Raw genomic sequence first — 71042 nt, forward strand, 5'->3', positions numbered from 1 at the left:
TATGTAACGAAGCATAAATGAATGGCAGTGCATCGTTTATAATAGGTATCAAGTGAATTATTTTACGTAATGGGCGTAAACGAAAAAACTGAAACCTCGTAACTAGAAATCTGCTGAGTCATGAAATATCAATTCGAGAGAAATATAAAAGAGAAAGGTTGACGTGTAAAAGTACTTAGTCAATAAAGTGATCACCATGAACGGGTATTGTTGGTGTATAGTGCACTAGTTCCGACTATTTAGTGTGCTTTGCTTCATACAATGCTCCATATAATGCAGCTTTCCTACTAATGAATCGCTGAAAGGAAGATGGTTAGAAAGCATGAAAAGAAAAAACTGGGTCCCATCAAGATCGTCAGTTATCTGCTCCGATCATTTTCCGGAAAGTGCCATTTACCATGTGGGCCAGTTGATACGTTTGAGGGAGAATGCGGTGCCAACGAGATTTCTGAACTTTCCGAAATATATGAGGTCAAAGGTACAGTAGACATTTATATATTTACTTCTAAAGTTAAGTTTATATTAGTATACCCTTACCCTAGCCTCTGTTGATGTGAATTTCAGGCTTCCAACAAACGGCAAGCAAGACCAGCAACAGTTCAAGATAAGAAACGTTATTGTAAAGCACAAACTGGTGAAGCAGTTCTCCACGACCGCAGTTACCGTACACGTACCTCTCCTCAAAAGCTGATTCAACAAAAACGCCGTAGAGTGGTACAAATTAAAAAGGGGTTGCATGCTGCCAAAATGAGGACATGCCGCCTGAGAAAAAAAGTGATACTCTGGATGAGGTCATTGCATCTCTGAAAAAAAAAATTTGATCAGCGATTTGTGCGGAGAAGTAATGTCACAAAAATTCAGTCGTCTACCAAGTGAGCTGTTGCAGCGCATGAAACTACAAGTTGGTGGAAGAGGAGTCGAATACTCTAAAGAACTGCAATATTTTTGCAATGACGCTGCAGTATTATTCTGCTAAGGCATACAATTTTGTGCGTCAAAATTTTCAACTCGCTCTTCCCCATCCGAATGTGATAAGACACTGGTATGGAAAACTTCCCGCTGAGCCTGGCTTTACTGGTATTGCGTTTTCTGCTATCAGAGGAAAAGTAGAGGCATCAACAGCTCCTGTAATATGTTCCATAATGATGGATGAAATGTCGATCCGCAAACAGGTTTTTTTGGGATGGAAGAGGATATGTAGACATGGGTACTGACTGCGAGGACGATGATTCTTAGCCACTGGCAAGAGATGTGTTAGTTTTTATGGCTGTTTGCGTCAATTCATCCTGGAAGATTCCGCTTGGATACTTTTTCATTAATGGTTTGACAGGATCGGAACGAGCAAATTTGGTTAAAATTTGCATGAACAAGCTTAACGAAACCGGTGCAACTGTTGCTTCATTGACATGCGACGGGCTTTCCTGACACTCCGCTTGGCTTTCCTCATTGCGGGCAAACATATCGTCCAGGAACATTGAGTCTAGTTTTCCTGGTCCATATTTACCCAATCATCAAATCCAAGTAATTTTAGTCCTTGTCAAATGCTCTAACTCATCAGAAACTGCCTACCAGAATTGGTACTTTGCTAGATGGGAGTGGTCAGCAAATTTGGTCTTTTAAATTGCAACTTCGATCAGAATTGGTTCGTTTATTGTACCTTGTTCGCAGATATCAAGCCCCAACTTATCCCACATTTTACTTTCAGATCTCCCTCAATTACGTCGAGAGTGACGTCAAGTTAATAACAATTAATTAATATATTTCTGTTTTTATTTTTTTATGTTACTTATTTTAATAGAAAAATCATTCATAACCTTGCGTTTCTCATGACTGAAGCTAGTGTTTCTGAAAACGAAAGTTTGGGTACTAGACAGTACAGCGCGGTATTTCATGTGATCCCAGAAATGGTTGATCGAAAGCCAGGTTGTAATGTATTGTCTTGTAGGGAAGAAAGGGATCAGGTAGGCAGCAACTGCGTGATCGCGGAAATGGTTGATCCGAAGATGCACCAGGTAGGAATGCTTCATCTAGCAGGCAAGGAAAGGTGGGTGGGTGTAGATTTTGTAGATTACCTCAGGTCGCTGCGTTACATTGCTATCTTTTCATCGATGATTGATCTGATCAAATCAATAACGATAATAAACTCCGAGCGCAGATTGTTGTAACCAACATAGCGTCAATTTCAGTGAGTACTAGGCAATTCTACCCCGATCTAAATACGGACTCATGCATTCATCTTGTATCTCTCATTTAATGATATAAATATATTATTTCTCTCATTTGATCACCTCTGCAGAAATCGCTAACCCATATTGCTACACATAACTCACATATCCTCACTTTCACTTTCTACGATTTATTTCGACTACTTTGACACGATGAATAAGTAGAATAACAATTAGATCGTATAACTTTGATTGTAGCTGTGCCTTTGTCATGTCACATGATGCTGAATTTTCCTCCGCCAGTGGTATTCATAGCCACCGCGTAGCTATGGCAGCGATAGCATTGACATCAGCGCCATTGTTGTGAGAAGATTTCGAATCGAGGCCAGGGTGATTCTGAGGCAGTCTCCGGTAATAACTTGAAGCTGGTGGTCATAGCCATATATGCTTTTACTACCTATAGATACAGTACCTGGGAAATAACAACAAAACTGACAATATCCATTGATATCATTTGATAGCTTGGTAATTATTTATACTTGAGATGTGCCTGTTTGCTGGTTTTCAATATTTGTAAGAATAGTAAATTACAGTGTGTGCTTGCAACAACAATTCGAGGACGCAGTACATGAAACTGAAGCTATAATGAGTATAAAGACAACATCAGCAAGCTCCCTCAGGATTAATGGCATCATATCCAAATCAAATTGCCATACACAGTACCTGAAACTGTAGGGATAGAGAAGACAACATTATCAAACTCCCTTAGGATTAACGGTATCATATCCAAATCGAATTATCAATGCCATGACAATTGACTTATCCCAGTAATTGTGAAAACAGCACTCAAGGCCAGCAGGAATTTTTGAGCAGAAGCATATGTTTATTTACCTGGATACAACGAGTTAAGCAATCTACATCAGGAAGATATTTGCAAATGAATACATACAATGACACATATATAACCTTATCTTGTCCGAACCATCGAAATCGATATGTCCAGGCCAAAGAGTAATCAAAACAGGCACATCAACCAACCACTTCTGCCTTGACTACCAGCTTAACGCGCAACTATCAACTTAACCCAAAGATGGCGGCCAATTGATCACGCAAATATCGCGAGTAACGCACTCCAGTGTTTATATAGCTCAGTGATCTACACCTACAGCTACACATAGTAAATAGATATTCGATTTGTACTTTGTAGTGTAATTGTATTGAATGTGATCGATAACGATAGTGATTGTAAGAACTCCCGACATGATCTATATCTAGTTATCAATACCCTCGAAACGTCACTACCTCGCAGCAGGATAATAATCACCACTCTGCCTGTAGTTTGAAATAGTAACGGATGTATTGATGTTTGGTTATGCGTAGTTAAACGCAGTTTGACCGTTGCTGCTTGGCGAGCAGTAGGCATAGGTACGTACATCGGACAAATATTTGAAACTTGTACTCATCAAATGAATCATAACATTATGATTTCCACAACGAAGGGTGGGTGTCTGAACTCAAAGACTTCTCCAAGTCGTTACGACACCTTCCTATCTTTTCATTGAATCGCAGTCTTGTGGTGTTTCGAAATGATGAAATTTTATTAATAAACTGAACTGAAGTATTAAAAATCAACAGCTGCTGATATATATCATAGCCGAGCCGTTCTTTGCCGTTTCTCGCAACAGCATATCAAGCAATATCTTTATCAAGTGAAGGCAGATTTTATATCACTTTATCTTATTCTCGTATGACTCTACTTTAAACGGGCGTCAATCGTTATTTCGCAATTCTTTACTCAATATTTGGACCTGCCGCCATAGCAGTTCTCTTATACACCATGTTAGCGTGGGTTGTGGCTAGCATCAGAACCAAAACAGTAATTCGTCCCCCACTCCAAACGTTGATCTTACGCCCCGATAGGGTGGTCAATTTTCAATTTGATGACTGAATTTCGTCAACAATATTGGTTATTGCGTGATGCTACAATTTATTTTTAATCCTCTTTCAGCCCCGATGGTCAGATTTACCTGTAGAGCTGGGGGCACGTCATTCATAATAATAACATCTGGTGTGTTGTTATAAGTACTTTATTCTGTTGTTAATTCGTGACCTCCCGTCTGTTATATAATCAAAATATATTGTAGTTGCCCAAACGTAGCAGACTAAAGGAAAAACTTTCGTGAGACGCACACACAAATTGTCATGTTATCATTCCTCCGTGGGTGCCCCGGATGGCATTTGTATTGTGGGCATCAGATTGGAAGGACATGATTATTGGTCACGCCCACCCACCGCTGCTATTGACAATGGAGAGGCTACATACCCAATGTTTCGGTAAGGGTCTTGCTTTGGTAGCACACTTCGTGTGGAGTCGCATGTTGGCCGAAACTGCATATATCTTTTGGTGTCTTGTGGCGCGGTAATGATTGGGACCGAAATGCCAATACTTATAATTTATGCATGCTTTTTTCTTGAGCGGGAGAGGTATGCATTTCAAAAAGACTTTAGAGACATTCTAGCGTCATTTCTAGAGACACTCGAAGAAAATTTTAAAGTTCATTTAATCTCTCGAAAATACTCTCTGTTGATTTGCGAAATACTTTTGAGTGCCTTTCGAGCTCGCTCCCAACCCATTGATGAGATTGGGGGGCAGCGGTTGCGAGCCTGGCAAGAATGCAAAGCGTTGGGTGCGATAAATCGTCCCCTACAAAGGAGGAATGGCTGCATTGTGACGTAACAACCAAATGACGTATCATTCAGACATGGAGTAATCGCGATTAGTAATCGTAATCGATTACGACGATTACAGCATTTTCAAGTAATCGTAATCGCAATCGATTACATTCGAAAAAATCCCGAAATAATCGTAATCGTAATCGACTACTTTCCATATCTAATCGATTTCTTTGTGAAAGAGCGATTACTTTTTATTTGAACAAGGACTATGACATAAACTCAACATTCGCGAACAAGGAAAAGATATTATACCAGGTTATTGATAGCACAAACGTCTGATTTACTATAGATAACTAACCTACGGATAGATACGCAACACCCGTCGTCACGCTTGCTTGCTAGGAGGAAATTACTGCTCAGCAATGGGGGAGTTCCACTTCATTTTGGACACGCGGTGGCGATAAAGATAACTCGACCCAAATCTGTTTTGTTGCTGTATGCTTTACTATGGGACTGGATTAAACATGGACCTAATTTCGTCTCTTGACGTACAACGAGGAGGGTGAAAGTATCCATATCAATATAAATAACCCATATGGATATCAAATAACTGTTAGCCGACGAAAATGATGCTATTTCTTGGCGTCTTGTCCTCGTGACGGAAGTGCTGAAATTATGATTCTATCCTTATCACCAACTGCAATGGTTCTATCATTATTATTTTCTCCATTTAGCAGCCAATACTACACCAGGTTGGACTAAATTCAACAGAAACCCTTTCTAGATATATTCATGTCATTTCAATACCCGAGTCCTGTCCTTTAATCTAATCACTATCTGTTGCCGTTGGTATATTTAAATAATAAAATACTAATAATACCAACTAAATCTCATCCTCTCTGATGATTCACAATTAAACGATGCACCAGTAGTATTGTTGCAGTTATAATACTAATAATACCAAATCTCATCCTCTCTGATCATTGACAATTAAACGATGTACCAGTTGTATTGTTGCAGTTATCTTGTTGAATAAAATGGAACAGAAAAAATGTAGTCGCAAAGCGTATAATATAGTCTATAAAGCAGAGGTTCTCGAGTATTTTTGCCCGACCCTGAAAATGAATTGTATCGTAAGCACATAAACTTTATAATATAAAATTATAAGAAACGTATTACACATGCTCACTTATTACACTATTACATAATTCTGAGGAAGAAGGAATGTCAACCTGCTATTTGAGAAACCCATGTATGGGATTGCATTCAGACACGAAGCAAAATACTACGGTGTAAACCCAATTCATACAAATAGCATCACCATATCCAGGAACATTCAACGAGAATACTAATGCGAAATTGTAGATGGTAAAACACAAAAATGAGCTTGTGAGCCTTAGTCATTCTTGATCATCAAGTTTGAACTTGAAAATCTTGAAGCTTTTAGCAAAGTTCATTGCGCTGTCAACATAATATGTATCAGATAGGCTACATATAATAAGAGTCGAGGTAGCAAGCAACCGACAGACAATAGTCCTGTTTTGTTGAAGTCATTATGAGATCGTTTGCTTCACTGTCTTACAACTAAACCTATAATTTCCAAGTCTTTCTGTTGGAAGTACAAAAAATACGCCATCCTTTCAATATCCTACAGTGTTCATGGATATCTTGAACGCAACAGAGAGCTCATAATCCAGACCGGAAACAGTGGTTGTTTAGGTCAATAAGTTGCGCATGACAGAAGGTGTACTTGCATAGAATAATTAAGAATGAAGAAAAGTTGTGTGTAAACTTGCCACCAATTCCACTCACGCTCATAATCATCACTGGATTTACTCATCTTCACTGAAACTCCTCTGGTCCAACTGCTGTAATTCAATCCATACGGTAGGCAACGCACCAGAATGTCAAAGAAAAAGTTGAAGTGACTGTACTTGAAAAAAGTACCGATACCATATTTAATGGATTTATCACCGGAATGATGGTGGTTGCTTTTCACTATCAACTATCAAGTAGGCTATGCTTCTTTCGATAACGGATGAATCACTATAGATTCCGCTATCCCCTTTTCCAAATTGTTGAATTGTCAGAATAAGATGCCGTGACTGATGACTCTACAGTTTATTCTTTTGCAACAGCTTTTGACACTGACGTCTCTTCTGCAACCTCTTTCATTGAAAACAGATGAGGCTGCCTCAATTGAAGTTTCATCAGCTTCATGGTAATTCAAACGCATGATTTTTATATGTTGTAGGACCTCACAGCCTCATTTCATAATTTTCCATACCACACAACACTCATGGGTGAACTGATTTACTGCAGGGGAAGCAGGAAAAATTATGTTGGTGAACTGATATTCTGCAGACAACTTTTCCGGGACCAGGCATCCTCCATACCTCTTCTTCGTAAACGGAACCATCCTTTCGATAACTTTCTGTTTCTAATTGATGCATCTTTTGATATCAGATGACTATCATCCTTAGGCAATGAGGAATATAACAACAGCCATATCATACGACTCTAGAAAATTAACAGCAATGTAAGCTACCTGGATGTCAATGTCCATCACGAGGACAACACGCCAAGAAATAGCATCATTATCGTCGACTAACAGCTATTTGATATCCATATGGATAATTTATATAGATATGGATAGTTTCACCATCCTCGTCGCACCTCAAGAGACGAAATTGGGTCCATGTTTAGCCCAATCCCATAGTAAAGCATATAGCAACAAAACAGATTTGGGTCGAGTTATCTTTATCGCCTCCGCGTGTCCAAAATGAAGTGGAACTCCCCCATTTGAACACAACGTAATTGCCAATCCCATAGCTGACGACCAGATCACTCAAACTGAATAAAGTTGATCTTATTTTAAAGCTACTGTCGCACTGATTCCGAAAATATACATTAAAATCTGATCAGGGCACTGGAACCACCTCGAAATACACCTCAAAGTCTGAAAATCGGCATTGTTCTGAACAATCGCAGCCACGCAAGGGTCATTGTTATGGTCATTGTGGTACATCGCTGCGGTTGTTTAGGACAATGTCAATTTTCAGACTTTGAAGGCTATTTCGGGCTGGTTCCTTCGCCTTGATGAAAGTTTAATATATATTTCCGGAATCAGTGCGACAGTAGCTTTCAAATAAGATCAAATTTATTTAATTTGAGCGCTCGGGTCGTCAGCTATGTGATTGGCAATTACGTTGCGATCAGATTGCTGAGCACTATTTTCCTCCGAGCAAGCAAGCGTGACGACGCAATGCGTATCTATCCGTAGGTTAGTTATCTATAGATTTACAAACACCACTGCTCATTATTACGTCAGAAGTATTAGCTTCGCTCATGATTGCGTAAGAAGTATCCACACATTGTATGTAAATAGATATTCGACGTACATTGCAGTGTGATTGTAAGAACACCTGCCGTGCGATATATCAGGTTATCGCAACACTCCAGACGCCACTGCCTCGCGGCAAATGGTAACTTATGTATTGATGTTTGGTTAAAGGTTATGCTTATAGTTAAACGTCTGTTGGTGTTCGGCGAGCAGCAGGCCTATGCAGTACGTACCAGAGATGGTGTGAACTGCTGGCCACTCAATGCATGGCGCTGGCATCATAAAAAAAATCAACACTAAACGAGCATGCACCTTGAGAATCTCAAAAATTTTGCTCGAAATAACCATCATTCCGTTTGTTAATATTTAGTGACTCTCTGCTGTGAGCTCGACAAGCATTGACACAACATCAAGAGACCGAGATGCACTACATGTAGCCGAGAATTATGCTTATTCGACCAATCAAAGGAATTGATATCGTTGTCCAATGTAAAAAAATTTACAGGCGTAAGTGGTCAATCTTGACTTCATATGTTTATTGTATCATAAAAACAAAATCCGTGGGATTGGGGTGTTGGCTACTGCTGAATAATTTGTTAATGGGGTGATATCGGTAGCAAGTATAGAATCCCGTCTTAGACTCTGCTCGATATTACCGTCACAATACTCAGACGCCGAATACATTGTCGGGCTGGCCTGGACCGTTAAGGCGTAAGCTTATATTCCCTTGCAAGTCCTCGTCGAAATTGTTGGCAAAGCGACGAAAGATATTGATTTTATAAGATTATTATACCATTTGATTGCACCAGTTGAAACATTTGCCGACGTTTAAAACGTCAATTTGTACTTTAGCATAGTGGCATTATGTTGCCCGCGTCATCACTATAGGTATCGTCACATCGTGTACATTAAAGGCTATAACTTCACTAAAATTTAGGGTTGGAATTAGAAACATGACGTCACGTGACGTCACGCGGTTCACGTTCGTGTTCACATAGAACCTTTCAAAAATGTTCACGTTCACACGAACCTGAACCTTTCAGAGGTTCACACCATCGCTAGTACGTACGTCCACCGAGCAAAGATTTGAAATTTTGTACTCTCCAATAAAACATTACAATTTCCACGACGAAGCATTAAAAATCAACAGCAGCTGATGTATATCATAACCGAACCGTTCTTTGCCGTTTCTCGTAACGGCAGCGTGCAGTTATCTGTATTAAGTAGAAGGCGCAATTTTATGGTCACTTTTCTTATTCTCATATATGACTCTATACTTTAAACGGGCGCCAATCGTTATTTCGCAATTCTTTACCTGCTGTCATAGCCATCCGCTTATATGCCATGATAGCGTGGGTTGTAGCTAGAATAAGGACCAAAACAGCAATTCATCCCGCACTCCTAACGTTGGTCTTGGGCCCCAATAAGGTGGTCAATTTTCAAGTTGAAGACTGAATTATCGTCAATAATATTAGTAATTGCATTATATTACTATTCATTTTTAAGCCTCTCTCAGCCCCCGACAGTCAGATTTACCTGTGGAGCTGAGGGCACGTAATTCATAATTATAACATCTCGTTGTTGTAATTACTTTATTGTATGTTGGTAATTCGTGACCTCCGGTATTTTTGTCTTTTCGTATGGCTCGGTAATGACCGGCACCGAAATGCTTATTCCTGTAAATTATGCATACTTTTTTCATGAGGGTGAGAGGTATGCATTTCAAAATCAAGCTATCAAGAGACATTTAAATTGCGAAGCCCGAAAAAAATGTTAAAGTTAATCAAATCTCGCGAAAATACTCTATAATTTATGTTGGTTTTACCAAATAATTTTGAGTCCCATTCGAGCGCTCTCACCACCCTATTGGGGAGTTTGGGGTGCGGCAGTTGCGGACCTGGCAAGAATGCAAATCGTTGGATGCGATAAATCGCCCCCTATTAAGTTGGGCAATGGGTACATTATGACGTAACAAGCAAATAGCCCATCATTTATTGAGAAAGTTGTTGTTATCTCATTAGGCCTTTTCTACGCAATCCTTATATTTTCTTCAATATATCTTGTAAGATTATGGTTCTAAGAAGCAAAATAAATGTAATCATGAGTAATCGTGATTACTTTTCCAATGTAATCGTAATCGTAATCGACTACTTCCTGATTTTGCCGTAATCGTAATCGTAATCGCGTGATCCAGAAGTAATCGTAATCGAAATCGATTACATTCATGAAGTAATCACCCCATGTCTGGTATCATTTATAAAGAAAGTTGTAATCTCATTAGGTTTTTTCATCGCAACCTTATATTGTCTTCAATATATCTTCCGAGATTAGTTTTAAGAAGCAAAATAAATGTAATCGTGAGCAATGTTCCCTCTAAGCTGCGCACATGCGCAAATGCGCAGTGCTGAAACGGTCTCTGCGCACAGAAAATCCAAGCTGCGCACAAAAAATCCGAAGTGATGTTTTATTTAGTCGTTGCGCACTGTTGCCAAATGGACCACGCAGGCGCGCAGGCTCGTGAAAAAATGGAGGGAGCATTGCCAGGGGCAAATTGTGTTATCACTGAAGTCTGAAATAGAGGTATAGGTGTGAAATATGCGAAATAACATAAATCATGGTGTATTTTTTTGTAATTTTTCCAAAAAAATTTCGCGCCCCAAGCGATTTAATTTTGTCAAATATCTTGATTATTGGGTACCCTTTTCCCAACAAAAAATACGCAGGATTTATAGAAATGGGCACTCGGGTGTCGGCCATTACCGCGACACGACTCACCAAGACATATGAAGTTATAGGCTATGTAACGATCGACTTCGAGAAGTGCGCCAGAACGATCAGCCGCGAGAAAACCTTGGCCGAAAAGGACTGCCCTTGTGCTGACCGAAAACTTCGATAGATCTACATATATGTTTAATTGTCTATATGGCTGGCGCCGAATGTTCCTGTCCTGGCGATCCGAGTCTCACAACAAGACAAATACCATATCGAGGGAACATTATTAGCCAGTAAAGAAATACCAATTTGAAATCGTTTGGGCGATTTCAATATCTTTTGACATATAGCAGATAGGAGGTCACGAAATAGCAGTGGCGGCTCGTCCTATAGGGCAACTGGGGCATTGCCCCACCTAAAATTCTGTTCAATAACAATTCTTTACAATTTATAGACGCACACCTATAAACCGAGATCACAGCGAAAATCGTATACTTCTTGTCCTTTCGCTTGAAAACGCCCATATATATAGCGAAGTCTCTGCGAAAATCGAATTCTCTTCTGTGTTTTCGCTTTGCGAATGCCTAGCCGGGGCTTGCCCCGGTAGCGCTCATAACAAGCTTTCACTATCTATTCTCTCAAAGCCGCGCCCAATAAAGAAACGGTGATTTACTCTCTCCTATTCATAAAATTACCGAGCAACCGGGGCACGATAGCTCTGTGCCCTTAAGGTGTGATGTAACAATCGTATCTATAGCTAAACTCTGTTACCGTCATATGCGTTTAGTCGACCTTTGCTGGTATAGGTCGATTTTAATGGGGTTTAACACCATGAAAACTCTTGAACCTTGTTATGTCATGTCGTGATGGTGGTATTTAACACTGCCCCAAGTTTCAGGGTTTCTACTTAGAGTTTAGGGTAGTAATTTCGTTTCCGAAGTTGAGTGTGTGCTGATCCGTCATGTATCGCAAACAGATTTTACTCAAAAGCCGGCATTGGTATCCATTGGTTTTGACGATAGTAGTGTAGTAGATCGCTCGTGGTGTGCGCTTTTTTGCATGGGGTAGTATAGGTGCGGTCGCACATCGTATGGAAAACTCGTGGTGGCACATCGTACTTTCAGACCCCCCCTCTCGGTCGCACATCGTAATGTGTTCTTATGGATGCGCTCGCACGTCGTACTTTCAGGTATAGGCTGCGTTGGCATGTCGTATTGAAAACTCGTGTTGGCACATCGTACTTTTAGGTATAGGCATCTGTCGCACGTCGTACTTTCGCATGTCGTATTTCACGTATAGACAGTGGTGGTGATTCGCTGTGTGTTCTTATGGATGCGTCGGCATATCGTACTTTCGGGTATAGGGTATCTATCGTGCGGCGGCTTATGGTTGCGTTGACATGTCGTACTTCGTGTTGAATATGTATCAAGTAAATAGTCATGTGAATGAACCTTTGTTAATGTGTATATCGTGAAAACTCGTGGTCGTGACTCGCCTTTTTTGCTATAGGTGGTGGCGGTGATTCGCCTGTCGTGTATTCTTACGGGATCTGTGGTGACTCGCCATGTGTTCTTATGGGTGCGGTCATGAATCGCCCTTTCGGGTATAGGCATCTCTCGCACGGTCTTGAATATGTATCAAGTAAATAGTCACGTGATTGATCGTTACTTAATGTGTATATTGCAGATTATTATATATGATCGATTCGAGTTAATCCCAACGTTTACGGTGATGGCGACTTCAATATATCGTTATTCTTATGGACGCGGCGATGAATCGCCTGTCGTGTATATGGGATATCTGGTGACGCCACCCTTTCAGGTATACATTGCGTTGACATGTCGTACTGTCAGCAAAAAGGTGCGAATAAATAGTTTGCTAAATCTAGGAATCAGTCTCATGGTAATGTTTTGGTAATTAGTTTGTCACAGAGCCGGCGTAGCCGGCGATTCGAATATCAGCAATAACCACGCTCACAAACTAACACTCCAAATAGGTGTGAAATAGTTTGCAAACCCTGCGATCGCTGACAAGATAATGTCTCGGACATAGCCATCTTTCGCGACTTGGTGTTACATGCATGTCGATCGCTCACGCGGTGAAATTTGACTAAGCAGTTTGTTACAGAACTTGATTTCACTCGTAAGATTTAATAAGTAACGAATAACAGACCGCCAGTGTCGGTAACTTGAATAGCGACAAATTGTCACTTATTTCTACTCTAACCCTAATCCTTTGTGAAGTGTACGCTTATTCAAAGAGGTGCGAAATAATTCTAAAATCCTACGATCGCGCACAAGATAACGCCTATAAGACATAGCCATCTCTCGTGACTTGTGGTTACATACATCCCAATCGCTACAATGTAATATGTTGGTAGTTTGGTACAGAACTGGATTTCACGAGTCTGATATAATAAGAATATTACCTATTAAGTAATAAGCACCGAATAACAGAGCCGGCGCAGACGGTGACTTGAATATCCAAACTTTGATACTTTCCGCGATCGCTATGTCAGTGTTTTCACACTTTCGGAACAGTGGTTGACTTTAGTTGCATGATAAGATCCCAGAGAATATTCAATCAATGTGTCAATTTGTCAACTTGAAATGAAACTCACTACATAAATCAAGTTGATTCGTATTTGAATGTGTTGATCCGGTACAACTCTAATCCTTTGAGAAATCCATTTAACGCGATCTGTTGAATCGAACGTACCCTGAATTACTGACACCAACTTTCAAACACGTCGGATTATTCGCACATTCCGCGCCGCTGCCTATAGAATCAATACCAACTAACTAAACAAGAATCAAGAATCACAAGTATGTGCATTATACAGTTATTGTCTTTATCAACATGAAATCAAACTCTTAACAAAAACACGCAACTAATCATTTGCCAACTCTAGCATTACCAAAAAATTCAGGTATTGTTAATTGAAAATCCTTGAGTCCTTAATATCAAAAATATTATAGTGCCGCATCCGAATCCATTTGCAGGATGTACTAAAAGTGAATTCAGATAATCCAAAATGAAATATTAGGACTTTGACATTGTCAATTCTGAATTGAAATACATTGACAAACAGGACTACCAACTTTCACCCAGTCACATTTCGAGATTAAACGCACATTGATTCGAAACAAGTAATGAAACATTACAACTCTATTCGCGACCTGTCTTTACGTTTGCCAAAGAGAGTTTCAGAAATATTATCACTATGACATCTCAACATTTTAACATCTTACCATACACAAAAGAGTGAAATACAAAAACCTTGTCAAGTCAATCCGTTTGTAACTCACCGAACCAAAGCAAAAAGTGTCCATACGAAAAGTAGACAAGACTATACAAGTAATCACTACAACCCACAAACATATCAAGTTCGGTTTTAGGCATATACCACCAACTCGTCTTTTTTGTTCAACTGTAAAAGTCGTTACTATGCCGCAAGACAAAGAAATTACTATGCGGTATATTTTGTAAGACAAAAGTAATTACTTCTCGGTGTCGGCGACTTGAGATTAACATAATATATTTGAGTATACGACATTTGAAAGTCTGACCATCGTAGTTGAGAATTCATTTCTCACAATCGAACGCAGGTGTTGTATCGAAAATTATCGTGATGTAAACATAAGGATTGTCACACCGATTTACCATATGAGATTTTGTAATGGTCTATCATGACTTGATTATTAAATTATTCGCGTTAATTAGACCCGGCGTTGTGGTAAAGGTTATTATGACAGCAACAAACTTTTCAGTACCGTTGTTATTAACATATTGAGTTGTAAAACTATGCGTGTCTGAAATGTTCTTGAATGGAAAATTATTCCTCCTTGGTACATATCACCCTGCGTATCGCGGATATCAGAAAATATTTTACAAATGTAATTGTTTCCAGTAACCAAGACTAAAGATGAAACAACAATTTCGTTTGCTGATTAACAACCGTGCAATACTTTATTGTCAGAATCTTTGACAGTGAATTGAAACATACTCACCTTACACAGTACGAGTAAATCACTTTGGACTTGGGCGCGACCTTTAATCCGTGTTAAACTCTGTTTACATTCTCTGTCGAATGCGTGAAATGTAAAACATTACGAGGTTACACTATAAGACTTTGATCATCACGAAAGTAAATAGAGGTATACTTGTTGGATACATCCTATTCAACAGACTTGATTGATACAAAACTCATAACAACAATAAAATCGAAGTATGTGCTACACTTAAATCTACAAAAATATGTTTGTATTGTTGTTCATAGTTGCGATATCGATTAGACCCTCCAGAATAATTATCATCATCTAACCAAACTACCGAAAGTCCTTGTCAATTTGTATGATGTTCACTGATTGCATACTAGAACTATTTGTGCAACGCACACGATCAGAGAAATTGGAAAATTTTCCATTGCCATTCGTCAAAGTAAATGACGTCACAATAATCAGTCACTAAAAGACCTTGCTTGTATGTGATGAAATCACCAACAATTAACTCGGTAAATCAAACCCTACGAAATTCCACTCACTCATCGGATATGAAACAGCGTCGCTTAATCGGTGTAGATCGTTTTTCTAAGTGTAAATCATATATGTCCAGCAGAAAACAATTTTCACTCACTCTGAAATGAAACCAATGTGTTGGTCTCCATTCGATATCTTGTTTGTGTCAAATACTTTGCAATGAACACATTTGTGTGGTTGAGCTTTACATCATCAAGCTGTCATTTGTAAATCAAGATTTCGGTAAACTTGTAAATGTATCATTTAACTAACCAACATTTAGTGATTGGTGAACATACCAAACGATACACATCCACCTCCGATCTTAATTTCCACCATCGTGATAATCGAAGTACATTTCTTTCGAATTCGTAACAACCGACTATGACATGATAAATCTTTGACAAGTTTACTTAGAAGATTGGTTGCATATCTCGAAAAATAATATACCACTCATATTGATACTGTTACTCGGTATTTTTCCCGTTGTCGATTTTTAAACGAGTAAAATTTATCACTTGAGTTGCTCCGCTTACTATATTTAAATGTAAACCCATCCATCTTTCAACAACAAAGACATGGATAAAAAGTAGACAATCAAACGTGACAAGTTTAACTTTTGTAGGTTGTGTATGATTACCCTATACAACTCATTTCTTACCGAAGGCATATGAAATATATTCATGTTACACAAAAATACTCGATATTCCCATGCGACAAACCTGTACAATGATTGGCGGTGCTTTCAACTGTTTCGATACCTCAAGAACATTATTGTCTGAAGGGTTGTTCATGTATCTTAATAATCAAATAGTTCAACACGGAACTAGTAATAACAGAAACATCAGAGTTGTTTACACAAAAGTTTGTATGTGTACAGTATGCGAATACCATGTGTAAGTCCAGCACAATTGTGGTATCCATCCGGGTTTAGTTAACACAATTTACGACACCGAGGTCGCCTCATCTTTCGTAAGACAACAAACCAACCAAGGCTTCAGGATATGTCCATGTCATAGCAATAAATCAGCTACTCCAACAACAGAGTACATATGTTTTCTAGTTACGGTGCTTACATCTTACACACAAATCAATCTACTTTGCTAACAAAAAGTGCTGAGTCAACAAGTGATTGCCCTAGCAACAAAACAGCTAAACGTACTATCATACAAAATGGCCGTTATAGTCACCAACGGTACATGGTACAAGTAACAAGTTTCGAGAATCCAGTTATTGAAAAAACGTGAAGGTGTTTCTCCTGCGCCAAGTCGTTATGTTGACGAAAGCGTATATTGTAATATCATGATCGATTTGCATTCGTTGGTCACAAAATGTCACTACTCTAAATAATTATTTTTCACTCAAACACAAACGCATACTTGTCACCATTCGTTTTCATCAAGCACGAGTTCACGAAACCTACTTACTACGACATGAATTGTTATTTTTATGTTGTGTAAATAGGTAATAATTCATTTTAGTAACACTATATCAACATCATCGAGTTGTGGGAATAGATTTACACGTGGTCTTGTGGTTTTAATCGAAGTACACAGCACGGTCTAATGTAGAGTCATCTCTATTGTACAGCAACTCGGTAATCGAAATGCATGCATTAAAATTTAAACAACGATCTTGGTTCGTCACGCGAAAAATATCTTTACTGTCGCGACACTCTGATACTCTGCACAAGATGTGTAAATCCTTTTCACACCCGTAATAGTACCCCCAACGGCTACCGGTGACAACGTTTAACAACACCAACGACACTAAACATACGATACCTACCCAAGTAAGATTTCCATTTTCACCTGGAGGTCAGCCGTTACCTGAGTAAAAATACCATTATTCTTTGGAGATTTATCGTTTATTCAGAGTAACAAAACATTTTCACTTGGGGGTCTATCGTTTCCAAGAGTAACAAGCCCCCTTTCCTTTGGAAATATATTTTTTCCCTGGGTAACAAACCTTTTTCACTTGGAAAAAACAATTTTTCCCTGGGTAACAAACCTTTTTCACTTGGAAATATATTTTTTCTCTGGGTAACAAACCTTTTTCACTTGGAAATATATTTTTTCCCCGGGTAACAAACCATTTTCACTTGGAAATATATTTTTCCCTGAACAACAAACCATTTTCACTTGGCGGCCCGTCGTTTACCTGAGTAAAATATCATTTGCCTTTGGAGATCCGGCGTTTACCCATTGTAACAATACATTTTTACTTGGAAATCTGTCGTTTACCTGAGTACCAATACCGTTTTCACTTGGAAATCCATCTTTTCCCTGGGTAACAATACCATTTTCGTTTTGAAAACTGACCACCACACCGGCCAATTTGATATTTTTGTATATTGTTACAACAAACAGTGACAAAATATACACCAACAACGACTCCGATACATTTGTGTAATCGCATACTCACTCGTTCTGGTGCATCCCATCAAAATCGACGGTTAGCCACACACACACATACACAATAACAATGCGCTATTTCAATATGACTGCGATGTCCGGGTTCGTGCTTTAGATATTCCAGAATCAATCCGTCTAAAGTTTTAATCCCCCGACTTTGTTAACTGGTTGATACACGGATAACAATCTTCGGAAAATGTAGGAACGCATGCTACCCATCGTGCTAACGATTCCAGGTTAGTTGTGATTAATTTCCTTGCTCACCCTATACAGATTATACGTACAGGGATATGTAGCGGTAATCGGTTTGGTCAATACATATCACCTCATTCAGTATGGAATTACAAACCCAATACAGGTCAGTTCATAACCGGATCCGGATATTCAATGCAAAGCGATAAAGCAGAACCAATGACCAAATGTAATTAAACATGTAAATTCACAACCCTTGATTTTTTTCGTGAAAAATGACAATACATATCGAATATATTTTACGATTGTTCAACCCTACCAAGTATTCACGTAAATGTGGTTTATGACATTACATACAATGTGTCGGTGTACAAATGTTGGGTGTTTATGCACACATCAGTATGACCCATAGACAACATCATCATACCCTCCAGGACTTCGTTATTCCATCGCGAGGTCAATAAAATCAATTTTGTATATTCAATCGGTGGCATAGACGACAGAAGGCTTGGAGATCCAATGTAAAATTCAGACAAACAAACGGGTATATTTGTCCATCTTGGTTATTCACTCAACTACCATTGGTGCTCTCGATACAGCGAACGGTACAGTATGCAACGCATATCATTAGAGTGATATATCCACAGGTAAATATGGGGCCTGGCCACAATAATTGTATCGAGATTTAACCCAGATTACTATCCGTTCACTGATTCACTCGATGGTTTTAGCAACTTGTAACAACACAAGATAGACACAACTGGAATTACTAATATTCATAATGTTTATGATAAGTGTCGTTACCGATCGTTCACTAAGTCGATATGAATATTCGAAAAATCGGATATCACTACTCTCAACACCAGTGATTCGGTTTAAGTTTGAAATCGATTTGGTAATGTAATCCAAGGTGTGTTTCTGCGGGATCTGCTAACCTTCACGAGAGAGTGCTGTCTCTTTGACACATGAAACAATTATTATCAACCACACCTTGCGTGCATCGATTTGTCGGCGTCGTACAATTATTGTGGCCAGGCCCCATATTTACCTGTGGATATATCACTCTAATGATATGCGTTGCATACTGTACCGTTCGCTGTATCGAGAGCACCAATGGTAGTTGAGTGAATAACCAAGATGGACAAATATACCCGTTTGTTTGTCTGAATTTTACATTGGATCTCCAAGCCTTCTGTCGTCTATGCCACCGATTGAATATACAAAATTGATTTTATTGACCTCGCGATGGAATAACGAAGTCCTGGAGGGTATGATGATGTTGTCTATGGGTCATACTGATGTGTGCATAAACACCCAACATTTGTACACCGACACATTGTATGTAATGTCATAAACCACATTTACGTGAATACTTGGTAGGGTTGAACAATCGTAAAATATATTCGATATGTATTGTCATTTTTCACGAAAAAAATCAAGGGTTGTGAATTTACATGTTTAATTACATTTGGTCATTGGTTCTGCTTTATCGCTTTGCATTGAATATCCGGATCCGGTTATGAACTGACCTGTATTGGGTTTGTAATTCCATACTGAATGAGGTGATATGTATTGACCAAACCGATTACCGCTACATATCCCTGTACGTATAATCTGTATAGGGTGAGCAAGGAAATTAATCACAACTAACCTGGAATCGTTAGCACGATGGGTAGCATGCGTTCCTACATTTTCCGAAGATTGTTATCCGTGTATCAACCAGTTAACAAAGTCGGGGGATTAAAACTTTAGACGGATTGATTCTGGAATATCTAAAGCACGAACCCGGACATCGCAGTCATATTGAAATAGCGCATTGTTATTGTGTATGTGTGTGTGTGGCTAACCGTCGATTTTGATGGGATGCACCAGAACGAGTGAGTATGCGATTACACAAATGTATCGGAGTCGTTGTTGGTGTATATTTTGTCACTGTTTGTTGTAACAATATACAAAAATATCAAATTGGCCGGTGTGGTGGTCAGTTTTCAAAACGAAAATGGTATTGTTACCCAGGGAAAAGATGGATTTCCAAGTGAAAACGGTATTGGTACTCAGGTAAACGACAGATTTCCAAGTAAAAATGTATTGTTACAATGGGTAAACGCCGGATCTCCAAAGGCAAATGATATTTTACTCAGGTAAACGACGGGCCGCCAAGTGAAAATGGTTTGTTGTTCAGGGAAAAATATATTTCCAAGTGAAAATGGTTTGTTACCCGGGGAAAAAATATATTTCCAAGTGAAAAAGGTTTGTTACCCAGAGAAAAAATATATTTCCAAGTGAAAAAGGTTTGTTACCCAGGGAAAAATTGTTTTTTCCAAGTGAAAAAGGTTTGTTACCCAGGGAAAAAATATATTTCCAAAGGAAAGGGGGCTTGTTACTCTTGGAAACGATAGACCCCCAAGTGAAAATGTTTTGTTACTCTGAATAAACGATAAATCTCCAAAGAATAATGGTATTTTTACTCAGGTAACGGCTGACCTCCAGGTGAAAATGGAAATCTTACTTGGGTAGGTATCGTATGTTTAGTGTCGTTGGTGTTGTTAAACGTTGTCACCGGTAGCCGTTGGGGGTACTATTACGGGTGTGAAAAGGATTTACACATCTTGTGCAGAGTATCAGAGTGTCGCGACAGTAAAGATATTTTTCGCGTGACGAACCAAGATCGTTGTTTAAATTTTAATGCATGCATTTCGATTACCGAGTTGCTGTACAATAGAGATGACTCTACATTAGACCGTGCTGTGTACTTCGATTAAAACCACAAGACCACGTGTAAATCTATTCCCACAACTCGATGATGTTGATATAGTGTTACTAAAATGAATTATTACCTATTTACACAACATAAAAATAACAATTCATGTCGTAGTAAGTAGGTTTCGTGAACTCGTGCTTGATGAAAACGAATGGTGACAAGTATGCGTTTGTGTTTGAGTGAAAAATAATTATTTAGAGTAGTGACATTTTGTGACCAACGAATGCAAATCGATCATGATATTACAATATACGCTTTCGTCAACATAACGACTTGGCGCAGGAGAAACACCTTCACGTTTTTTCAATAACTGGATTCTCGAAACTTGTTACTTGTACCATGTACCGTTGGTGACTATAACGGCCATTTTGTATGATAGTACGTTTAGCTGTTTTGTTGCTAGGGCAATCACTTGTTGACTCAGCACTTTTTGTTAGCAAAGTAGATTGATTTGTGTGTAAGATGTAAGCACCGTAACTAGAAAACATATGTACTCTGTTGTTGGAGTAGCTGATTTATTGCTATGACATGGACATATCCTGAAGCCTTGGTTGGTTTGTTGTCTTACGAAAGATGAGGCGACCTCGGTGTCGTAAATTGTGTTAACTAAACCCGGATGGATACCACAATTGTGCTGGACTTACACATGGTATTCGCATACTGTACACATACAAACTTTTGTGTAAACAACTCTGATGTTTCTGTTATTACTAGTTCCGTGTTGAACTATTTGATTATTAAGATACATGAACAACCCTTCAGACAATAATGTTCTTGAGGTATCGAAACAGTTGAAAGCACCGCCAATCATTGTACAGGTTTGTCGCATGGGAATATCGAGTATTTTTGTGTAACATGAATATATTTCATATGCCTTCGGTAAGAAATGAGTTGTATAGGGTAATCATACACAACCTACAAAAGTTAAACTTGTCACGTTTGATTGTCTACTTTTTATCCATGTCTTTGTTGTTGAAAGATGGATGGGTTTACATTTAAATATAGTAAGCGGAGCAACTCAAGTGATAAATTTTACTCGTTTAAAAATCGACAACGGGAAAAATACCGAGTAACAGTATCAATATGAGTGGTATATTATTTTTCGAGATATGCAACCAATCTTCTAAGTAAACTTGTCAAAGATTTATCATGTCATAGTCGGTTGTTACGAATTCGAAAGAAATGTACTTCGATTATCACGATGGTGGAAATTAAGATCGGAGGTGGATGTGTATCGTTTGGTATGTTCACCAATCACTAAATGTCGGTTAGTTAAATGATACATTTACAAGTTTACCGAAATCTTGATTTACAAATGACAGCTTGATGATGTAAAGCTCAACCACACAAATGTGTTCATTGCAAAGTATTTGACACAAACAAGATATCGAATGGAGACCAACACATTGGTTTCATTTCAGAGTGAGTGAAAAATTGTTTTCTGCTGGACATATATGATTTACACTTAGAAAAACGATCTACACCGATTAAGCGACGCTGTTTCATATCCGATGGGTGAGTGGAATTTCGTAGGGTTTGATTTACCGAGTTAATTGTTGGTGATTTCATCACATACAAGCAAGGTCTTTTAGTGACTGATTATTGTGACGTCATTTACTTTGACGAATGGCAATGGAAAATTTTCCAATTTCTCTGATCGTGTGCGTTGCACAAATAGTTCTAGTATGCAATCAGTGAACATCATACAAATTGACAAGGACTTTCGGTAGTTTGGTTAGATGATGATAATTATTCTGGAGGGTCTAATCGATATCGCAACTATGAACAACAATACAAACATATTTTTGTAGATTTAAGTGTAGCACATACTTCGATTTTATTGTTGTTATGAGTTTTGTATCAATCAAGTCTGTTGAATAGGATGTATCCAACAAGTATACCTCTATTTACTTTCGTGATGATCAAAGTCTTATAGTGTAACCTCGTAATGTTTTACATTTCACGCATTCGACAGAGAATGTAAACAGAGTTTAACACGGATTAAAGGTCGCGCCCAAGTCCAAAGTGATTTACTCGTACTGTGTAAGGTGAGTATGTTTCAATTCACTGTCAAAGATTCTGACAATAAAGTATTGCACGGTTGTTAATCAGCAAACGAAATTGTTGTTTCATCTTTAGTCTTGGTTACTGGAAACAATTACATTTGTAAAATATTTTCTGATATCCGCGATACGCAGGGTGATATGTACCAAGGAGGAATAATTTTCCATTCAAGAACATTTCAGACACGCATAGTTTTACAACTCAATATGTTAATAACAACGGTACTGAAAAGTTTGTTGCTGTCATAATAACCTTTACCACAACGCCGGGTCTAATTAACGCGAATAATTTAATAATCAAGTCATGATAGACCATTACAAAATCTCATATGGTAAATCGGTGTGACAATCCTTATGTTTACATCACGATAATTTTCGATACAACACCTGCGTTCGATTGTGAGAAATGAATTCTCAACTACGATGGTCAGACTTTCAAATGTCGTATACTCAAATATATTATGTTAATCTCAAGTCGCCGACACCGAGAAGTAATTACTTTTGTCTTACAAAATATACCGCATAGTAATTTCTTTGTCTTGCGGCATAGTAACGACTTTTACAGTTGAACAAAAAAGACGAGTTGGTGGTATATGCCTAAAACCGAACTTGATATGTTTGTGGGTTGTAGTGATTACTTGTATAGTCTTGTCTACTTTTCGTATGGACACTTTTTGCTTTGGTTCGGTGAGTTACAAACGGATTGACTTGACAAGGTTTTTGTATTTCACTCTTTTGTGTATGGTAAGATGTTAAAATGTTGAGATGTCATAGTGATAATATTTCTGAAACTCTCTTTGGCAAACGTAAAGACAGGTCGCGAATAGAGTTGTAATGTTTCATTACTTGTTTCGAATCAATGTGCGTTTAATCTCGAAATGTGACTGGGTGAAAGTTGGTAGTCCTGTTTGTCAATGTATTTCAATTCAGAATTGACAATGTCAAAGTCCTAATATTTCATTTTGGATTATCTGAATTCACTTTTAGTACATCCTGCAAATGGATTCGGATGCGGCACTATAATATTTTTGATATTAAGGACTCAAGGATTTTCAATTAACAATACCTGAATTTTTTGGTAATGCTAGAGTTGGCAAATGATTAGTTGCGTGTTTTTGTTAAGAGTTTGATTTCATGTTGATAAAGACAATAACTGTATAATGCACATACTTGTGATTCTTGATTCTTGTTTAGTTAGTTGGTATTGATTCTATAGGCAGCGGCGCGGAATGTGCGAATAATCCGACGTGTTTGAAAGTTGGTGTCAGTAATTCAGGGTACGTTCGATTCAACAGATCGCGTTAAATGGATTTCTCAAAGGATTAGAGTTGTACCGGATCAACACATTCAGATACGAATCAACTTGATTTATGTAGTGAGTTTCATTTCAAGTTGACAAATTGACACATTGATTGAATATTCTCTGGGATCTTATCATGCAACTAAAGTCAACCACTGTTCCGAAAGTGTGAAAACACTGACATAGCGATCGCGGAAAGTATCAAAGTTTGGATATTCAAGTCACCGTCTGCGCCGGCTCTGTTATTCGGTGCTTATTACTTAATAGGTAATATTCTTATTATATCAGACTCGTGAAATCCAGTTCTGTACCAAACTACCAACATATTACATTGTAGCGATTGGGATGTATGTAACCACAAGTCACGAGAGATGGCTATGTCTTATAGGCGTTATCTTGTGCGCGATCGTAGGATTTTAGAATTATTTCGCACCTCTTTGAATAAGCGTACACTTCACAAAGGATTAGGGTTAGAGTAGAAATAAGTGACAATTTGTCGCTATTCAAGTTACCGACACTGGCGGTCTGTTATTCGTTACTTATTAAATCTTACGAGTGAAATCAAGTTCTGTAACAAACTGCTTAGTCAAATTTCACCGCGTGAGCGATCGACATGCATGTAACACCAAGTCGCGAAAGATGGCTATGTCCGAGACATTATCTTGTCAGCGATCGCAGGGTTTGCAAACTATTTCACACCTATTTGGAGTGTTAGTTTGTGAGCGTGGTTATTGCTGATATTCGAATCGCCGGCTACGCCGGCTCTGTGACAAACTAATTACCAAAACATTACCATGAGACTGATTCCTAGATTTAGCAAACTATTTATTCGCACCTTTTTGCTGACAGTACGACATGTCAACGCAATGTATACCTGAAAGGGTGGCGTCACCAGATATCCCATATACACGACAGGCGATTCATCGCCGCGTCCATAAGAATAACGATATATTGAAGTCGCCATCACCGTAAACGTTGGGATTAACTCGAATCGATCATATATAATAATCTGCAATATACACATTAAGTAACGATCAATCACGTGACTATTTACTTGATACATATTCAAGACCGTGCGAGAGATGCCTATACCCGAAAGGGCGATTCATGACCGCACCCATAAGAACACATGGCGAGTCACCACAGATCCCGTAAGAATACACGACAGGCGAATCACCGCCACCACCTATAGCAAAAAAGGCGAGTCACGACCACGAGTTTTCACGATATACACATTAACAAAGGTTCATTCACATGACTATTTACTTGATACATATTCAACACGAAGTACGACATGTCAACGCAACCATAAGTCGCCGCACTATAGATACCCTATACCCGAAAGTACGATATGCCGACGCATCCATAAGAACACACAGCGAATCACCACCACTGTCTATACGTGAAATACGACATGCGAAAGTACGACGTGCGACAGATGCCTATACCTAAAAGTACGATGTGCCAACACGAGTTTTCAATACGACATGCCAACGCAGCCTATACCTGAAAGTACGACGTGCGAGCGCATCCATAAGAACACATTACGATGTGCGACCGAGAGGGGGGGTCTGAAAGTACGATGTGCCACCACGAGTTTTCCATACGATGTGCGACCGCACCTATACTACGCCATGCAAAAAAGCGCACACCACGAGCGATCTACTACACTACTGACGATGTTCAATACTGAGATCGGTTATGACATTTGGCACGGTAAGTGTTAATGTTAGTATCGAACGCTGTACCAAGTTTTAAGTTTGTCACTGAACTGTGTTAGTGGTAATTTCGTTTCCTAATTCGAGTGAGAGCTGACTCGTCATTTATCGCTAACAGATTATACGCAAAGCCGGTATTGGTCTCTATTGATTTTAACGATGCTCCTTACCTAGATCCGTCATAAGCTTTTGCACGGTATGTCTTGATTTTAGTATCGAACGCTGTGTCAAGTCTCAAGGTTGACACTCAATGATTAGGGCAGTAATTTCGTTATCAAAGTCGAGTATGGTAAAGATGTGCTCCGATCTGCCACTTTAGCCTACAACACATTGCGGATTTCACGCAAAAGCCGGTGTATCTGCGGTAACGTTAACTGAGATGATGATATCATTCTCAGTTTGCATTCAAATATTTACTTTGATATTATATTCTCCAATGTCAATTTCACCGTGAAATTGTGGCCTTCAAGCCCTTTGCTTACAACCCCCTGTCAAGCGCGATAGTTATTTCGTTTTCGATGGCGGCTAACAGCTGATCACTTGATCAGCCTATTCCTCAGTAGATTTTACGCAAAATTCGGTGTTGGTCTGTTCGCATTAATTTTGACAGTGTACCATACCGAAAAGGGTCATGAGGCCACTTCTCGATAATGTCATGTAAAAGTGTACCAAGCTTTCATCCACGTATTTATTCGGTAATATATTTTCCAAAGGTGATTTCGCAGCAGACCTATAAGACAGTAATAAAAACGTATGTGTCGTGTTACAGTCTCCAGTTTCAAGGCCAAAATCTCTTATGCTGTACCGACTACCGAGACCAAATTTCCGAGGCTGCTATTCTTAGTTCTTTAGAATGATGTTTTGGATTCAATAGGACAGGCCCAATCTATGAGATAACAATTGCGTATCTGTCCGAATTCGTTGACCTTTCCAATTAGGCTTACGCTATATCTCGAGTTATAGTCATTTCCATTTCTGCAGATAATTAGTCAGGTCTAATGCGAACATGAACCGTGTTGAATCTTTGTTCCGTACGCCGTTTACGCAGTTACCACACTTCAAGTCACAGCTCACCAGCGGACCTCTCGTGGCACATACGTTAAAATCACTGTTGCCGGGAAATTCATGTTACCGTACCATCATTAAGTTACTTGTTTACGTTGGAAAACGCTATTGTGACGTCATCTTGATAAAAAATCGCTTGCAGCCCTTGCCCCACCACCCGATATTGTCACGAGCCGCCACTGCGAAATAGCATCATGTAATGAAGTCGTTATACCAACGGGTACGCCCGAAGATGTTTTATTATTATTTAGAGGGCTTACCTTTTCCAACACACCTGACTCGATCAGATCTATCGGTAAATCTGATTATGTGAGCAGAGAGAGGATAAAAATTGATAGCAATATATATGCAATTCCTGATCATATTGACCGATTCAATCATGACTTTTATAAATTTTTCGCGCTTCGCGCGTTCAGGAGATAGAACCACACAACGGGCGCCCAGCGTAGATAATCAGTATCGGCAAATGGCGCCCAGACCGATGGGGGGTCTGGGGGGCGAATCCCCCCCCCCAGAAGTTCGGTTTATCGCCCTATGGGGGACCTGGCTGCGCACTGTTGTCCAAGGGCCTGCGCAGTGAGTTGGCGTGTTTCCGCAGACTCGTGAAAAATTAGAGGGAACATTGATCGTGAGTAATCGTGATTACTTTTCCAATGTAATCGTAATCGTAATCGACTACTTCCTGATTTTGCTGTAATCGCAATCGTAATCGTAATAGCGTGATTCCGAAGTAATCGTAATCGCAATCGATTACATTCATGAAGTAATCACCCCATGTCTGCTTTACACACAATTTCCCTTGTGTTAATCGATGTAATGAGCTGGTTTGTGGTGCAAAAGACCTTCGTTGTATAAGCAGCTAAACACGGTGTTTATTAATTATTAATAATAAGCCCCTAGTTTATATTGGCTGCTTCAATTTTGTACCAACCTCACTTCCCCCGCACCAGGTGGTAGTAACGAGTAAAAATATTTATTTAAACATATAGCACGCAGTGGGTGTCCTTATGGATCGCGTTCAACACTGTATTGATGGGCACCACACCCCAACGCCTACCTACGCTGTCATGTGACGTTGAAATAGTAACGAAATGGCACGTTAGCGCCGGTGTTTCCGTAGGTCATCGGCTTACCCCTGAGTAAAAGCGACGTTTAAAGAAGGTGTGGCAAAACGATCGGTTACGGCCCGGAATAAGATGTGTTATATGCGTATTGTGTTGAACGCATCAAAGTTGCTCCCTGCCTATTTGTGACCACACTCGATTATAACAAAAAATTTAAAGCATGTACCAACGAATATCAACGCTAACAAGAGAACGAACATCAATCAATGTCTAACTTGTCAGTGACTTTTCGCTTTAGTAAGTTTACCAAAGCTATGAGGTCGTACAAATAACCCAGGCGTCAATTTCCGCTTTCTACACATAAGCGAGTGATCATTGTTGCGACGGCTCGACATTAGTGGAGTTTTTCTTTGATAATTCTGGGATTATCCTTGATCGGTGGATCATCCCAGAATTATCATCGAAAAACTTGAATAACTCCGCTTCTACGGCTTAGAATTGAGTCAAATTTGTTTTGCATCGGTTTTGAAGACAGCGCAACAATTTCATCGGGTTGGAAGGAAAATTTGAAAAAATAATTTTTTGCATTTCTGGGCAAATTCAAAATTTTCAAACTGTTCGAAACCCGTGAATATTGGTTGGAATGAATTGAAATTTGGCATGCGTCGTTTTTTGAGGCAACCTAACGATTTAATCACGTAGCCATCAAGATTCAGGAAAAAAGGTTATTTTTGAACAGCCCTAATGTACAGTACACGATACATACTATAGCGACAACTCGGAACGAATAATGCCACAATGCTGAAGTACATATTGACGATTTAAACGTCGCCAGATGTATCAACTGGGACAATCAAATGATATATTAATCCCATAACATCAATATCTTCTGTCCCTTTGCTAACAATTCGACGAGGACTTGCAAGGGAATAAAAGCTTATGCCTAAACGGTCTAGGGCAGACCGGAAAATGTATTCACCGTCTGAGTATTGCTACGTTGATATTGAGCTGCGTGTATAACGAGTTTCTATACTTGCTACCGATGTTACCCATTACCAAGTTATACAGCAGTAGCCAACACCCCAATCGCACGGATTGGCTTTTATGATACAATAAACATATGAAGTCAAGATTGACCCCATTTCATTGATTGGTTGAATAAGCATCATTCGCTGACTACATGTAGTGTATTTCGCTCTTGATGTTGCGTGATTGTGGGTCAAGCTCGCAGCAGAGTATCACTAAATATTCACAAACGGAAAGCTGGATATTTCGAACAAACATTTGTAAGTAAATGTTTGAGATTGCCAAGGTGCATACTCGATTAGTGTTGATTTTTTTTATGCTGCCAGCGCCTTGCATAGAGTGGCTCGCAGTTGAAATGCAATAGATTTCAACCAAAGATTTAATAATGAAGTGAAAATTGTAATATATGAAAAAGGTTCACAGTGCAGAACCTACCAAGGTTCGTTTGTGAACGTGAACCTTTCAATTTCTGAGGTTCACACACAGAACGTGAATCCGGCCCGCCAAGTACTTCATTTACCTATATCCGGCCCACCGACTGGAGAAGTTGACCGCCCCTGACACTGGCACTTTTCAGTCAGTTTGGCACTATTTTACCAAAAATTGGACTCTCAGAGCCGTTCCGAAATTGGCAAACCTATGGTAATGTGTCGCCAGCGATTTCCAGGTGTGCCGCGAATATTCTTGGAATTTCGGAGAATAATATTTAAAATAAGACACGCAGACAAGCACATGCTACATAAAAGCGCTCCAACTACTTCAATAGCTGAAAAATGCGTGTATTTGACCATGGCCAATGACCATGAAACCTATCATGGCATTGCCGATGAGTAGGGTAATTAACAAGTTGAACTGCTATGTCTCGAAGAAACTCTTTGATTCGTATCGCGCTCTTATTGAATCAAGTCATCAACAAGATGCCGTCCGGCAATACATCATTAGCACATTGTCTGGACTTCAACTTGCACTTCAACATTATTTCCCAGGATTTGCTGTTAACAACCTTAGAGTTAGTGTAAATCCATTAGGAAGGGCAATGAATCAAACAAAATATTTTGCACATGGATTTACGTAACTCTATTAGCAGATGTGTCCCAACTTCTTTTGCAGAAGATGAAGAGCTGATTGATTGACGAAACGCCCAATTTTACGCTGTTTCCACAAACGATGGATTTTGGCTGTATGCTTCCAAATCCTATTCCATGATTATTGCAAACGCATTGAAACTTCGATTTCTATACGCACCTTCATGGCTATGTGAACATACCTTTCTTGCTTAGCCAAAATTAAAAGCTGTAAACGAGACAGACTGCTTGGAATTGAAGAAGAAATATGAGTAGGCCTATGTTTGTCGACAATGCAACGTCGTTTCAGTCGTATATATGTTCGTAATAATGCATCATGGTCCTCGCATCATTAATAAGTAAAATTGTTTTTGAAGCAACTTTCTGGTATGTGTGCCGCGAGCATTTTATAAGTTTTCGACAGGGATATACAGAAGTTCTATATATCCCTGGTTTTCGAGAGTGCACAAGCCGAAAGAAATTGGGAATCACTGTTCTAGCAGATCGATTTGGCCAACGACTGACAATGAACCGTTGGAAGATCAGAGACCGCGTTGACATACGGCGGATTGTTCCGATCACCGACCGAAGCGACACCTGTACAAATCGAGATCATCGAGAATGAGATCATTGGTGTTTTGATATTCGGAATAAGTACGTTCGATTAATTCCAGTTAATGTAAATTCTTGGATGATTATGATGTAGTGCGCTATGACAGGTAAGGCTTTTCCCGTCTGTAACTCACCTGTCGTTTCGCGCTAGATTTTTCCACAATAAATATGGAACTTACGTGACTTTCGATGCAACAATGTTCAAAGTTTATTTATTCTAGGGTTACCATACGTCCTTTAGGAGGATTTGTCCTCCTTTTACAGGTTTTTTAAAATGCCCTCCGAGGACGCCTAAATCTCCTCCTTTTTGGCAATTCCTCCTGCTTTACAGCTTTTACAGCTGGGATAATGGACAGATTCGACTGAAAACCGGCATAAATGACTCTAAATATGTAATACGAACGTTCGAACGGGTCATTCGAGAGTCGATTGAAAGCGATGACCTTTTTCTGTTTCGTTTTTAGTCAACTCCACAAATTTTCCAGCAAAAGTAGCAAAACCGCCTGTTTTCAGTCTTGATCAACTAACTTTTCTGATTTAGTAAAAGTGTCCTCCTTTTCAGATTCCAAAATACGGTAACCCTATTCATGAACATCGATAGATAAGTTCTCACATCTGAACGCTGCGCCTACTTCACAACTTATTTGCAATCGCGGCTATGATACATCTTTCGATTTCTCAGGATGCCTGATGTAATAAAATCCAGTATGATCCTACTCATCGACATACTGATGGACTTTGCATTCAAAACTGCGACATCAAGACGCATCAGGAAACTTATGCGCCTCCATAAAAACCAGGGTATATAGCACACTCCTCTCCGTGTCAAGTATTTATGGCTCAATACACTGATATCTTGAATCTATATGACAAAAATGTTAGCGAACAATCATGAAAATGTAGGAAAACTCCCACTGATTCACAAGATGTACGATCGTCAAGTAATTTAAATTATAAATCTGTCTCTACACCATAGTAAAGCAACAAGGATCACGGAAAACGGCTCATTTCATTTCATTTCAACTCAAATATCTATTTGGCGATGGCTGCGCCACTGCTTCGAAAGCATTGTTGATTCCAAATAGATAGAAGTATGCATGCGAACAAATTTTGATAGGAGATTGCTTTGCTTCAAAGTTGCGGCTGACGAGATGTTGCAGGAATTAGAGCTTATTTCACTCCATCCATCCACATACTCCATTCTATAAATCGAAATATATAGGAATGAAAAACGAACTACACTACTGGTGTTGCATGGATGTATCATAACCCCCAACAGTAGTATTACCAGAAGAGGTTTTGGACTATAAATTATCCCACGGGTGTGATAGGATAGGGTCAAATACGCTAACCACTTGACTGGCGGTTATCTGTGGACTGACAGTTAGGGCTGGTCAAAGTCGATAACCTGAGTGCTATGAATCAAAATGAGTATTGAGCTTCGAGTTGAGTATTCAAGTATCACTCATTATCAGACCATTACGGTTGTTTGTTGTTTTTTGGGGTATTCATGGTGTTTGTTGACTACTATGGTCATTTACACCAGGCCGTTATTCTTCTTATTTTCCGTAACTGCCGACTTATAGCACGGCCCACCTCTAGGCTTTTGTAAGACACCGCTGACTCAGATGAGGTGGCGAGGAGGAACCTATAGGTAAACCTCCAGCACTTAGATATCGGAATTCGGAAGTCAACCTCGGTCGGACTCGAACCCGCACCCATTGGTGTTGCAGCCGCGGATTATAACACTGCGGTATCGGTGTGGAAGATGTGGAAAATTCAAACTTGTACCTTTTATCCGATCACAAAGGATAGATTGTCAGGTCTACGTCACGCTAACGATAATTTGGTATTTTTCGACCATGTCTATTTAATTGCACTTTGTGAAAATGCTACGGTTTGATCACGACTACTACGCAGAAATGTCATTTTCACTACATGATTCATATGTTGCGGTACGACCAGACCAGATTTCAGGGCTTCTACAAAATGGACAACACTATCGATTACATAAATTTTGTTGATAAATGAACACTATTAGGAGCGTATCACTCTCACTATTCGACTCGAATGATTAGGATTAATACTCGATTCAGATTCGGGTACTCGAATCATTGTAGCTGTAACAAAAATATGATAAAATACAAAAATGATATGATATTTCGTCGCGCCACGAGTCAAATTTATCCGTTCAACTTTGCAGCTCAGTATATGGACTAGGTTAGACTATATATACGAAACCAGATACACAAGACACAAGTTAAGCCAAACAAATACAGAAGATCGTATGACGGATTCACCACGAAGCAGTGACATGATTCGTGTATCATTAAAAGGGGTAGGAGGGGCCCATCTGCCATCCCACTTCGCACGCTTCTGTTGTTTCATAAAGCCATTGGTGGTCACGGTCAGTAACGAAGTATAGTTCGACGTTTCCATTACTTCAAGTAGATTTTGCCTACTTGTACTACTTCCTCAAGTGGTTATGATTTTAGAATATAGTTCTAATTGTACTTGACAGTTTTCTAGGCAAAGCTAGGCCTTGAATTCGGACTTTTATCGATATCGTAGGCCCCGCTCGAGGAATTCATGACTTATTCAAGTCTCGTACATCAGGACCGATAATTGAAAAATAGACTAAGAAACTGAGTTTTATCTGTTTGAATAAACATGTTTAGAGTGAGAAAATGAGTATTATGAATCTGAGGCTTTCGATTATCACCCAAGAGTATCACAGAAGTGAGTTGAACCTTATTTGAAATCGATAATGGACATTAAACTCTATGACTTGGCTCGGACTCGAGTCGTAACACTGTGACTCAGACTGGACCTATTCCTAACTGACTCGGACTTGACTCGAGATAAATTGAAAACGACTCGACTTGACTCGGCTTGAGTAAAAGTAAGATTGACTTGTGACTCGAAACCTTGAGACTTGCATACCGAATCGCTGATGTAGCCTACCTTCGATATCGATGCATCCGTCCCCATTTTTATCCGCATCTTTGAACAGTTCATCGATTTCCCACGTTTCTACTGGAGGCTGCGCGTTGACCGCCATCAATGCCTCTTTGATCTCCGACCAATCCAACACGTTATCGCCATTCCTGTGTGAAAAGAAAAGAACACATTTGCACGGGTCGTGCCTTGTTATCAGGGCTATGGGCGCGATGATTAGAGCACGCGAATCTGAATATAGTTTTAATTTTAATGATTCTTTTGAGTAATGAAATTAACGGCTTGTTGTCACTAACAGTTCATGTATCAACAATAAATATAGTTTAGGTGTGATATTTTGCACTGTCGAAACCTTGATTGGTCGATCGTATCGCAACGTACGAAACACCTAGTACAAAAGCTATGTACGTTATTAGAAATGTCATATCTGTGAAGTCGTGATCAACCCACAGCATTGTCGCAAAATGCAATAAAATTGTCATGGTCGAAAAAATACCAAATTATCTGTAATGCGATGGAGACCTGACATGTTGGCCCGCGTGCGCGTTGAGAGGAATACAAGAGATTTACTTGTAGACGAGTGCGGTTTCAATTAGGTTGCCGCAATTACAATGGATTACTGTTAGGCCTGTACAAACTACTGGATTTTCAAAATACGCAACTAGAACTAGAACTTACCAACGTTTCTAAACCGGGATCTAGAACCCGAGCCCTTAAATAAGACCCTTAAGAATCCGAAACTGACTAAAAAACTGAAACACAACTAACCAATAGCCGATAATATGAATGACTGAATCGGCAATGCAAAAGAACGGGAGATAGAATCGGCAATACAAAAGGACGGGGTTTAGAGTTACAAATGGGAGGGTTTCTACCCCAAAAACCCACCCCTGGCTACACCACTGTTAGTATAGCGATGACTAAGAGAAGCAAAGACTGCTAGAAAATCACACAACAAAACACCTGTATCACTAGGGTTGCATTTACAACAGAAATCAATTTAAAACAAACATGTTTAAAACAAGGCCTTCGTTTAAAACATGTTTTTTTAAGCCATGACGTCACGACTATTCAATTGTGACGTCACAGTGGATTGACATTGACAATTCAAAATACAGGGTAAATATAGCTCCTTTGACGAAATATATAGGCCAACGTACTATAGCTGTCGAACCGACTATTTTGAGGGTTCCAATCATCCCATATCGTGTACGTCGGCTATATCGGGTGATAATTGTCCGTAAGCTCATACAACATGTTTTTGTGCAGTATTTACACAATTATCGCATAATTTTACTACTTGAAAATTACACAAATTTTTTTTAAGGGCCCCTGTTTAAAACATTGTTTAAAACATGTTTTAAACAGAGTGTTTTAAACAACCATTTGTTTTAAATGCAACGTTAGGTATCACGATCCAAGCCAAATGACGACACCAGTTTTCTGGTTGTTGTTATTGCTGTTGTTGTTGTTGTTGTTGTTGTTCTACGACAACCATTTTTGTAAAATTTGCTAACAAGCTGGAACTAGAACTACTTACTTTTCAAAACACGCAACTAGAACTAGAACTAGAACGACTCAAAAAGCCAGTAGTTAGTTGACCGTCAACTTACTAGACTGCTACAATAGTTGGTACAAATGAGTTGCAAATGAGTTTGATCTATATTGCTATATTGTGTCTCTGAATATAAAGCTTTCAAAGCGACTATTTAGAATGTACGAATTACACTGAGTAGCTTGATATTAGCCAGAAATTGTACGAAAGTTGAACGTAGCATGAAAAAATAGAGGTGGTCAGTAACGAAGTACTTCTACTTTTTCGAAGTACTGAAGTAGCTTTCTCTACTTCTGGTACTTACTCAAGTAGACCTGATTTTCGCTACTTCTACTTCTACTTCGTAATATTTTGTAATCTACTTACTTACTTTTCGCTATTTTCAGTTTGTCAAGTAGAAGTAGTTCAATCTTCCAATCAGCAAGATAGCCTGAGGAATTTCGGGGCTGTTTTCACGGAGCGTCAAAATTTAATTTTCATAAAAGTTGAGTAAAGCCCAGAATTTTCGTCGCGCTTCGCGCGCAGTGGATACGTAGTTACCAGTATGATTTCACGAAAGTATCGATGAATATAATTTAGGTAGCGGGTTGGCGTGGCTCCATTCACACTGGGATATCTAGATATCCCTGCGTTCACACCACATCGTCGCCCTTCGCCCATATCAAATAATTCATCACAGTATACATGGCTCGCCATAACGTTTGAAACTGAATTTTCGCAATCTAGCATTTATTTGTCATATCGTAATCTGGCATGTTCATGGCGCGTCCTAACCTGGAAAAGTGGACTCTGACTTTTTTATTAGTTTTAGTGCTGTTGTAGCATACCACCTTTGAAACTTTCTGGACTAAAGGCATGAAAAACGTGTTCCGCTTTTAGAACTAGTAGGCTATTTATGTTTTACAATTCCCAGTATCATATACTTTGAGTTATAATTAATATCAGTTCTTTGTCTGGATAAAATACATGTTGAAGTATAAAAGCAAGTGTGGTAATACCTTTAATTTCCGGAAATAAAGCTACACGATATGACATTTTTAAGGTCCCCCATATTTTTATTAACGTTTACTAATCGCGCAAAGTGTTTACACCGTATCCTATACAACTTCTCCGAATTGCTCTTCAACTAAACTACGGACCTCACAATATAGGGGATGGCGCCATACACTGCTACTTTCTAAAACGTGCTGCTCGAGAAAACAGAGGATAAGTATCGCATTTCCATATCAATACTATCATTTTCATCCCATGATGTGGATGAATGCTTATGCTATCGAAAATTGGATACCTGCTGGTATGCATCAATATGAATCAAGCTCGTCCCCTTTCGCATAGCTCAATTTGCACCTTTTTACAGTCCATGTGAACGAATTGGGATCGTTTTCACAACTACTTACTTACTTGAGTACTTTTAATTCTACTTTTACTTCAAGTAGTTTTAGCTTGCTTATGGAAGAAGTACTTCTACTCGTACTTGAGTGGATTTTTTCGTCGCTACTTCTACTTCTACTTGAGTAGCTTTCTTGACTACTTTGACCACCTCTGTGAAAAAAAGCATCATACTTATCGTATAATCGAAATATTTCCTTCAGTTCTTCTTCTCCGAGATTCTTTCCTTCCTCGCTAATCTGCATCACCATCATGATTAGAAATTCGTCGAAATCGATCGTCCCGCTTCCTGCATTGTGAAATTGGATTAGGAATAGCACGAAGGACTTTTCGACATCACAAAATGCTTTGATATTTAATTTGAACCAAATATTCCAAAGCATAGGTATTTGTTTAAGATTTCCTTTACTAAATATTTAGTAATTGCGGCATTAGGTTTCGTACCGTCGACATCTACTTCCTCTATGATTTTATCCAGCTCTTCCCGCGAAGGCGTCTGGCCGAGCAGCTTCATGACCCGACCCAGTTCTTTCGTGCTGATGTCGCCACCGCCATCTTGGTCGAAGATGTCGAAAGCTTGCTTGAATTCTGTGACGTAGACGATAAGTTGCATGACTAGAGCACAGCCGATTATATACCGGTTTGTCGATCATATCGAGTCGATCTCAGACTGACAGACAGACAAGAAATGTCGTTATCGGCCATTAAAGGTGATGTTACAGCATGTTAGTAGGGAGCAGAGCTGGGCAAAATCGAGCACCTGAGTGATTCGATTATGAATCACGTAATATGCTTCGAGTCGAGTAATCGAGTATCACTCATTATAACGTCCTAACAGAACGTAATATTTGAAAGTTCAAATATGTACCTTTTATGCCACCACAAATAATTTAATGCCTGTTATCCATCACATTAAAGATACTTTGGTATTTTTCCGACCATACCGATTTCATTGCACTTGGTGATAATTGGGCGGGACGATCATTACTTAAAAAATATGCTAGTTTCCAGTAACGTTCGTAGCTTTGTACTATATGTTTCGTATGCTACGATACGGCCAATCAAGGTTTGAAGGCTTCTGGCTTCAACTGTAAAAATTACTGCCGAAACTATTATTCTCGTTGATAAATTAACTTCCCAGTGCCGAGGAGCGTATAATTTCAGTACTCGAAAAAATCGTCTTTTACTACTCGACTCCAATCATCACAATTAATACTCGATTCAGATTCGAGTACTCAAATCATTGTGCCCATCATCTGCGACTGATAGACTTAGAATATTCATCTATTTCTTATCACCTACAGGCTGCTATGGTCAAAGTAGTCATTGTCGGTACTCAACTAGAATTTAAAGTAACGTCGTATATTTCTATTCATGTAGGCCTACTTGTACAAGTATAGCGATTCCCAAGTATGCAAAAAGACAAGAAGGCCTATTCCAGGCCTAATTTTGCTTAAAATCGGAAAACTGTGCAGTAGAAATGAAAGCAGTCAAAATATAACCACTTGACTAGGTTACCAGACCCGACGAAAGAAAGCACTCACAAGGAATGGAAAGAACTAGTAGAAAGGGCCGCGGCTTCAACAAGATCAACATCGAAAAAGAACTGCGATATAGGGCACTCTAGGCCGAGGTGGATGTTAGATTAAAAAGGATCGCAACTGCATGCGAGTCGTTCGACATCCTCCTATCTGTTCATTACATCGCAGTGTGTCTCATCGCATTGTACATTGTGTGTGACTTGTTCAGATGAAAAATATAACCCAACGAATACTTACCACTTACCCACCGATTACTTACTTACCATACGTTCTCCTTTAGGAGGATTTGTCCTCCGTTTTCCAGAAATCGAAAATGTCTTCCGTTTTGGTATTTCGTACTTCATAACAGCTTTGAGAGCCAGGCGACTGTACATTGTGCAGCCATAACATAGAAACGCCATAACTGACGCGAAATCTGGATTTCGACGTCATTGACGGCAATTACGATAAAAACATGACCTTAGAGCGGATCTTCCCGGAGCCGATTCGAAAAATGACCTTTTTTTAGTCAACACAACCGTATTTCCAGTCAAAATTTACAAATTACCCGCATTCTCGACCGATTTTATGAGTCTTGCGATTTGTAAACAGTATCTTCTTTTGCGGATCTCAAAATGTGGCAATCCTAATTGACTGTGAGTAATTAGTGCAAATAGACCCGTGGTTCTCAAACTTTTTAGACACGTCCCCCGTTATGATAGTGGAAAATTTCGCGCCCCCTTATCGTCATATCACAATGCAACCAGAATGCTAGGAATCCCAATGGATAGTTTGATGGTATGGAATGTTATGACTGTTTGGGAGACAGTTCTCAAATATGAAATTTGGACTACACAGAAAAATAAGTATGAATTGGAGCTATAAATCGCGTGAAGCACGAAAATATTTCTCAGTTGCCCGCAGCTTCGCACCTCTTTCAGATGCTTTCACGCCCCCCCCCCCCCCCCTAGTATGAGAACAACCGAAATAGACAGAACCTACTTATGTAGGTAGCCTACTTGAGTACTAGTCTTTAATGTGATGTATAACTGGTGTTATTTTCTCATTGGTAGCACAAAAAGTACATATTGGAACTATGAACGATATACTCGAATATACTTGACTCGACGTGTTTGTAATACGCGATTTTGAATTGAATGACTCAGGTACTCAAATTTGCCCACACCTATAAATTACTGCGACTGGTCGTTGTATTGGCATAACTGTGCCGTCGTAACATAAAGCTGACTAAAGCACAACAACAACAACAACAACAACAACAACCATAATTTGGCAAATAATAAACTTCGAAGTTCCAACTGATTGATATTTGAATAACAATTTGGAATTAGAATGATAGCTACGCAGTTTTTGTCCTAATTATAATAGAATTGAAGAGCTTCTTGGAGGTACAGAACTTCAGTATACAATTGAATAGACTATCCAATTGAATATACTATTCAATTATAGTAGAATCAGAATTACTGAATTCGCGAAAACTTGAAGATTGAATTAAGTTCAGTTGATATCAAATCATAAATTCATTTTCGTGAGCATGAGAATGACAAATGTCTGTACAGCAAGCTTAGCTTTTACTTATACGCAGTTATCCTGAAGCATTTACAGGAATATCAGACATTAAATTAGACTTAAAACTAGAGCATGGTAAAATTTCACTAATTAGATTAGAGTTAGATTACGGAAATTTCGTTCCAATTTGTCTAATTTGACAATTAGATAACTCTATGGTGATGATTAAAAAAAATGCACACTCGTTAACTGAGTACACTTGTTCTAATGACTAAAATTGATTGGAATTGAAGCCTTCCCTAAGTGTTATATTGTGAAAGTCATCTATACGACTGGAGAGTATATACAGGCTTGCCTTTCAAAGACCCAAGAGGATAAAATGATAACGACGGAAATGCGAATTCTGACCAATCAAATTGGTAGCTTGGTTCAACATTACAGCCATGTATTTCCCTTGGGGAGGTGAATCATGAGTCGTTGTCAAACTAATACGATTAAACGTAATTAATTTAAAGATAAGTTTATAGAATGAACATTGAACAAGTACCGTTCGTAGCGTATATTTTAGGTGTATATTTATGGATCAACTATCATCAAAACGGTCGATTCTATTCCCCGGAAAGAAAGACTCTACACTTCGATAAAAATTGATTGGAATGATGCGAATATCGAATGGTTTACATATTTGTTGAAATATGCTTTCTTATATCCCTGTCCATTGGTCCAGTGGTCGGATTCTGATTTTTTTTTGTCAGCCTGTTCATACAAAAAGGGATTGTCGAGAACCGGCTGAATCCGACCATTGAATACAACCCTCTATAAAATCTGTTACTTCGTTTACTGAATATTATAATTCGTCCGAAAATCTATATACGTCTGCAACCAATCGTCATGGACCAAGAATTGTTTGAAGAAGTTTACTCGTACCATGATAACGACTACAAATTGATCATTATATAGCCTAATAGATCGTTGCGTCTTCGAAACTAAAATACTAACTGCCAGTACACTTATGCAACGCACTTCATACAACGTTTTTGATCTGCGATTGCAAGGAATAACAGTATTTCGTAAATTGGATAGCGATGAAAAGACGTCGACAAAATTATAAGCAAGTGAATATGGTTTGAGAGGAGTGCTGAGAAAATGATTACACAATTGATTTCCTTTACTAATCCAAAATTTATGTATGATTATAACGCATTAACAACTGATTTATATTTAAGAAACCAATTATACCTTTTAGAACAACTTCCATCGGGAATATATTTGAAACTCGACGAAGTTTTCGTGAATTCCGAACATTGATTATAGCGCTGTTCCTATAACTATACGTGTTAGGCAGACTTGGAAAACTAAATAATTTTTTCAGGTTTTCCAAACCAGATTAGTATTAGAATTAGAGCTACACAGTTTTTTCCAGATTAGATTAAAATTATAATTAATTATAACTACATAGTTTGTTCCAGATTAGATTAGAATTGGAATTACTGAATTTGTGAAAGCTTGGGAATTGAATCAAGCTCGGTTCTATTCATTCTTATTAGCATGAAAATAGCAAATGTCTATACAGCAATCTTAGCTCGTTTCGTATGATACAGTTCTCATGTAGCCTTTACAAGAACAACAGAAATTATATTAAAAATTCGAATTACTGAATTCGCGAAAACTCGGAAGTTGAATCAAGTTTAGTTCATATCAAACCAGAGTTCATTATCATAAGCCCAAGGGCGAAAATGTATGTACAACAAGCTTGGCTCGTTTCGTACGATACGGTTCTCCTGTAGCATTTTCAGGAAAGCAGGAATTATATTAGAACACCTGATGAAGGAGCGGCGCTCCGAAAGCTCGTGTAATAAATATAATTAGTACTTTGCAAGTGGACGTCAAATAAGGTGTGAAAGCAACCAAGATCTCATTAGAATGGAAGTGAGAGCATATAGGAACATTTCACAAACTAGATTAAAATCCTATTACCGGCATTTCGCTCTAATGAGTCCAATGAGATAACTAGAATTATTTATAGTTGTCCAAGTGTGATGTTACGTGGTCCCTGCGTATATATGCACTATTTTCGTTACTACAGCCAATCTATTTTACCTGATATCTGATCCTTCGTCAACGAAGCTCTTGCATCTTCGACCGTCAAAGACTGAAATTGAAGTACGACCAATATATTACTGCACCCGATTCAAGTTTCATCGGCCGCCTCCTCACCATAATATTCTTTAGACCGAGGAAGTGATACCGCGGAAAGGACGTTTGGCTGCGGACTGTCTATTAAACGGTCATCATCATAATCCCAAGTGACAAAATCGCGTGGATATCTCCAACCGAATGAGCGCATTGCGTTGATATGACGTACAATCGCCGTCGTCTATTTCTGGAAGTGAGAATGGAAGGGATTTCGTGCGCCGGATTGAACATCTGCTGACTTATATGGCGCCAACATCTGTTCGATAATAGTCTCGTCATTGCGTTAAGCAATATTGGCTCATGACACCAACGCTGGCTAGGTAATTCTAGCTGTCCGAATAACGGTGATCTAATTCTGATCTAATTGGTGAAATGTTTCTATGCTCTCATTTGAGTTGTAATCTCATTTCTGGCATTCCTGAAAATGCTACAGTAGAACTGAATCATACGTAACGAGCCAAGGTTTCAGTACAGACGTTTGCCGCTCTCATGCTCACGGGAATCAACTTTGATTTGATACGAATTGAGCTTGATTCAATTTCTAAGTTTTCGCGGGTTCCGTAATTCAGATTCTAGTCTAATTTGGAGAAAACTGTATAACTTTATTCTAATTCTAGTCTATTATTCGGAAAACTGTGTAGCTATCATTCTAAATGTCAATCTAATTTGTAGAAAACTGTGCAGCTATAATTCGAATATAATCCGGAAAAATGTGTACCTGTAAGTGATGAGAATCGGACGGACTCGGATAGGGCTCGGACCGGATTTTGTACAGTTTTAAGAAACTCGGATCGGATTCGGATTCTATTGCCGATTTTGTTTCGAATATTTGTGACTTCTGCTTCGGTATTTTTGGATAGTTCTGACCTGACGTGGCTTGACGTGATTTCAAGTCAATAGAAAAAGTCGTCAGTTCGACTACAAACCACGGACAGTAAACAGGTTCTGATAGGACTCGTAACACCGTAAAGTTTTTCTGTCAAACGTCCTAGCAAATAGACATCAGCTAACCCTACCCTTAGCATTTGTGAAAACTACTTGCAGCTCAGCTGTACAATTAGGATTCTGCGGAAAAGTTATTCGATTCGGATTTTTCGGATTCTGGGCGGCATTATTCGGATTCGCATGGATTTTTGGTTGAAATTAGTCGGATTCGGATGGATAGTTCCTCCGAGACTCGAGCTGTTGGACGGATTTGGTTTCTCAGAAATCAATATCCGCTCATCACTATAGTAGGCCTACCTATCAGAGTAATTTCAATCTAATTTGAAGAAACTGTGTAGCTATAATTCTACTTTTAATTCTAATTCTAAATACCTCGCATATCACACCACCTTATATCAGTTCATCGTCGATTGCGATTCGTCCTTCTTCCACCATAATCAATAAAAATAAAAATATTAAAATAATAATTAAAACGAAGAAAGCACAGTTTTCTTCGTCGTTACCTAACGATAAAGAATTGCGAACCTGTGTCCAAATGGAGCGAATAATTGTCTGAAGTACAGAACTTCAATATTGCAGCAAACAATACGTTGATATTGCCGAATATATTTCTCTCGAAGCTTTTCGACTGACTCTCATCAGGATCGAACGTCAGTAAATGCAGTTAATCAAAATCGAGATACAGAAAGAGTTTTGTCGTCATTGTTTTTTTTTTGTTGTCGACAAAAATTCTTTCTAAATTTCGAATTTGATTAACCGCATTTACTGAAGTTCGATCCAGTCGAAAAGCTTCGCGTGAAATATTTGGCAATATAAACGTATTGTTTGCTTCAAAGTTTTTCAAGTGCAATCTTTACTTTTGCAATATAAATCTACTTCAAGTAGAAGCAGTAGAATCGGCTGGCTTTGAATCTCTCCAAGAAAGTAATTAGATGTGAAAAGACTTTATAAAAAGGCTCTCGTGAACTGTCAAAAGCTGGAAAATAAGCTATGCGAGAGATGTAGAGCTGGGTTGGTGATGTTACATTCTAGCAGGTAGCCTATACAATTTCCATAACAAAAGAATTCGACCGCATCTTGCAAGTGATGCAAATGATAATTTTGCTATCTACACGCTCAGCGAAAAGTAAGTGTATTCACACCAAAAACAGCCGAGAAGGGTGGTGTGCGGAAACTGAACCTTGCTCACAATTCTATCGCGGTCATAAATTCTATATATACCTACACGTGCATTGCATAATTTGGATTAAAAATATTGTAGGCCTACTCGATTTATACCGCGGAATAAATCTAAGGTAGGCTCTGGTTTCGTGTGTCATGGATGTATATTGTATAATCACACCCGTATATCAGGGGTGGTACACGGGTGGAGACACAATCTTTTCGCTAAGAGTGTATAGCGCCCCATTTTAGCAAATGTCCTGCAATGACGCCCTCCGTCGTATAAAAAGGTTCGTAGCGAACAAGAGCAATACGGAGAAGTTGTGTCGAATACTACTTTAACACTCTGGGTGATTGGGCAAGTTTTCGTAACTTATTTTTTTACAGCTTTCGTGAGCTTCGCAAATAATCATAATTTATGTAATATGATCAGGCCGTGTTATTTTTGGCATTCGGGGAACAAATTGCCAAAACTGTCAAAAAGAAAAATTTTAAATTGCCAAAAATAAGGCTTTTTGGAAATATAGATTTTTATGAAAGTGTTTGATAGAAATGTCAACAGGTATGGAAATGAGTCTGCACGAAGCGACAAAACAAGTGTGTAACGCTGAATTCCTAAATTGAGGTTCGTGAACCCTTCAGAAGGCCGTGGTCTACCTTCCAAAGGATCTGTGCTGTTTTGAGTACTGTGTCGTGGAATATAATCTTATTATAACCGTATGGACTGGTGTACTCAGTTAGGCGTTTCGTGTAGCGAGCGCGCGGCAGGAGGCGATCGCAGAGAGACGAGGTCCCGAGCCCAGGAACACACCGGCTTCCCTGTTAGGTACGTGACGCCGTATCAGGGTCGCTACACATGCATATCGAATCTACTATTCGAATTAGATATTGCAGAAGCAGTCGGTCGAATATACAAACATGAATTCCTGGCGATGCCAAAACTGCCAAAAATAAAATCCGAAAAATTCTAAAAATAAGATATTTTTGTTATATTTGGCATCTGCCAAAAATAACACTGCCTGAGTATGATGCTTTATGCTGTTTATATGAATTTCATATTGCAACTTTTTCTAATTTTCCATGCTACTTTTTTCCGCAACTTTTATCAAGTATTGCGCAAAATGTAAAGGAATGATTTAAAAACAAACAATAAAACAATTTCTAGTATGGTTCTCACTTGGATTGCTTAAAAAAGAGCTGTGTGATGGATAAAAGCTGCATCTCAATGTTGTCTATGATGCAATGGCGTGCAGGCTAGAAGTTCAACAAGCCGCACAGCTGCTCGATCGTTTGATTGATTCACTGTGGTTTAAATTTGAGGTCCTTTCCCATTTGACATACGCCCAGACGAGACCGCCGAAAAATATATTATCAGTGGGTCACCTATTCAGGCTATTGATTTTGTTAAAGTCGCCAACACTGAGTTTTTCTGCAATGCCTTGGGTGAAATTTTGCAGGCCTAGGGGGTTTGGGGTGTGGTTGATTTTTTTTTGCGCTATCTTTATGCTGTTTGACTTTGTGCGGCAGGCCTTCCTGGAATGAGAAAAGTATCGAATTTGACGGATATGCAGGAGCATATGCTCCATATGGAGTATGGAGTATTTTTTGAAGATTTATTTAACCCTAAAAATTGCAAAATATTTCGAAATATAACTAGCGGATATTATGTTTACTTGAGTAACTATACTGCAAGCAGAATAAAAGTACTTATGAGTAGCCTATACTTCGAAAAAGTATAGTTCAATTCCGCGTGGAATATACTAGATATAGCTAACCGATAGATGCGAATCCCGTATACATGGCTGCACGTCTGGACAGTGGATATCTGGACAATCAGAGTGTAGCATCCATTCAATTACTCATAGCTTCGTAACGAAACATGGCAATTTAATAGTCTGCGACCCAGTATCAGCATCAGTTTGATTGAGAATTTCATCCATATCAAATCGTCACCACAAGACTGCGATACAAGGATAAAGATAGAAAGGTGTCGAAACGACTTTGAAATCAGACGCCCACCGGGGCCTAGGCGATTAATGAAAAGTAAAAGAAGCTTAGCAAAAGGACAAGCAACAAAATGATGTGGGTGTGTGGCTAGATCGATTTGTCAGTTCGTGGTCCGGTAACTTGAGGACTGACTATAGGATTTTTTTCAGTAGGAAATGCTCGTATTTCGACTTGAATGTGGACATGCCCGGCGACTGTCGGATAGCCGGCGATATACTGTTTCACAATTCAGGTCCGCGTAGTATATATTTGATGAGCGATGAATTTTTCTATCGTTAGGAGCGGGCAACATACGACCCGCAGGCCGGATCCGACCCGCGAAGGCATTTTGAGCGGCCCACAGAGAGTTTCTACCGTGAAAGTGACATTCTAATTTGAAAGCATTAATTGTCAAATTTTATGCATCGCAGCATGAATCCAAGTTTGCCAACCTGAGAAAGATGGTCATGAAACTACTTGTTCTGTTCAGGTCCACATACATTTGCGAGCAAACATTTTTGACCATGAACATTACCGAGACAAGGCTGCGTTCCAATCTAACTCATGTTCACGTGCCGTCTTTAAGGATTTCTGAACCAGACATGCAGCCGGATTTCAAGAACTTGTTGACAACTTTGATCGACCACAGATGTTTGATTGAGCAGGGGAGATAGTGTAGGCTTACCATATTTTGGAAATCTAAAAAGAGGACACTTTTTCAGAAATTTGAGTCTTGCAAAACCAGAGAAGAATTCTCAAAAACCGGTGAATTTTTCCCACTTTGTCATCGGTTGACTAAAAAAAAAAAAAAAAAAAAGGTCATCTTTTCCGCTCAGAGCTCAAAATACCGTTTTTCTTTTGGCATTGCTAGCTGAATGACTAAAAAAAAATAAAAAGGTATTTTTTCCGCCCAGAGCTAAAATCACCGTTTTTCACTCCGAAATACCCGCCGGAGCGTCACTTCTGTCCTAATTTACGGCATATCACTCGCAATTTGCTCTAAATCTGACCAAAATTTTCAAAAAAGAGCACAAAAGGGCGTCCTCCGAGGACACTTTCAAAAAAGTCAAAAAAGAGGACAAATCCTCTTAAAAGAGGACGTATGGTAACCCTAAGATAGTGTAGTGGTTACGATAAGCACCCAGCACGCAGGCGAACCGTGTTCGATTCCCGTTGGAGGTTTATCTGGGCTCCTCTTCCCCACTCACAATGAATGGAAAAGAACTATCAGAAAGGGCCGCGGTTTCAAAGAGATCAACATTGAAAAAGAACTGTGACATCGGGCGCTCTAGGCCGAGGTGGAGGTTAGAGTAAAGGATCGCTACTGATGCGTGTCGTTCTACATCCTCCTATCTGTTCATGGTTGCCAGTGAACTCGGCACCTTTAACTCGGCACCTGATGAAATCGGCGCTTGTATTGTGACGCAACAATGCCGTATGTCGGTGTTGGTCTACTCGGTACATGTATTGCTAATTTGACGGATAGAGGGAATGATTGATATAATCGATGGACATCAATGATATATATACAATGATTGGAAACTGCCACGCCCCCTAACGCTGTAAGGTTTACTCCCGCCGAAATCAGCGTGTGCGCGGATACGGTTGACTGCGTACACTTCATTGAGTAATGTTGACCGTGGTGGAGTACTGCTATCACCTTTTCTGGCAGATATTCCACTGTTTTTCGTATGTTGGTTGATTCTTAACAGGCTTTGCGAGCATAGTGAGGCAGTACTGCATACTAAGGCCTAATCAAACTTCCGCCAATGCGCAATATTCAGGTACTGACTAGCTGCTCAGGTTTTTGCATCTGTGGATGAGCGTGAAAAAGCTTGGAAAATTAAGACAGGTTGAGATTCGAACATTTGTAAGCATCAATTAAGCCATCTGATATCTTAAAAGCGAAACAGATTAAGATGCTTGTGTGAGTAATCCTATTGCTGATGGGGGGGGGGGGGCAAGCTGAAAATTCGATGAGACCCATTTACCAGAAAGCAATTTTATTGAAGGCTGCAATAATATTTATAACTCTTTTTTTCTCACTAATAGTTGTTTGATGAATAGTCGGTTGCGTCAGAATGGGAAGATAGTGTTGCATACCATGGTGTGCTAAGACCTCTGCCAATGCGCATTTGTTTAAAGTTCCAGCAAAACTTTTTTGCACTGGCGCCAAATATGAATGGGCGGAAAATCTTGAGAAATTTATAAGGAGCATGCGGCAAGATCCGTGGCTGGATCAATTGTACAAAAAAGACAGTTTAAAGATTTGTGAACTTCATTCGCGTCATCTGATTTGTTGAAAGGTGAGGAATTGATTCTATTCTGTACTCTTCATCATTGCATAAGCACTACAGAGTGGTGCGCTACCTTGACTATATATTTTGATTCCCATGGTAGCAGACAAAACGAGTTTCGTTTTAGTGCAAGCATCGTTTTAATGCATTTGCTCTTGCGAACAGGACACAAATTGTTGAATTTGAAAATTGGAGCAATTCCAACCTTAAATTTGCCTCTAAATTGACTAGATTGTGTTCTCATGACTTTATAGCTGTGTCGAAAACTTCATCGCAAATATTCCAGCAATGCTGTTCACTGTGATGTTTCATGTGTCCAACTACTTGTGATTTTTTGCATTTTCAGTGAAAGAGAATATTGTATTCAGTACAACGAAAGACTGAATGGTTGGATTCGTTGATCTTGGGGAGTCGAGACCTGTAGAGGATGATGAACCAGCTACACACGCTCTTCAAGTTTATGCCAGTGGCCTGGTAACGTCTGTTTCCAAACCCTTGGCATACTACGCAACAGAGTCGGTGGCATCATTTCAACTTTCGAGTATATTCTGGAATTGTGTCGGCATCTTGGAGGATTGTGGATTTCGGGTAGCTGAGTTTGTTGCTGATGGACTCAGTGCAAATCGCAAGATGTTAAAAGAGCTGAATAACTTGAACTTGGAGTATCCTTACAAATGCAAAAATATATTCAACCCCTAGCATGAGATATTTTTGATTTTCGACCCTCCCCATTTGTTAAAAACCGTATGCAACAACCTCTACGCCAGCCGCACTGGTGGTACGAAACTTCTCAACAAGGATGGTAAATATATTCGATAGCGGCATTTTATGGCTGTTTGAACCGACGGAATTGAGATGCTGCAAATTGACGGATGCACATTTTCGTATACAAGGCTTGGCAAAGATGCGGGAGATTTTTGCTGCTCAGCTTCTGTCTAATAGTGCTTCGCGTATTATGTGAGCGAGGAGAGGCTAAAGAAGCTTCTGCATGGTTTGCCGGTATTTACAAGTGGTTCGACATGAATACATCAACCAAGTTCAGCTACAACGCCAACTTGAAGCCATATTGCGGTCCAGACGATTCACGCTTAGACTGGCTGGAAAATGATTTCTTGCCAAAAATGCGAAAATGGATAGATTTTTGTGCTGAAGGAACAGCAACTAAGAAAACCAAAAAATTATTGAGTCTCGATAACCATTAATGCATTTAACAAAAATTGATATCTAGCACTGTTATTGCCTAAAAAATCACGCATGAACTGTTTTTGTTGTCCACGTGGTTATTTTTGCATCGATCTAGTTCTGTACAGTTGCATTTAATGTTACTTTTTTAAAATGCATGCATCATTATTTCGGTCATATACACATGAATTAGGGATTTTAAGATTAAATTGTGTATTCGTAAATGTTCCATCTGTGAATGTATGTATCTCCTCATTTCTTTACATAACATGATGGAATCCTGAAAATTCAATTCTGTATTGTAAGGCATCGAGATTTTGTGGAATGATCATGGATAGGTGACTTTTTTCAGAGGTGGGTGATGTATGCAGCGTTGCTACTGAAGTAGTGGAAGTATTGCTACTCAGGTTAAAATAGAAGTAGCAAAAATATAAATCTGTAGAGTAGCCTACTTTTATATGGCAGCGGTCCGCTAGCATATTCAGAAAAAAAATTCCAGACGCGAGAAAAAATGCGGTTTTAAAGCTATTCAACACGTTAACGCTAATTGCCACTGATAAATATACCCAATGAACTATAAATCATCGCTAGTTCCTCAAAGAAGTATTACTGAGGAAGTTTACAGCACAACTGTGTATGCGATGAAGCGTGACCAGGAACACGCTGAAACGCAGAGCTCACGGTAGTTTCCAATCATTGTATATATATCATTGATGGACATGGACAATTGGACATATGCGTTGAGATTGAAGTGGGGCCGCTACTGGTAGTCGATCTTTACAACCAGGTAAGTCGAATATTGCTAATTAATTCGATGTGAGCTATCAGATCTTAACTAAATTTTGTTTGCAGGAAGATGCCGTTGATATTGAAGTGGGTCCGCTACCGGTAGCCGATCTTAACAACCAGGTAAGTCGAATAGTGCTAATTAATTCGATATGAGTGATCAGATTTTAACTTATAATTTTGTTTGCAGGAAGATGATCTCATTGAGTCGTCGTTATCCGATGTGTCCGCTGCTCAGGTCAACTCTGAAATGTCATGCTCGGACGAGTCAACTAATAAAATATTGGAGGGTGTATCGCAAAGAGGATGAGATATGCTGTTTGACGACTAAAGTCGATCGTTCTTACACCAGGAAGATGAAAAAAAACATGCCTCAATTCTTTGGAGATGCAAGAATCGTGCAAAATATATGTATTTTATTTATAGCTTTCAATACAATATCCATTGTAAAATAATATTTATTGAACTCGAAGACTTTTCGGGTGCCTCTTTTCAAGAGTTAACGGCACACATATTTTATTTATTAGTTGATTAGTTATTGATAAGTTCAGCTGTTAGGTTTATTAGAGATTTTATAAGTTCAATACAACACAACAATACTGATTTTGTATTAGCTGATTACTTATAGGAAGGTGATTTTGTCACAGGTAGCTGGTCAGGAGCAGGTCGAAGGGTGACATTAGGGAAACATCCTGCTAACAAAATATAGTTGAAGGGCGATATTTAATTTATAATATCCGTTTCTTTGAAGGCAAAAACTGATTATTTTGGCCTTCATAAGTTTCGATGTGTTCATGGGAAACATTTATTGGTGTCATGGGGAACATTGTATTGTCATAAACTTGAAACAATAGAGATCGCACAGCATCTACGGTCAAACCATGGAAAACTGAATGGGATAGAACGGTAACTGCGTGGCCTGTCAATCATTTCCGGTCGGGTAACAGTGACCTCACGAGTTGAGCAAATTTGCGCCAGTCACAAAACCTTAGCATTGAGAAAGTGTCTGTTTTCTGTTAGTGATCTTTTGGGGCATTTGACCTTATAGTAGGTGTTTTGCAGATATGTATTAGTGATTAATTACAACTATCGAATATTGGAAATGCCTGCAAACAGTTGTGCCTTCCCTGGTTGTAATACTAGTCGGTAAAATAGTAATTCAGTACTGTCATGGGATCTGTCTTGTTATTATTATTAATATTTTAATGAATACTCATTTATACAGTATATCTATTGAAATTATGGCCTCGAAAGTCAGTGATGTTGTTGAGGAATGGTACGATATTCCTCCGGAAATTGTCAATGAACTTCTCTTAAACGACTTTGATCGAAGCAAGGACACCATATCTGTTCCAAATATTATACAGAAACCTGTTGATCTTGCACCGTTGCTGCACTCCATTTGACCATATATCTATGTGTTTTGCAGATCTGTATTGGGGATTAATTACAACAATTGACTATCGGAAATGCCTACAAACCGTTGTGCCGTCCCTGATGGTTGTAATACTAGTCGGAAGAATAGTAATTCAGCACTCTTTGTCATTTACAGGGTGGATCTCGCGAAGAACGAGAATGAGTTCAGAATGAGTTTGTGACATCGCTGTTGGATTGGGAAGTAAGTAGCCTACGTCTTGATGAATTTAGCAATTTAATTTAATTTTGTTGAATGTTTCAAGGAGGATGTATCCAAGCATCACAGAGGAGAGAGAAAAAGGATAATAGCTCGTCCAACTCTTGAAGGACTCATTTTCACTACATTGAATCTGGTCAAATTAGCTGAAATATTTCTCGAAGTAATGCGCCCCGTTTATGGCTCAAGTCCTTTACTCAGGACATTCTGGAGGCTTGTTTTGGAAATCTGGTCTGTGTCAATTTTACATTATATGGCATAATTTGATTTCTAATGCATCCTCTAACTAACAGAGAATGCAAGCATATCGATCTCGGCATCCTGATGCTTCGCAGGCATACTATGGGCTGCAACACCAGACTCAGCGAAAGTCCATAAAAAGATCAAAGGGCCCAATGCCGGTTCCTCTTCCACGCATGGCACCAGTAACGTTTGGACTACCATCTATGAAGAACCCATCGCCAAGAAGAAAAAAGCGTAGTTCATAATCTTTCCAGCACAGGGTGAGATAGTTGTAGACTCATTAATACTAGCACAGAGCGAGATATGCATACACAATATTTACTCCCTTTCCACGCATGCATAAATAATATTTACTCCCTTTTCCACGCAGAGCATTGCATATGCATAAATGTGATCATTTTTAGACCAGGGATTGTCACAGTAGCCATGATAGATGATCATCTTGGATGAAGGTGCATTGCGCTGTCAATCTAAGGTACTTTCATTTTTCTCAACATATATTAGTAAAACTGTAATCCCCATATATTAGTAAAACTGTAATCCCCACGCCCTATGTTCCACCCAGTTCAACGTTGTCTTATGGCTTGCTCCGATCCTAACCCTTGTCCAGTCCACTGATTTACAACCACACCATATGCTGACGTAGATATTTATTTTTCAGATGCAGTTGGAAACGGTCAATATTGACAAGCCGCGACACCACGGACCATGCAACGATGGATGATGAATATCTTCAAACTGTCACTGACATGAAACCCATTTGCTAGATATGAAAGGGTCATGGCGACCCGGAGATCTTTCATTTTAACCGGGTTTACACTTTGGTCTCCATAGTGTCTTCATGCACCAAGCAGTCACTTCCAGTTGTGCCTCGGATAGTTTTGCATAACTGGCTAACATCTAGCAAATGGTCGATGATGGTCAATACACAATACCACAAATAACTGTTGAAATGTGTTCATTTCTTGAAAGGATTGCATGAAGTGAGATAGCAGTTAACAATGCCTTATGACTAAATAGCCGGAATATAGTAATATTGTGCCCTCCATTTCATATGGTAGAGGGTTAGCTGATATACGCATCGTCATTGAACCGTCATACTTGTAATAACGTTTCTTAATGACCTGCGATGTAAAATGTTAGCACGAGAGGGAGAGTCAGCGGTGCAGGCAAGCACGAGAGGGAGAGTCAGCGGTGCAGGCAGAATGTGTAACCTGAAAAATAATGCATAGCGTATTAGAAAGCATAAATGCCACTGGTGCTAATCTTAGGTCATATTCATAGAAACTAGATGGGAAGTAATTGAAAGGCGAGTTACATGCTAATAACTATGAAATTGCAAACAAAACAATTCATCATTCTTTACTCAAGATTGGTTTTCCCTTCAAATCACCACGAGTACCCTGGCTTCCTTTATTCGATTCTCTTCTTTTTCTAAGTTTACTAACTAGCTTTTTCGTGAAGGAGTGACCCAACACTCTGAGAAATAAGCCAATGATATAATCTATAACTAGTTTGGAATGGACATCAGAACATGTCGCTCTGTTGATGCTGCTTCTGAAGTTGAAGACGTACGAACTTTCGATAACTCTGTCCTGCAAAATTGAAAAGTTCATTAACTTTGGGGATTTGCTGCATTCCCTTGTAAACTCCCTGTAGACTCTCCTAAGAAGAAAGAGCAGCTCTGAGCTTGGATAAATAAGTGCCCCGGCCTTCCGCTCCATTAGGGGGATCAACTTGCCAAAGGGCTTACCAGTGTTATTTGTAATATATTCAAGCAAAGATTGGTCCAACTGGTCATTGAATTTTCGAATCGCCTTTCTCAAAGTAAAACCAGCCATGTATTCCAAAATATCACTCTCCCTTTCCGAAATACTGGCAGACACTAATGACTCAGGCTGCGGTGCCTTTATTCCATTATCAATAATTCTTTCCATGAGCTCAAGTAAAAATTTGGCAGAGAGAAGCCAGTCCTTTGATTTTGTGAATGATATTGGATCACCGCAAACCTTACTGTAACTCATCACAAGATCATCAGGATTTCCGTTGAAGTTCATACTGATAATCTAACCCTTAGCTAGTTCAATACCTTTTTCAGAGAGTACTGGCGGGTCCTTGAAATCCAATGAGCGCAGCAGCGGTGCAAGATCAACAGGTTGCTGTATGATATTTGGAACATACATGGTGTCCTTGCTTTCGTCAAAGTCGTTGAAGAGCAGTTCATGGACAATTTCCGGAGGAATATCATACCACTCCTCAACAACATCACTGACTTTCGAGGCCATAATTTCAATAGATATACTGTATAAATGAGTATACATTAAAATATTAATAATAATAATAAGACAGATCCCATGACAGTACTGAATTACTATTTTACCGACTAGTATTACAACCAGGGAAGGCACAACTGTTTGCAGGCATTTCCAATATTCGATAGTTGTAATTAATCACTAATACATATCTGCAAAACACCTACTATAAGGTCAAATGCCCCAAAAGATCACTAACAGAAAACAGACACTTTCTCAATGCTAAGGTTTTGTGACTGGCGCAAATTTGCTCAACTCGTGAGGTCACTGTTACCCGACCGGAAATGATTGACAGGCCACGCAGTTACCGTTCTATCCCATTCAGTTTTCCATGGTCAAACGAAATGCCGAGTTCATCAAGTGCCGAGTTCACCAAGTGCCGAGTTCAAGGTGCCGAGTTGAAGGTGCCGAGTTCACTGGCAACCCTGTTCATGACATCGCATTGTGTCTTATCGCATTGTACATTGTGTGTGTCTTGTTCAGATCAAAAATATAACCCAACCATGATATGTTATGTTATGACTTCAACAGCTATTGAAACGGATTGTTTTCGGTCTCTGCGCTTTAAACTTAAAGTTTACATTAAATACGATCTATTCCTTGTATAGTTGGATAAACACGCGATTATTGTATCGATTCTGTAATCCGGCCCGCCAAGAACTTCATTTTCCCACATCCGGCCCGTCGAGCGGAGAAGTTGCCCGCCCCCGACTTATATGATAAATTGGACGAGGACGAGCGTGTGTTGAACGTATGCACTTTTGATTCCGAGGTGAAGAAGTCATTTTCGGGCCAGTGGCCGCAGTGGAACTAATACACAAACTTGGCAATTTTTAGTTCACATTTACGACACAGAATCTTTTGAGCAGTGATTTGTTGGACACGCAACCTGGCCCCCTTGGGGCCCATTCTATAACCCGAACATAAATTATTGAGAGTGGCCTTTAACAAAAGCTAGTGCCGCACTGACTCCAACAATATTATTTAGAATCTTGTCACAGCACTGCATCTGCCCCAAAATCGAGAATGTTGTGAAAAATAGTTGCCCAACCGTGCAGTCACGAGTTGGGAATATGATGGTAGGTTATCTATCTATAATCCCGTTTAGTTTTCCGTTGCGGCATCTAAACAAACCGAAGGCACTAGTGCTGGTGGACAGTGGATTCGTTTTGATATGATCGTTGATGTTATTAGTGTTGATCGTAGCAGATCCTACAAAATTGTGGATAGGATATGGTGCATAGCCGCATAGGCGAAACGAGGATGAAAGTAGGCTGGAAGAAATATTTGACAATACTGGAATGCATCGTTACCGATCCTGGCGATCCATTGTGACATAGTTAATATTGTGGTTGTGGTATCAAAGAAAACGTCCACGACGGACTTGGACACAAATGCATCTACTGCCCGGATTGGAATCCCGGTACGTTAGCGTAATATCTTTGGTGTGCCAAAGACGGTTCTCAGCGTCACACCTGTGTGTAATCAGCAGAATCTTTGGTGTGCACGAGACACCGATTTCATATTGGTTTACTGCTATGTGTTCATAGTTAACATTGCTGATGTGGTCTGTGTCCCGTTGACATTATAGGACATAATGAGCATGCGACACAACAGCATGGTACAGGCACACAGCCTACTTGAGAGTTGAATTTTGGGACCTTTAAGGTTCATCCAATATGGAATCGGTGTCTCGTGCACACCAAATATTGTACTGACTACACACCGGTGTGACGCAGAGAACCGTCTTGGCACACCAAAGATATTACGCTAAGCGTACCGGGATTCCAACCCCAACCCGGAGGTTCATTTTGGGTATGAGGTTGTTTCTGAGATCTTGAAGTCAGCAAGTCACATGATCAACTATTGTTTTGCATTGTGTCACATGATCATATGTCAGGCAACCCATTATAATAGATATGAACGGGTCAATTTGCGCTATAACAATTAAAGTGTACACTCTACAGCACAGAAATGTTGTTTGCGTGTTAATGTTCGACGTTTTTAGTGTTGGTTATGAGTTGGCGACAAAACACTGAACCCTTTCCATAACGGTTTACCATCAGAGTGCAGTTGGGATTCTTATTATGTTCATAGGATCTTGCCACTACTCCACAGGGATACTGTAATCAATAAACATTAAGTCCAGTTTAAATTTTAGTGATTTGATATACCTTTACTTGCTTCTAAACCAAATGGCTCCGTGAATCAAAGGTGTAACTTTACTCGTGCAGGCCACATTGAATTTTTTCAAGTTTCGCAGGTTATATATACCATTACACGAATGTTATTATGAATATATCTGTTACGATAAACATTGCTTTCTTAGTAGAGGAGGACGTAGAATATTTTTGCCCCCTGATGTTTTTGTGGCAAATAGCCTACACCGACTCATGATGTAAATCCACACGATCTATGCATTTGCATACCATGAGTGCATGATGTGCATATGCCACTGGACAAGGAAGGTGAAGATATGGCCTTGTAAGTCTTGCACCACCCTAAAGCAGTGAGCACCAAGCAGGAACGTCATGGTCTCATGGATCCCAGTGTTACTAATCAGGTCTTTGGTCTGACCCGGCCGGGGATCGAACCCACGACTTAGCCGGACGCTTCAGCGTTATGCTATTTTGCATTATTATGCTATCTCGTGTATAATAGTTGTTAATAAATTACTGTAAGGCTCTTATGAAATGTTCTTTTTCTAGAATCCAGTCGTGGGCTGCATTTAACACACCTCTACCACAAACAAAAGGTCGTCTAGACGAGTGGTCCCCAACCTCTGATGCCAGTCTGTGGCCAATTTCCTCAATTTAAAAATGCTAAAATTCGGATGCTTTTCCATTAATTCAAGAAATGAATCACCAGGTTTTGAATTGATTTACAAATTTGACACGTATTTTACTGCGTGGCGTAGTAGAATAAAATTCATAGTCTGCTTCGTACCTATTATATGTTACAATGCTGCAAGAGTTGTGCGAAGCAGTTTAAAAGTAGCCTACTACTCATTTCAAACCAGTTGTGAAATCTAAGAAAACTTTTCAAACAAAATTTTGTGACTATAGGTTGTATAATAAGGTAGTAAATATGGTGTGGATAAGAAAGTAGACTAGACTGCAAAATTCATTACATTTTGACATTAAAATTAACAACATCTGAATGATAAGGCTGTGCTGGTACACAACAAATTGCATTTATTTCAAAAGCAACTGAAGAATCAACACTTTCCTTACAGAAACTCTCACATAGAACCGCATGTAACACATGTAATATAAAGAAGGTAGCATTAAATGAAGTTTCCAATGTTTACTTTCAAGTTACATATATAGCCATAGCCTTTGTCGTCAAGTTACATATATAGCCATAGCCTTTGTCGTAATTAAACTTGGAATTAACTCTGATTTTTGTAGGACCGCGGGGTCAAAAGGGTTGAGAACCACTGATATAGACATTTAGTACTAGGGTGTAGTATCCATCAACAGAATTTACCAGGTTTAAGGCAGGTGATGCATGGATTGGATAGGATAGACTGATAGATTGAGTACAAAATTTTGAGTTCGAAAGAATAGTATAGCCTACTTTGATTAATAATATAATTATAGAAATACCCACCGTGTCCGTAAATACTATTTTTTCATATACAAAATTTTCCACTCCAATATCTTTGCTCCTGGTTGTAATCAAGCCAAATTTGATATATCTTATTTCTGTAGACAATATCACAATTTCATGAGGTACGGTAGCCGGTAAAATCTGATTTTTAATAAATTCAAGAGCTCGAATTGCTTTCCTTCTACGTGTCGGAATTGAGCCGAATTTGATAGGCCTATACCGTACAGTGTTTTTTTCAACGAACTTATCAATTATGTCAATTACCCGGGTATAGTTATTTTTGAAAAATTCGAATGCCCATTCCTAGTAATCTGAGTTTTCTCAAATGATGAGAGCTGACGAGGTAATTCTACTCTATCGCAATCCAGTGCCTTCCTAAACAGCAATACTATGCTATTTCGTGTATTTTCCAGATATAGTCTTCAGCCACAAATGTGCAATCTCATTAACTATACATATACTAGTGTTTAGTATCCCGCACAATAAATGACATGGATTCGTCTCTGCCGTCAAAAGAGAGATTAAGCAAGTTATTTGACCAGGGTGTCGCTACAGTCCACGGCAATGTCCCAATTGCGCGTTATTACCGTTCTGGTGAAGAAATGATCCGAATGGCGGATGTGTATTATGAGGAGAAACAGTACGAAATGGCTTATGTCCTGCTTGCCAAGTTCATCACTCTCTTTTTGGAAAAATTAAAAATTCATCCACAATATAAAAATGCATCCTCACAAGCCAAGGCGGCCAACAAAAAGAGTGTAAAATACGCTTTGAGCAAAGCGGAAAGCATAAAATTCATTCTCGAAGAAAAATATGAGATAGAACATACGAAATGGAAGGACGAACAAGAGAAAATCCGGGCTTTGAAAGAAGAGAGACTCGAACAGGAGCGACTCAAATCAAAGCATGAAAAAGAAATGGCCGAAAAAGCACTTTTGGATCAAGAGAAAGTGCAAATGGAATATTTCGTAGAGCAGCAACGTCGTAAACAGCTCGAAAGTGAACGTCAAGAAATTGAATCGAAATTCAGCAAAAATGTGACTGTCAGTGACGATAATTTCCCGCTAATTCCAGTAGATTTCGCACCACCACCAAACATAGACACTTTGCCTGGTATTGAACAAGGCAGTCCGCAAACAAGTCGTAAACCGACGACTACAGTCCCACCAATTGACAGAAGCTGTAAGCCCATACCTAAACCTGAAATATCTGGGAATAAGGCTGCTCCGGTATCAGCACCAGTCCGTGCCAATAAATACGGGTTAAAAACTGTAATATCGCCTCACGATTTACCGGCGAAATTCATGCAAAGCGTAAAACATAATACAGATAAAAACGTGGAAACCTGTGGCATTTTATTCGGAAATTTGTCTCAAAATCAATTTATAATCACCCACGTACTGTTACCGCACCAAAGCGGCACTTCTGAAAGCTGTAACACGACCCGTGAGGAAGATATTTGGGAATTCCAAGAACTATGCAACGGAATCTGCTTGGGATGGATTCACACTCACCCATCACAAACTGCTTTTTTATCAAGTGTCGATTTACACACGCACTATCCGTACCAATGCTTGATGTCCGAATCCGTGGCGATCGTGTGTTCCGGGAAGTTTAAAGAAACCGGATATTTTATGATTTCGCCCGGGAGAGGGATGAGTGAGATTGGGGGGTGTTCAAAACCGGGGCATCACCCTCACTCTACCGTGCCTCCGCTTTTTGAATCTTGTGATCATGTTAATGTTTCTTCTTCGCACACTGTTCAACTCGTGGATTGGAGAAACAAATAGATGTGTCATGATCAAGGCTGGGCTAAACCGAATACATGTATTCGACCATACACGTGTTCAAATATGTTCCTTTTATGCGACCACAAAGAATATGCCAGTTCTACATCACATTCAGGATAATTTGTAATTTTACGGCTTTACTGATTTCGTTACTCTTTGCGACAATGCTGTTGGGCGATCACGACTTCACAGATATGTCATTTCCATAACATGCTCTGTCATCTGTACTACATGTTTGGTATGCTGCGACACGACCCATCTAGGTTTCCTCAGCGGAAAATAGCATCCACACTATCATTCTCGTTGATAAATTATCTGCGAGCTCAAGTACTCGCATGTGCCCCGCCCTCATCGTGATCGAAGACCATTTCACAATTTCTTCACTAATTGGAATACAATAATGCAGTATTTAATATTATGAGTAAATTATAGATTGAATATGTTCTACAAATGTGTGTTCCTACCACAGTTGAGATTAGTGTCAGGGTGGAACAAGTGGTTACGGTATTAAAGTCAGGTACTTTTTGTGAGCATTTGAATAAGTTCTGTCTACTTTCTCACGACTTAGTTGATTGTTCATGTTTTAGACTAAGACTAGTTCCGTATCAACAGTTTTTTTACGCTAAACTACTTTAAACTTGGAATTATAAAAATAATATGAGATAAGTTTCCATCACGATTATGTGTGAAATTGCCATCAGAGCTGGATGAAATAGGGCTTGTATCACAGTAACTGAATATAATTTTCCAAATTTCTACCTCTTTGTGTCGTTAGTAAGGCGATGATTTTTTGACTTCTCAAAACAATTCAGAATTATTGCGTTAGATCAAAAATTATTTATGAAGCGAATATATTTCAAGAAGCTCGCGATGAAAAACTCTGATATAGACAACATTGTCGTTAATCAGTATGAATTAACAGGGTGTGTCACCAACACTTCAGCAATATACACTTCAGTGCTACCAGCCAACAACTAATAATTTTTTGAATCTTGTGAAAAAATACGTAATTTCACTGCTTGCGTCAAAATTTAGTCATAAAGAGGTTGGTCAAGTTTTTGGTCAGTTTTTGCGACCAGAAACTGGTAAAAGTGAGGAAAATGAGTAGCCTATATTATAAATGCGAACCATTCGATATCACCGAACAGAGTTATAAAGTGGGTTTAACAAGACTTTAACTGGAAACTGAGCAGTCAACACCATGACTTGGACTAGAGTCATAATAGCGTGACTTGAACTCAAACCTCTGCTCGATGACTTGGCCTCGGACTTGACTCCGTGGTGAATTGAAAATGACTAGAGTCAAAACTATAAATGTGAGATTGACTTGTGACTCGGAGCCTTGTGGCTTAGTTACAACCCTGTTAGTGATACCCAAACTGTGTGCCGTCATAGATTGTCAGGTATGACGCGTATTGTTTGTAAATTTGGAAAAGAGCTTCATAAATATTTAAAACAAGGCAGGCAGGCAAGCATATGCGACTTCAAGGTGCTGAAACAGCTACTGCTTCATAGCCAATGTTCCCTCTAAGCTGCGCATGTACGCAATTGCGAAGTGCCGACACGGTCTTTGCGCACAAAAAATCCGATGTGATGACCTTTTTTTCTTTAGTCGTTACGCACTGCCGTCCAAGGGACCACGCAGTGAGTTGATGAGTGCGCACAGACTCGTCATAAATTAGAGGGAACATTGTTCATAGCTGATAAACAAGCATTGCCATTACAAAGGAACCAATCATGGCATTGCCTACAACTAGGTTAATTGGGCTTCTATGTGTCAAAAATATAGTCTTCAATTCGTTTCACTTCTAGTGAATCTACTTATAAACAAAAAATACTACACACTCTTTAAATAAGCACAGCCTTCGCATTACCCCATCAATTCTATTTTTCAAAATAGACCTTTTCTAAGTGTGTGACGATCGTGTTTAATTTTTCCAGTGTGCCACAAGCTAAAAAAGTTTGGAAACCACTGATCTGTACATTATTCAATTGCATATTGAAGTTCTGTACCTCCAGAAGCTCTTCACGGAAAGTTCCCAACAGGTCAATCTCATTTTTAGCTAACTCAATGACCACTCCCGCTTTACCGCTTACACAATGCTTTTATGAAGTGTATTAGCATAGTATATGAGAGATTGATAGATATAACACGGTTAATATACTATGGTATGAAAGCTTGTAACAAAATTGTATGTTTGAGAAAATACAATCCACGGAATGATCTCAAAATCGAGCACACTGCAGATGGCATAGTCACATGAATACAGTAATTATACAGTCAATAGTGTTCTGAAATGTAGGGCTGGGAAGTGGGGATAATAATTCGTGTACCTTAATCTGAATGGAGAATTGATTCTAGTCGGGTAGTGGGAGATGATTTTTACGAGTACTGAAACATACGCTCCTTGGCCACTAAGAGATGGTTCAGCAACGAGGATTATAGTTTCGATACTATTTTCCACTGTGGGAGACTGCAACCCTCGATTGGTCTCGTATCGCAGCATACGAAACATGTAGCACCAAGCTACGAACGTCACTGGAAATGACATATCTGTGAAGCCAAAAAATCCACTCAAAGCTTTTCGGTCAACTCTTACCCTGAGCGGACATCACTAATTAGCCTATAATACCGCACAGCTACGGTATAATAGAGACAAGTCCAGCTAAAACTATAATTGAGGCTAATTCGGCTATAAATATTGGAATTGAGGCAAATTTGGTACGCAGCGTTTTTTTAGACAAGCTAACGATTGCGTTGTTTTTCTGTTCTCAAATCACCGACTCCAGCATCACAGATCCTGCATCGGAATTTGTGGCAATATATCTATTATAATATTATATTCTGCATTACTGTAACTTGTGCATGACTCGAACCAAGTTATATGACGTGAGACTAGGACAGCCAAGACAAACATTTCATTGTAACTTCAAAGAATACTAAAGTCATCACATAATTGGTATTTCGTCTATCAGTCCTGATACTTTGAAAATAGGGTCAGAAACTGTTAAGACTGAGGGAAATTATGAATACGAGCCATTCTATATCACTCGAACAGAGTTGATAGAAGTGGGTTAAGCGAAAACTGAACATAATGACTTGGACTCGGATTCGACCCTCTACTAGCTGACTTGGACTCGGTGGTCAATTGAAAATGACTCGACTTGAAACCTTGTGACTTGGGTACAACGCTGCGTTTTGGCACATCATGGTTCTTTAATTGTCGAAATGACTCTGTTGGCTAATTTTGAAACATGAGTCGTTCTACTTCTACTTGCATAAGTGGCTATTTTGAGACGATCTCCAGTGTTTAGTTATTGACATTCATATAAATATTGATCCATATTTGCTTGGAAGAATTGAGATGAGATGAATGTCAAGCACTTTGTTAATGGATAAGTTCTGCATCGCCAGATTTATTAATATTCAGATCAGATGCAAGATTGCTGAAATCCGTTTATGCTGGTTTTCCGCACCGACTGTGACCACTGACCAGTCATTGGAAGGCTATGTCCACTGATAGACACAGTAAGACTTCTAGAACTGATAATTGATAGTATAACTATAATTATGCGATTTGACAAATTAACCAGAATAAAAGATTGAAAAATCTTCTTATATCATAGTATCGTACAAAACTTTGATTTTTTACTGTTCTTTTTATTGGCATTTGTTGCGCTTGCTGTACTCTGGTCATTGTCGGTGTCCATTGGTTTTTGATCAGTCTCGTTTACCGAGGACTCGGCATTTGGTGCATTGCTTGTTTCATCTTTCGCTTTATCGGCAGTACTTGTGGACTGTGATTTAGCGTCTTCAGGCGTTTCTGCTGTGACATTATCTGTAGGATTGTTAGCATCGCTTGGCTTTTTATTCTCTTGATCATTTGAAGATTGGGTATTACCATCAGCACTAATTTCAGCTGAATCTTTCCCATCTATGGTTTTTTCTGCACGTTCATCTTCCATAGTTTTACTTTCTACTTCGGATTCAGTTTCGTAATCATATTCTTCATCAGATAACTCATCTTCTTCAACCACTTGTTGACTCTGTGATTTAGAATCCTGACCAGTCTGACTGCTTGATGGAACGTTAAGTTCTTTGTGTAAAGCAACAGGTTCAGTTGAATCTTTTGGTAATGATTGACTACCAGAATCGGATATCTCTTCCTCTGACCCACCAGAGTCGATGTTTTCCGTTTTGGAATGCTTCACCGGCACGAACGTGGTGTTACCGTCTGCTTTTATAGATCTGTGAACCGTGTTGAGTACGGATATATCAGATGTTTGATCTAGCTCAAGTTTTGTGGCGTTGAATGAAGTTGGTATGTCATGATGTGATACTTTGGGAAAAGATTTCACTGCTTCAAGTAGCTCGTCTGATTTTAAAGTGCTCAGAGAAGGCAGAGTTTTTGATGGTGATATTTCTCTTGCTTTTCTTCGCTTCTCCCGTGCTATCGAGCTTCTCAAGCTGAGGTTCAAGTTGTCATTTTGTGTTTCGGATATGTCTAGGTTCTGCAGTTCGGGAAGCTTGAAGTTATCGCCCAAACCTTGTGCATCTACCATCATATTTGAATTTGTATCTCTATACTTGACTACGGCGATGGTATGACAGCCTCCGCATGCTACGCTTTTGACAGAGTATTGATCTAGCGTTTTGCATAATACAGGCGAAAATTGATTGGAAAAATCTTCACTATCTAGGCCCAGTTTCCCTCCGCGACCATCTCCAAACGAGTACATCTTTCCGTTATCAGTGATTACGCAAGTGAAATTTTCACCGCAGTATATATCAGTCACTTTTTTGTCTTTCATAGACTCGACTTGCATTGGTTTATCTGATTCTAAACTATCTTCGCCATGACCTAATTCGCCATGATATCCACCGCCGAATGTGAATAATTTTCCATTTGACGTCATGAATGCAGTATGGGAACCGCCACACGCAACGCTGTTCACACGGATTCCAGAAGGCAACGTGACTTCACTCGGCAAAAAACAATCGTCAGAGTCAATTTTTCCAAGCTTTCCAAACTCATTTTCACCGAACGTGTAAAGTTTACCTGTCTTTGTAGCAACCGCGGTGTGGTAATATCCACAAGCAACACTGATTATCTCTTCGGAAACGTTCAAACGTACTGGCTCCTTGCTTTTATCGATGTCTTGAAGACCGAGTTCACCAAGAGAATTACTCCCCCATACATACAGAGCACCGTTTTCTAATAAAAGCGCAGAAAATTCAGCACCAGCAGCTAGCTTTTTTATTTTTCCTTTTGGGATGCTTGTAATCTCTACAGGAGAATCACAGTTTGTGTGAGTCGGTATGCCTAATTGAAAATCACCGTTATTCCCAAAACCAAATACTTTATCGTCTGCAGTGGCGACTAGAGTATGATTTCTCCCACACGCGACCATGGACGCAGTCTCGTTTGCTAGCGATCGTAGAAAAGTAGGCTTCTCCACAGCTTGAGTATGACTGAGACCAAGTTGACCCCAGTTATTTGACCCAAAAACGTAGACCTTTCCTTTTTGCGTCAATAACACCGTGTGCTCGTCACCACAGGATGCAGACGTCACAGCGTTTCCTTTCAGCCAAAAGCGGGACGTTCGACTTTGTGCAAATTTGCTCCCCCCGAACATGAAAACCGCTCCAGACTCCGGAATCTTCTCCGGAGAATCCATTCTCTGTATACTCGCCAACTTATCATCACGTTAAACACATTGTGGATTATATTATGTTTAACAGTACGGTATCATACGTTCTGAAATGGTACATGTTGTAATAAAAAGAGTAAAATATTTTAGAAGAACTTCTTTTGTCTACACAGCCTTGGCTGGTGTATTTTGATAAAAGTCGACTCCATGGCACACGAATGAAAGTGTGAACATTCCCTTCCGAGTATACGTAATCTGTCGTCTCGATCATTTTTCGCTCAAACAGGATTATCTAACGGATGCTTGCCAATGGCCGAATTCATCGCCTTTGATTTCAACACATCAGCCTTGCGGGGATGAGTCAATTGGAAAATAGATAGGCTACTAATTGATGAAGAGTTCGGACACTGAGAGAGTGTAAGAAAATCATCCATGCAATATTCAAGGGTTGAATAATAGTTAAAACGACATCTACGATGGTATAACCCAGAGGTCTCAAACACGCGGCCCGCGGGCCGCATGCGGCCCGCAAGAGCATTTTGTGCGGCCCGCGAAGGCATTTTGGAATTTCAAGTATTCAACAATATATTCAACTGTCATAAATTTTTTTAGATATAAGAGCTAAAAGTTCAATCTAAAACTACTATAAAAATCACTGGGATCTCAACAAACTTCACTATTTCATCACTTTTAAAAGCTACGATGAGGTAGAAGATCAGCTTTTACGTCACATTTCTAGTTCATGACGATAGAGCATGACCCGTTGATGATTCGTGACTCAAAATTGTGGTTTGGTTTGGTGCGACCTTCTCGTAAAATGACTCGGTTTTGGATTGACTGAGTGATTAAATAAAAATGACTCGAGTTGAGTCGGATCAAACGTTAAAAACAGACAATGACTTGCGAATCGAAACGGTGACTTGTTAATCCTACGGGCGCAACAATCTATGAAACTGTCATGGAGAATAGTAATATATCAAAAGGTCGTAGCTAGCGCTGCTTGGGGTATATAACTATCTAATCAGGTCAGTATGGCAACCATTGGCATTCTATGACCCCCGTGACGTATATAGTTGGTTACATGCTGGGTGTTGTTTGTTCTCTTAGTCCATGTTATTATCGTAGGCGAGTAGGGTAGTACTACGCTCTACAGCTGTAACACCAATGAATTATTCGCCGATTGGGCATTTCTATTCCAGGGGTTCTTAACCAGCGTCCGTAGACCCCATCGGGGTAGGAAGCACGACATCAGGGTGTGCGAGATGCCTTGTGGAATTAGGCCTATATGCTGTGGAATATTTTGTTGGCTAATTTATTCAACTGGAAAATAGTCTTGTGTGAATGGGCTTTCTGATTTTAATATAGGTACCATCAGAAATTGTGCTGAAAATGGATAGGCGCTACGAGAAATCTCATTGGAAGCACAAGCGGTACGATCGCTAAAAAGGCAAAGAAGCAATGCTATTACTGTGGCTCAATAATTATTATATTCAAGTTGTTATTGACTTTGGCAATGACAATAACAATAGCCTATATTTATCACGACTTTATCAAAACCAGGATTAGGCTACGCCGCTCAAATGCTCTGATATCAGATCAATCTTCAGTATATTTTAAAATATACTAGGCCTACATAAAATTGTGGCACGTCAAAGGTCCCCTTGCTGCACTATTATAACCCGACAGTTTTACGATGTCATGATGCATCCTCCCGTATTATGTCTATAACTTATTAATTAGAAAAATTATGCCAGGCACAAAAAAATTATTCAAATATTTGAAAATGTGATTTTATTTCGTCAATAATGAATAATGCAATGGTAAATCACATTTCCACGATGTTTGTGGAATGCCTGTCTGCAAGGACCCGTCAGATAAGGCCTAGTTGGAACCTATACATTGAATATCCCGATTATTGATGCTGCGGCCCGCGGCGTCATCAAAAACTAGGAAATGGCCCGCGAGCACATTTGAGTTTGAGACCTCTGCGACCGCGTAAGCGGTGTCTTACAAAAAGCCTAGAGGTGGGCCGTGCTATAAGTCGGCAGTTACGGAAAATATGAGGAATATCGGCCTGGTGTAAATGACCATAGTAGTCGACAAACACCATGAATACCCCAAAACAAAAAACCTCTGGTATAACCCATACTAATATAAAATTTCACACTGATAGAGTCAGAAAACGAAGCATTTGTTGATAAATAATACATAAACCTACAATAAAAAGCGATCATTTTTCAACTTTGAAATATTTTGGAAGTTAATGCTGTAGTTAAATGTAAGAAATCCATTGACCGAGGGAAACATGGAATTTGTGTCATTAATCGGTAGCCTACTGGTAAAATGCCCGTCACATACCGTACTCGTATCTTACAAGATATCTGAATTTAGAAATGACATTTTTGTGCTCATGATAAGTATTGATGGAAATACCCAGATAGAAGATTCAAAGTAAAAATCGTTGAAATATTCGTTCATTAGATATAGCGTATGCAAATTACTTCCACATGCGTATAGTGGCAGTTGCTAGTCTATTATAGTGTGATACAGCGTACATCGACGCAGTGGTATTAAAGTGACTTATGTCCATTTTACAAGTTTTGACAAAATTAACTTTAGGGTAATTCCATGTCTGATCAACCAAAAAAATGGATTTCGTCACCACATAGTGTCAGATTTTGTTGAAATTTGGCTCAAAACATCATGAAGTATAGCTCACTTAATCGCAATTTATTTGAAATGAATTACTTGAGTAGTTTTGAAGTTATCGCATGATGAAAAACATGCTTTTCATGCCCATTCAACCATGAAATTGAAGGGCAGTTTTCAAGTATATTTGGAATTGTCTGTAAATGAGCTACTTTGACCTTAGAATGTTGTTCACTTTGTTATGTTGTACAAATTGATCTATTCTATCATTCAAGTGCGAAATTAATGATTTTTGGTGCACGGCCCAGAATTTATCTCAAGTTAAAAGACGGTGCCTCTGGAAATCACTCAAGCATGACAATATTTCCGGAGTCTCCCTCTCATTTCTGTCTACTTGAAAAAAGTTATGAATGGTGGAAAATGAAAGCTGTTGTAACATAGATTCCTTAGAAAACAAGTTTTTATGTAATATTTACTTACAAAGTTTTGAAAACAGGGTATATTTCAGGTCATGAAAATGCAGTGATTTTCCTAAAAAATGATGTTTGATATTCTAGTTGCTGTGTTACCTTGAGACAAACTCCAGCATGTTATTCATTTTCTAGATATTCATTTTTCTAACAGCTTTCATATGACACCATTTACAAAAATTTTGAAGCAGACAGAAATGAGAGAGACCCTCCCCCGAAATATTGTTCTTACGCTTCAGTGGTTTCAGGGGTTAATGAGTGACATTTTGGGGTGTCAACCAAAAATCAGTAATTTTTGTCCTGCATGATAGAATAGATCAATTTATACAACATAACAAATCGAACAACTCTCTAATTGTCAAAATAGCTTATTCACAGAAAATTTCAAATCAGCCTAAAAAATCACTTGAATTTCGCGGTTGGATGAGCATAAAAAGCTTGTTTTTGATCACGCAATAACTTGAAAACTACTTATGTAATTCATTTAAAATAAATTGATATTTTTACTTAGATGTACTTCATGGTGTTTTAAGCCAAATTTCAGCAAAATCTGAAACTCAAGAGATACCCAATCTCTCTTTTGATTAATCTCAAATTGAATTACCCCATGGATTCAGAAGTACTTACGTAAAGTTAATTTAGAGGTACTATCTGTCAAATATTACCATAATTTTCCAAGTATAGTACGCCCCCATGTATAATACGCACCCCTAAAATAGCATGTAAATTCTGGGAAAAAGCCTGTACCCATTGTATAGTACGCACCCTTCATTTCAGTACATGAATAGTTCCGAGATGTCACTCTTGAACAATCATTACACAACGATCGCTAATCATTATACAATTAGCGGGATTGTCTTTAAAGGATAGTAGATAGCAGCCAAAGCCTGCGAGGCGGGTGGCGCGATACATCTTGATCACGAGACCTTTTACAGATGCGATTGCTAATCATTATACAATTAGCGGGATTGTCTTTAAACGATAGTAGATAGCAGCCAAAGCCTGCGAGGCCGGCGGCGAGTTAGTTTAGGCCAGTGGATCTTAACCTTGCCTCCAGGGCTGACGATTTTGAAGGGGGCGGAAACGCTCGGGGGCGATATGGGGGGCGCTGGGCTCAAGGGGGCGATATGGGGGGCGCTGAAGAAAAATGGCTTCGCAGTAGATGATGTGTTAGTAGGACATATCCTTAATAAGTATTCAGAGCAAATGAACATTCCACAAAACATGTCAAATCCCCAAATTTTTGGTCGCGCTACGTGACGACGTTTGCTACATATGTTTTCATAAATGTAATGGGTTATTATAATTCATGTAAAACGAATTGCGCGTACTTCTAGATCGCCAATTTCCCGTTAAAACAGTACCGTCACGCTTGCTAGGGTTATTTTAACAATACGTTTCGAATTAAGTATTATATCCCGCAGCGCACAGCGTGTGAAAATCGAAGAAGGAGGCACTGTATATCACTTTTGAGAGTGAGAGCCCCTTGTACATAAAATAAATTTTGAAGCTTTGTGCACGAAATGAATAACTAAATATACTTGTATTTGAGAGCTATACAAAATTAAATCGTCAGAATATTTCTTCATCGTATCTTCATCGTAAAGGATGATACTGTCTTCTAGTGTTGTGGTTCACAACCTCACATGAACGTTATATAATATGAGTTGCTTTGATTGGAATACATTCATGTTAAAATTAACAACTGGGTACAATACTAAATTCAATGTGAACAGATATATGCATCCCATTCTCAGTTGACTTACTTATAGTTACACAAAGCAGTAGGACAAAATCCAATAACATTAATTTCCCCGTATTGCCAATCGCAGATGTGAATTCGGGATGGTTCAAACCACTGGGTATGAGACTGTACCCGATTGTTGTTATAACAACCTTGACTTGACCCTGAATATACCACACAATTATGGTCCTCGAGTGCGATTAAAGCGCGAAATATTTCCAATACCAATGTCCCGAAAAAACCGACTGGACTTTGACCTCTTACCAGGACCGAAACTGCTGCAACCCAAACCCCAATCGGTGAGCTCGAAGGGTGCCCTAAATTATTTCGGTGAATGAATATAAATTGCACATCATGTTTTGACGACTCCCCCACGGAAGAATACGCATAATTATAGAAAATAGAAATAGGCATTTCGGCGTCAGCCATTACCACGCCACGATGTACAAAGACATATGAAATTTAGGTCAATATGGGACTCCGAGAAGTGTGCCAAAAAGATCATCAGCGAGAAAACCTTAGACGAAGAGGATTGCCCTTATGTTGACCGTAAATTTCGATGTAGATAAGTCTAATTGTCCATAGGTGCTTAAATCGCTCGTGCCGAATTGATATGTCGTCGCAATCTGCACCCCACAGGACAAATAACATCCGTCAGAGAAAAATATTTCCCAGTGAATAAATACCAATTTTGAATCGTGTGCTTACTTCAGTTTAATACGTTTATGCGTTTCAATATC

General features: G+C 39.2%; 5 protein-coding genes and 5 long non-coding RNA genes across 11 annotated transcripts in view; 6 read left to right on the top strand and 4 right to left on the bottom strand.

The window, feature by feature from the left end:
• LOC145458158 (uncharacterized) overlaps nucleotides 1-2159 on the top strand; it is a 5356-nt gene extending 3197 nt beyond the window's left edge. The window contains exons 1-2 of the mRNA XM_080336520.1: nucleotides 1-478; nucleotides 565-2159. The exon at nucleotides 1-478 is cut by the window's left edge and continues 3197 nt beyond it. The gene's annotated coding sequence lies outside the window, so the exon portion shown is untranslated. The remainder of the gene's footprint in view (nucleotides 479-564) is intronic.
• A 12701-nt stretch (nucleotides 2160-14860) lies between these two features.
• Nucleotides 14861-17354, bottom strand: LOC145457261 (uncharacterized). Its single transcript, XR_013920820.1, has 3 exons — nucleotides 15713-17354; nucleotides 15532-15631; nucleotides 14861-14979 (listed from the first exon to the last, which is right to left on the bottom strand). It is a non-coding gene; the product is annotated as an uncharacterized LOC145457261 (long non-coding RNA).
• Nucleotides 17355-20376: 3022 nt separating this feature from the next.
• On the top strand, nucleotides 20377-22874 carry LOC145457260 (uncharacterized). The gene is made up of 3 exons (XR_013920819.1): nucleotides 20377-22021; nucleotides 22103-22202; nucleotides 22756-22874. It is a non-coding gene; the product is annotated as an uncharacterized LOC145457260 (long non-coding RNA).
• Nucleotides 22875-31511: 8637 nt separating this feature from the next.
• LOC145457273 (troponin C, skeletal muscle-like) lies at nucleotides 31512-42000 on the bottom strand. The gene is made up of 6 exons (XM_080335463.1): nucleotides 41862-42000; nucleotides 41745-41796; nucleotides 37039-37182; nucleotides 36769-36883; nucleotides 33657-33799; nucleotides 31512-31894 (listed from the first exon to the last, which is right to left on the bottom strand). The coding sequence occupies exons 1-6, from the start codon at nucleotides 41862-41864 to the stop codon at nucleotides 31863-31865; spliced, it is 489 nt and encodes a 162-aa protein (XP_080191589.1). The 5' UTR covers nucleotides 41865-42000; the 3' UTR covers nucleotides 31512-31862.
• Nucleotides 42001-47936: 5936 nt separating this feature from the next.
• Nucleotides 47937-49703, top strand: LOC145457960 (uncharacterized). The gene is made up of 2 exons (XR_013921022.1): nucleotides 47937-48238; nucleotides 48576-49703. It is a non-coding gene; the product is annotated as an uncharacterized LOC145457960 (long non-coding RNA).
• A 277-nt stretch (nucleotides 49704-49980) lies between these two features.
• Nucleotides 49981-50800, top strand: LOC145457569 (uncharacterized). Its single transcript, XM_080335791.1, has 4 exons — nucleotides 49981-50014; nucleotides 50086-50198; nucleotides 50264-50320; nucleotides 50388-50800. The coding sequence occupies exons 1-4, from the start codon at nucleotides 49981-49983 to the stop codon at nucleotides 50505-50507; spliced, it is 324 nt and encodes a 107-aa protein (XP_080191917.1). The 3' UTR covers nucleotides 50508-50800.
• Nucleotides 50801-51667: 867 nt separating this feature from the next.
• On the top strand, nucleotides 51668-53017 carry LOC145457959 (uncharacterized). Its single transcript, XR_013921021.1, has 4 exons — nucleotides 51668-51815; nucleotides 51877-52061; nucleotides 52124-52333; nucleotides 52478-53017. It is a non-coding gene; the product is annotated as an uncharacterized LOC145457959 (long non-coding RNA).
• Nucleotides 52709-54741, bottom strand: LOC145457958 (uncharacterized). Of its 2 annotated transcripts, XR_013921020.1 has the most exons (3): nucleotides 54163-54741; nucleotides 53254-53287; nucleotides 52709-53211 (listed from the first exon to the last, which is right to left on the bottom strand). It is a non-coding gene; the product is annotated as an uncharacterized LOC145457958 (long non-coding RNA). The 2 variants fall into 2 exon arrangements; XR_013921019.1 differs by having other exon boundaries at nucleotides 52709-53287.
• Nucleotides 54742-56043: 1302 nt separating this feature from the next.
• On the top strand, nucleotides 56044-60238 carry LOC145457957 (STAM-binding protein-like). Its single transcript, XM_080336246.1, has one exon. The coding sequence runs from the start codon at nucleotides 58489-58491 to the stop codon at nucleotides 59785-59787; it is 1299 nt and encodes a 432-aa protein (XP_080192372.1). The 5' UTR covers nucleotides 56044-58488; the 3' UTR covers nucleotides 59788-60238.
• Nucleotides 60239-62357: 2119 nt separating this feature from the next.
• On the bottom strand, nucleotides 62358-65924 carry LOC145457956 (X-linked retinitis pigmentosa GTPase regulator-like). The gene has a single exon (XM_080336245.1). It carries the CDS (start codon nucleotides 65464-65466, stop codon nucleotides 63409-63411), a length of 2058 nt encoding a protein of 685 aa, XP_080192371.1. The 5' UTR covers nucleotides 65467-65924; the 3' UTR covers nucleotides 62358-63408.
• Between the last annotated feature and the right edge of the window lie 5118 nt (nucleotides 65925-71042).

The sequence above is a fragment of the Botryllus schlosseri genome, chromosome 15 (assembly GCF_051294905.1).
Source record: "Botryllus schlosseri isolate E-star chromosome 15, Bs_hap1, whole genome shotgun sequence".
Lineage (NCBI taxonomy): Eukaryota > Metazoa > Chordata > Ascidiacea > Stolidobranchia > Styelidae > Botryllus > Botryllus schlosseri.

Excerpts from the sequence above, each read along its gene's own strand:
- LOC145457273 (XM_080335463.1), bottom strand. Across the intron at positions 36,884-37,038 it reads AGAGGAAGTAGATGTCGACG|GAAGCGGGACGATCGATTTC; the intron begins GTACGAAACCTA and ends TTCACAATGCAG. Across the intron at positions 33,800-36,768 it reads ATATTTCGATTATACGATAA|GAATGGCGATAACGTGTTGG; the intron begins GTATGATGCTTT and ends CTTTTCACACAG.
- LOC145457569 (XM_080335791.1), top strand. The coding sequence starts at position 49,981 with ATGAACTATAAATCATCGCTAGTTCCTCAAAGAA. Across the intron at positions 50,015-50,085 it reads ATCGCTAGTTCCTCAAAGAA|AGCTCACGGTAGTTTCCAAT; the intron begins GTATTACTGAGG and ends GCTGAAACGCAG. Across the intron at positions 50,199-50,263 it reads TAGTCGATCTTTACAACCAG|GAAGATGCCGTTGATATTGA; the intron begins GTAAGTCGAATA and ends TTTTGTTTGCAG.
- LOC145457957 (XM_080336246.1), top strand. The coding sequence starts at position 58,489 with ATGGATTCGTCTCTGCCGTCAAAAGAGAGATTAAGCAAGTTATTTGAC.
- LOC145457956 (XM_080336245.1), bottom strand. The coding sequence starts at position 65,466 with ATGGATTCTCCGGAGAAGATTCCGGAGTCTGGAGCGGTTTTCATGTTC.